The sequence below is a fragment of the Cyprinodon tularosa genome, unplaced genomic scaffold (genome assembly GCF_016077235.1).
Source record: "Cyprinodon tularosa strain WSP-4 unplaced genomic scaffold, ASM1607723v1 ctg1037, whole genome shotgun sequence".
In the NCBI taxonomy this organism is placed as follows: domain Eukaryota; kingdom Metazoa; phylum Chordata; class Actinopteri; order Cyprinodontiformes; family Cyprinodontidae; genus Cyprinodon; species Cyprinodon tularosa.
This window is the reverse complement of record NW_024037824.1, coordinates 5,481-66,428: the sequence shown is the minus strand read 5'-3', so window position 1 is coordinate 66,428 and position 60,948 is coordinate 5,481. Positions and strand designations below refer to the sequence as shown.

Genomic DNA, 60,948 nt, shown 5'->3' with positions numbered 1-60,948 from the left:
ATTGTGCGGCGCCCGGGGAGCAATCAGGGTTATAGGTCTTGCTCAGGAAACCAGAGTGCAGGCTGTGGGGATCCAACTGCAACCTTCTCAGAGCACAAATGAACTGCTCTAACCACTAGGCCAACACTCCTCTATAGGCTGTTAGACCTGGGGTTGGGAAACTGAAACAAAGCTCAACTTATCTGACAGTAAATCAGAACCATGGGTTGTAACTTTGAGAAGATGGAAACAAGTTTGTACTGCTGTGTTGTAATTCTGTTGGAATGTACTGTATGGGGATGGGGCGCTGGTGGTGGGGTGTATCTGCTTTGGGGGGATGGGGAAGTTCAAATTATTTTTATCTGAAATCTTGATCCAATCTACCCCTTCTTAGAATTTCAGACCTAATAATCCGATTGTTGCATAACACACACACACACTCTTTGAGTAGCTGTTAAAACTATTGTCTCCTCCCTTTTTTGCCCCCCCCCTTTCCATAAGAGCCCCAAACTGCCTTCTGCTGGCCCCAGTTCCTCCCACACATCTCACACAGGACCTGTTATTTACTTTCTTCCAGAAATCACGCATTTCATTCTCACTGGAAAACTTGGGTAGGAGATTTCCTTTAAACAGTATTGAACCATCACAATGTTTTTTTGTGATAATTTCAAAATATAGTTTTTTATAAATGGTTGTAAAAAGCAGCTGTATTTGAAGTCATATTCTTTTCAGGTACGCGAGACGATGAGAGTCTTTTTGACTTTGGTGTTTATGACGGCGCTGTCTGCAAGAATCCACTTGGCAGGTAAGGAGAGTTCACTTCTCCCACCAGATATAAGGAAGAGAATCTGATTGTCTTTGATCGGAGCTCACTGTTCACAGATGGAATCAGAATTAAAAATGCTTTATTGCTGATTAGTGTTTTTACACATATAAGGGATTTGTTTTAGTAATGATTTGTAACACAGAGAAGCAAGCATACAGTGAACATAAACAAGTATAGGGATTTACAACTTTTGATTTATTAATAACATCTGAACTGGTGATAATTGATGGATTTGCTTTAGAATATGAAATCATAAACTACATGTTATTTTATCCGGGAGGATTATGGATACATCCAGCTGATCGTTGGTGTAATGGGTTAACCTGTTTACCAGGACTAAACTCCTTTCATTGTATTGTTCAGTTTAAAATAAATATGGCTTAAATAAAACAAGCTCTGCAAAACTTATATTTTAAATCTGAGGAGGGTAACAAATGCTATAGTTATATTTTTGAAGTAACTTTTAAGGATTTAACTAAGATTCCCCCTCTATGGCAGGCCGTGTTGTCATAAAAATCAGCTTCTTCTTAGCATCCGCAATTACCTTTAAGATATGAAAGAAAGATTTTTGACTAGGAAAAACTACATTTTGAGAATCCTGAATGATCCTTTAGGACAGCATAATTTACAGGTGCTGGTCATAAAATTAGAATATCATGAAAAAGTAGATTGATTTCAGTAATTCCATTTAAAAAGTGAAACTTGTATATTATATTCATACATTACATACAAACTCATATATTTCAGATGTTTATTTTGTTTAATTTTGATGATTACAAATGACAACAAATGAAAATCTCAAATTCATTATATCAGAAAATTAGAATATTGTGAAAAGGTTCAAAATTGATGGCCCCTGGTGCCACACTCTAATCAGCTAATTAACTCAAACCACCTGCAAAAGCCTTTAAATGGTCTTTCAGTCTAGTTCTATAGGCTACACAATCATGGGGAAGACTGCTGACTTGACAGTTGTCCAAAAGACGACCATCGACACCTTGCACAAGGAGGGCAAGACACAAAAGGTCATCGCTAAAGAGGCTGGCTGTTCACAGAGCTCAGTGTCCAAGCACATTAATAGAGAGGCGAAGGGAAGGAAAAGATGTGGTCGAAAAAAGTGTACAAGCAAGAGAGATAACCGCACCCTGGAGAGGATTGTGAAACAAAACCCATTCAAAAATGTGGGGGAGATTCACAAAGAGTGGACTGCAGCTGGAGTGAGTGCTTCAAGAACCACCACACACAGACGTATGAAAGACATGGGTTTCTGCTGTCGCATTCCTTGTGTCAAGCCACTCTTGAACCACAGACAGCGTCAGAAGCGTCTTGCCTGGGCTAAAGAGAAACAGGACCAAAGTCATGTTCTCTGATGAAAGTAAATTTTGCATTTCCTTTGGAAATCAAGGTCCCAGAGTCTGGAGGAAAAGAAGAGAGGCACTTCATCCACGTTGCTTGAAGTCCAGTGTAAAGTTTCCACAGTCAGTGATGGTTTGGGGTGCCATGTCATCTGCTGGTGTTGGTCCATTGTGTTTTCTGAGGTCCAGGGTCAACGCAGCCACATACCAGGAAGTTTTAGAGCACTTCATGCTTCCTGCAGGTGACCAACTTTTTGGAGATGCAGATTTCATTTTCCAACAGGACTTGGCACCTGCACACAGTGCCAAAGCTACCAGTACCTGGTTGAAGGACCATGGTATCCCTGTTCTTAATTGGCCAGCAAACTCTCCTGACCTTAACCCCATAGAAAATCTATGGGGTATTGTGAAGAAGAAGATGCAATACACCAGACCCAACAATTCAGAAGAGCTAAAAGCCACTATTAGAGCAACCTGGGCTATCATAACACCTGAGCAGTGCCACAGACTGATCGACTCCATGCCACGCCGCATTGCTGCAGTAATACAGGCCAAAGGAGGCCCAACTAAATACTGAGTGCTGTACATGCTCATACTTTTCATGTTCATACTTTTCAGTTGGCCAACATTTCTATAAATCCTTTGTTTTTATTGGTCTTCAGTAATATTCTAATTTTCTGATATGATGAATTTCAGATTTTCATTTGTTGTCATTTGTAATCATCAAAATTAAACAAAATAAACATCTGAAATATATGAGTTTGTATGTAATGTATGAATATAATATACAAGTTTCACTTTTTAAATGGAATTACTGAAATCAATCTACTTTTTCATGATATTCTAATTTTATGACCAGCACCTGTATATAATGAATAGTGTAAATAATTTTTATATTTTCAACCACATTTTAGGGAATCAAAATCTTTTTTCAGATATCTGAAAGGCCATCAACCGATTCGACATTTAAAGTGTGGCACATGGTTGAGTCAAAACTACATTGTTGCCAATTTTAGCACTTTTGTCGCTAAATTAAGTGCCTTTTAAATCCCTTCTAGTGCCTTTATTTTAAATAGTGCCTAGCACCAAATCTAGTGACTTTTTTCTGGGTTAATGGAGACTTTGGCAACATGAAGCACTGAGCTGTCCTCCCAAACGATTGGATCCTTAAGCCTATCTCTCTCTCTCTCTCGCTGACGTCATGCAGAGCAGGTTTTCCTCTCGCTGCAGCAGAGAGAAACTTCTCTCTTTGAATCCAGATTGCAAATGGCATGTGCAAAGCTGTTGCTAATTCCCCCCTAGATTGGAAAATCTAATTCATTATTAATTGTCACAGTTGTCTCACATACAATAAAATAACTGCATTTTCACTTTACAGCCTCATTCTCTCCCCTTCTCTTTCTCCAGTCTCCTACTGTCTTAGCACTGCTGCTTTCTTCTTCTGCATTTTTTTTTCTGGAATGCAAAAACCTACTGAGCCCGAGGACTGATATAGGGAAAAAATATATAACTGCGTACAAAATACCTTTTCGTTCCCACAAAAAATGTATTTACAAAATGATAAGAGGAGTCAATTTAAAACCTTTTGGAGGTTTCGCCTTACCTCCCTTTTCATAATTCCATCTGTCAGAATATAAAGTAAGACATTTTCTGATCTATATCCATTCTTGATGCAGCGCAGCACTGACTACATTTTATTCCAAAAACACCTGCTGAATTTTGCCTATCACGTTTCACAAAGCCGAAGTTGGCTTCCGATTATAGCTTCCGATTTGGAAAATAAAGTGATTCCAAAAAATATTTTCCTAACTTCAGCATCTTTCATGTACTCTAATAAAAAAAAAACTACACATCACATCTGGACTAGATTATTCTAAGCTACTTGTAGAATAATTTAAACGAGGTGTGGGATTTGTGAAACCTTTCTCTGATTTGTGAAACTTCAATAAATGTCGATATTAACACTTCTTTTTGGAGTCCATGTCACACTAGAAGAGGTATGGCTCTAAAACTACCACACCTAGACACATCAAACCTGTACTAGATTATTCTACACAACTTCTAGAATAACTAGATCCAGGATTCGGATTTGTGAAACCTTTCTCTGGTTGGTAAAAATTAAAGGCCAATTTTAACACTTTTTTTGTGCCCATGTCACACTAGGGAAAATTAAGAATCGCCCTTTATTAATTTCCCGAATCAGAAGCGAACTTCAGTTTGGAGACTACCTCCATCATGTGTAAATATGTCCTTTGAGGCTTCCTGCACAGCAAAGTAACAAAGGAGAATAGCCAGATATTGCTGCTGCTGCTGTAAATGATGAAGACAAAAGTTAAGGACTGTGACAGTAGGAAGACAGAAACGAGAACAGAAACAAGCTGTTAAATGTTTGGATCATGCAAAGTGCCGCAGGGATAACAAGCACAGCTGCAGATGGAAATGAAGTCTGACCTCTTGAAGCTTGATAAAACTTAGCTCCAGTTAATGATCCCAGAATTACATCTGGGGGATTTGAGGCTCCAAGTTATCTGAGGCAATAGGTCATTTTTTCCCTGTCATTTTAAGTTGACTCTAAAAGGGAAGGTCCATTATCTTCTCTTTCTCCTCTGTCTGCATCTTCTCCACATTGTGATCAATCTGGCACACCGTTTTAAATTGCGCCTGCCTGGAAGATGCAGATAATGCTATGAGACAAGTAATGAGTACGCTTATTTGCTAATTAATCGGATCACCCTGCATTTATATGAACATATGCCTTTTTGCATCCTTTCCTCCTTCAACTGGACCATGACCTGAATGGATGAAGGGTTCAAACAAACATAAATTGGACAGCAGCAGGTGTTATTTTATAGCACAGTCCTGAACAAATCCATCCCTCTGCTCGACTGCTACTAATTTAATTAATTTAATTTAATTGTTGATATCTGACATATACCTTTCAGATAGTCAGTTATGTTTTGCAGATATCTTATACTGGACCCTATACACAATAATGGTAAATATGTCATTTAGACTAGTAAGAATTTAATTAGAGATATCTGAAAAGAGTATTATGTCTAGTCTTAGTATAAATTCAGATATCTTAATCAACTATGTCAACTGCCGATTCAAGATAGGAATGGAAGTGTGATAAAGCTGATTATATGTTAAAGCGGCCTGCCATACTTTACTACCGGTACTTTGACAAAGTTCAACTATTACATAAATACATATTTTAACATTATCTGCAGTGAAACATTTGGTAACTCCGCTGCTCATTTCTTTAAAGCTACGGCGTGCAATAATTAGTGATTTACTGACAGAAATGTAATGTTAGATGGGTGAAACCAGCCGAAGAATCCTGTAACTCTCTACTATTTATACCTATTCAGCAATGTCTGTGACATTTCAGAGGTAATGAGGACTTACGTTACTCAGAGATTACTGAGAGCAGTGACTTTACTACATGTAGCGCTCAGCAGAGATCTCTCAGATTCTAGGATGAGCACCTTGGTCAGGAAAGGTACATTTAACTGTTTTCTACACAAATTTTTGAAACTTGATCAGCGACTTTTACCAATCACTGACTCCATCATTCCTTAATGCATCGTATCTGAGACTTTTCCTAAATACCATCTACAGTCTGCAGCTCTGTGTCCTCTTCCTCCCCTAAACTCAATCAGTTGGTTAATTGTTCTTTGATTTTTCTATTTGTTCTTTCTACAAGCCTATGTGAGGCAGGGTGCTAGGGTGTCCCAAACCAATATTTGATGACAGAAATATTCAGAGGTCTGTTCCATTGTTTGAGCTAAAGCCGGGCTTACACTGTATGATTTTTTTGCCCTTTTCGGGCCAATTCTAGAGTCGTGCGAGAATCTTTCGATCGGGCCGACTTTCAGCCTGATGGTGCGTCGTGTAGTGTACAGGGGGTAAAGAGGGGCGATCAGCCTCTAATGACCACCTCCCAATCAGGAGTTGTGAGGTCGGGAGAAAAACAAATATGTTTTGAAATTAAGTCGGCCATCGTAAGATGGTCGTGGGCAAATTTCTCAGTGGGCAAACAAGGATTCTTCTTCTTCCTCTCAGACGAAAACACAGAAGCATGGGTTTGAGTGAAATGGAATTATTTCTGTAAAATTGACAGACTGTAGTAGCCACGATTGCTCAGCCATGTCTTTGCCCGAATACGTCGTCCCCTTTTCTTTTTAAGGCTTTCTGCACAAAATTCTGCACAAATTCTGCACAAATTGCCAAGGCAGCGCCTTTCACTCTAGTGAGCTTCATATTCCTCTTCTTCTCGTTCGGCTTCCGGTTTGACAAGTCCGAGTAGCGCCATCTCACTGCGGAGCTGAGTCCGACGAGGAGGTTTTTAGACGTACAGTGTGAGCAGGTAGATCACATCAGAGAATCGGGCATCAGAGTGTTAGAACAAACATCCTCAGCCGTGAACTCACACTTTCAACTGTGAGTTCACACTGTAGCTGTAGCTGCGTGCAACAATTGAAAAAATCGTACAATGTTTGCCCGACTTAATAGAAAGAGGATCACCATGACATCGATGGCATCAATATCAATCCAAACCATCCAACATATTCAGCGGTTCACTGTATGGTTCTATCTTTACTACCTTACCTTTCAATGTAGCTTTAGCATAGGAATGTGCCTTAAACAAAAAGCATGTATTTACAAAATATTTACAAATATCTGAAGGAAATGTTAAGGCAAGGCAAGTGCTTTACATAAGTTAAACAAATAGAACAAACAGCACGCATATAAAAACAGATAAAAGCAAGTAAAGATAAAACCCTGATAAAGCAGATAGTAATACAAATAAAAAAGTTGGACCACAAACTTAAGCTAATGATTTCTCAGTTAACAGTTTAACTTCAACGGTTATGCTACATTCGGATTACACCCTACTGAAACAGGAGAAGCAGCTGGTTTACATGCAAACAGGTGCTGCAATGCATTTCGAGCAGCAGGAGCAGTGGATCTTCAAGCATCTGAGCAGCCGAAGCAGCACTACATGAACTTCTGAGCATTTGATGAGCGTCACGCGCTTCACAAGCAGCAGATGCTGGAGTCGGAAAAATGTAACTTTTGCTGCTCGACAACCAATGTGAGAAGCTGATGTGGAAGCTGGCAGGGAGACAGACACAGCACTGCTGATGAAGATCGCTATTATCTCCCCTGAAACATTTTATTAACGCCTAAATAAAATAAGTTTGCGTTTATTGTTCCGGTGCCTGCAGTTTGGATTAACTACATGAAAACTGCTAACTCCTTCTTCCAGTCGCCACCAACCGTAGGGCAAAAACCCCCAAGAGGCAACCGGGCCTGAGGCAGCTTCTGCTGGGGATTCCAACTGACAACGCACCACCAGTGTACCGGGGTTTTGTGCTGATCCAACAGCGAAATAATATTTTAATGCAGGATCAGAATATTGATGAACTGACTGCACAGATAAAGTTTTGGGGTGGACTTTCTCACTTAAATATATATTAAAACTACTTTTTACCCACTGACCACAGCAAATATAGCAAAGCCACTCTCTGCCATTGAACACAGGAGCAGCAGAAAGCTTCAGATTTATCTTGACACACTTTACTGGACACGCTTCAGGAGCATCAAGGATGCTCTTGAGGTCCGTTGGACATTAATGTGTACAAGCATCAAAAATGAAGCAGCTATTTTGTCAATGTATGAAACTACTTCTTTAAGTTATTATTTTTGCACTACAGGTCATAGCGTCTCATTCGACCTTCTGCCTGTTTATGTGGGTAGGAACCCAGTGTTTTTTCTGCTCTGTGTTTCCAGCAGTCTTTCCAAGAAATTCTGTGAGAACTCATCCCTCTGTGAATCACTAGACATGGTCAATTAACAGACGGACATTTACGGGCAGATCAAATAACACAGTATGATCAGTGGGGCAACTACTAAGGGAGTCTTCATAATTCTGTCCATCCGTTCATCGAAGACATGTATCAAACCAGACAGACAACTATTACCTCCTACGTTTTTCATGGCCTTTTTTTTTATATTTAAAATAAAGCTGCCACGCTATACAAACTTGAGACAAAGACAAAAGTCAAACTTGAATGCCCGTCTTTCAATTTGTGTTTCCTTCCTTTTCAGTGAGATAATTTGAAGTCTTGTTTCTGCACACTTAATCCCCAAGTCTGTGCCAGCATGCGTTGGCTGACCTATGAGAATGGGTCATGCTCCCAAATCAATCTCAGCATTTTTCCCACTGCCCATACTGAACTGTTGGATTACTATCAAAGCACTGAAGGAGCACCATCCACTGTGACATAAAGACCATTTCTCACCAGTGGAGGGGCTGCTGTCACGCTGCGGTACAGAAAGCACTGTGATGAATCAATTAACCCTAGGTGGAGGGGGTCGGCTATGGGTATGACAGGCAGAGACATCCTCTCTAAAGGAGGCTGACAATGTGTCACTGGGTTCATATGATCCAGCTAGGCCGACTTTTATGAAGGCATGCTGCTCTGAAAGGCTTCCTCCCATGCCACCTCCGCACCCTTAACTGACCGACACTGGCAGCACATGTTAGGTCCTGCTGGACATGCGGTAATGCTATTGGTTAATGATTGCAAAATGAAAACAACTAAGAAGGAAAAGAAGAAGGTGGCTGGGTGAGGGGGGGATGCCTTGATTTTACACAGTATACCAAGCAGACTCAAGAAAGAGGGGCCCACATGAACTCTTCACAACAACTAAGTAAAGGCCCTCATTGTACCTTTCAGCCCCCACTCACCATGGAGCCACTTTCTGAAGTATGCAGAAAAACAACCCACAACAAAAACACAGTGGCCCCATGTGGGCTGTTTGGCTAATTTACCACTGGGGCTTTGAGAGAGAGACATTAACTTTAAACAACAATGTGCTTTTTCAGCCTTGTTGAAACTGTTACCCATCAGCCGGCAAAGGGGAATGGTCTTAATCCTTTTTTTTTTTTTTTTGGCAAATGTTTATTCAGATTGATATCAACATGCTTTGCTAGCACAATTCCAATTATTATTATTATTTTTTTTTTGTTACAGATTCCAAGGTCTTAAGAATCACCACTATAAAGGTATCCTATCTTTGCACCTTTCATTGAGCCTCGATTTCAACTGGAAGTATAAAGTCTTTTTTTCAAGTCATTGCTTGATTCTGTTGAAAATAATATAACTGCATGAAATCATTTTATATATTCTAAGTATTAAAAAAAATATTATACTGATTTCAAATTCAAATCAAAATGATGTTCATACAATAAGATCAGTATGCTTTTGAACAATTTGTGAAAACAGCATTCTAGGTTTCCTAAAGCTTTAGATACCTTATTTGAATTGAATTATAGTATTTGCAGCACACCTTGCCACACCTTAGGACTGTCCATTCATCATAGCAACCTGGAAGGATGAAGGTCTTAGAAAAAGAAAAGGTTTAGACAGTTTTCAATCCAAACATTGCAATAATTGTCTCTACAGTAAATATATTTGTTTTTAACTGTATGAGGCCCAAGAGATCTATAGCAGAGATCGTTTTGAATCATCTACCTGGCTGATAAAGTCAATCGATTCATTTGACGTTAAGTTCATGGAACAACAGGTTCAGGGTAACAGGGAGGACATCTCACACTGCGATAAACCTCTCCAGCTTTTTCTAAAGGATCCTAAAGCATTCCCAACCCGGGAGACATATTGTCAAAGGTACTGTGATCAGTGTGTGTTTAGCTCTTAGTGGGGCGTGCCTGGGGAACATTCAACGGGAGGCACCCTTGAGACATTAGAATCAGATCTGAACTGTCTCAAATAATTACTTTGTGGAAGAAGAGCAGTGTCTTTACTCTGTGCCTTCTTTGGAGGATGAAGTCTCTCACCTTATCTTCAAGATGAAGCCACATCCCTGATGATACAATCTCATCATGGTCTTTTCTGTACGTCATTTTGTTTTTTTTAGTCATGATCCATCTCTTGACAGAAGTTAAGAATTTGAGCTGCTCTCACATTAACCTGCTCCAGTGCAGACTAATGATATTGTTGAATGGCCAGTACTTATAGAGTAGTAGCCATTTAAAATTGCCCTTACAAGTGAAACGACAGCCGAATGGCAGCCTACTCTCCTGCACCTCCCAGCCAAATCCCCTCCAACTTCCAGCCACTGGCCTTCTCCTGGCCGTACATTATTTTTACTCTGACTCCACCTTTCACTGAATTACGGGGTCTGACCAGGAGATGAAGCTTCTCTTTAGATCTTAATATCCACAAATCATGACAGAAAGAATGTTTTAGTACAAAGATTGATGGTTAAAAAGGAATTACAGGGGACCAGCCAAGGACTAGCCAAGGACCCATCAAGGAAAGCTGGGAAATTTTTAATGGCTACTACTGTATAGTACCTTTTCATAGGGGACTTCAAAGGTCATTGCATTGTATTCAGTCATCAGGCCTTTTCATTTCCTTATTCAGTCAAGACAATTCTGTTGTAATTCTGTGCAAAACAAAACAAAGTCTGTCAGTACTTCAGTTTGACACATTAGGTGATAAAAACACAAACATGGCATGTACTTTCGACAAGAATCCAATTAATGAAGGAGCGACATTCATTTGCAGAGAATTAAATATTCTTTGGGACAGAGTTCTTAGACCGCATATAGATATCTTTTCACATTCAGAAAGTTGTCAGAAATTAGCGGCACCATTTCAGCTCACAATCCATCACATTCATTCATGACCTTATCTGTCCTCACATTAGCAGCATTAAACAGACATCTTTAACAGGTAGGTGGGGATACTGAAGACAGACAGTAAAACACACATTTACATCCAAGTTGTGTTCACTCAACATCTGTCTCACTGTTTCAATCTGGGTTGTGGAAGTTGAAGGACCCTCCTGCTGTGGCCCAACCAAGGTCTGTTGTCCAGTATGAGAATATGTTAATACCTCAGTGGAGGCTCCTCTGCCTCAGTTTGAGGTGGAGGTGTTAGACACCACCCATTTTGTTGGACTTTCTGTTGGCTGGGTTGGCTAATATTGATGAGTGAGTGTTATAACAGCATTATAGAAACAGTCAAACAGCTTCTTAAGCCAGGCATACACTACGATTATTTCAATTGTTGCACGCAACTACAGTTCACAATGTACAACGAAACTGCAGGGTTAAGCTACACCATGAACGATCAGGCTGAAAGTCGGCACGATCGAAAAATTCTCGCATGGCCTGAAAAGGGTTAACAATCACACAGTGTATGCCCGGCTTTAGTATTTACTGTGTAATAAATGACAGAATGGAAATGAAGAGGTACCCCATGAGAAGATGCACAGGTCCTACCTCTTTAAACGTTCTTGTTCTTCATCTTCACATGCTGTCAGGTGCACTTCTTACCCCGGGGGTTTGCACTTGAATAGAATACACTGATACTCTACCATAGGAAACCAGCTTTCCCCTGTAATGTTATCATGCTTCCAACAGACCACATATAACATTAAACATCAAATCAAGCAACAATCTTCTTGTACGCCATCTATCTATCATCGGCAGCTGTTCAGGGTTTCCAAACTGTGACTAGTTTAATTTAGTCAGGGATTTCTCTCTGAGCGTGTTGAAACTGCTCCACGAACCAGGCCCCGATCGAACACAGCATAACTGCTTCAAACATAGAGGTGAAGTTTCAGAAAGACACCATGCTTAATATTTTTGCAGACATAAATAAAGTTGTTTTTTGTTAAAGAAAGGAAGTCATTAGTATAGTATCACATTTTACCAAGTGGACATTTAACTATACTGCCACAGTATAGTTCTCACAATGCTGTTTCTAGCTGACATGATAAGGACATTTCTTTTTTGTTTAATTCAAATCACTAGCTGCATTTTACTGAGATTTTATTCAGAACTTTTTGACAACTTATTCTGTTTTCCCCAGGATGAACCTTACACCATGAGCAAGGGCTCTCAGTTCGAGGGTTACTGCATTGACCTAATCTCAGAGCTTTCCAAGAAACTAGGTTTTCACTACGAAATCCATCTGGTGAAGGACAACCGATATGGAGCAATGGATTCCAGTGGGAAATGGAATGGTATGATTGGGGAGATAATCAAAGGGGTAAGTTCTAGTTGATGAAATAACCACTCCCACCTAGTACAGTGTGATGTTTAGTAGACAACAGATCATATAATGGCAATATATATTTTTTTCCTTTTTTTTTTTGCTTTAACGTGTTCAACCTGAACACAAAAGTGACATATGATAACATTTTAATACAACATTTAGCTCAATAATCAGAACCAGATATGCTTTATTCCCAAGAGGCAACTCCAAAAAAGAAAAAAAAAAAAAAAGAAAAACAATTCACAGGACTTTGTTTCCAAGTTGGAAGACGTTTCGCTTCCCATCCAGGGACATTTTGAATAGAAAAAGTTTCCTGGATGGGAAGCGAAAAGTCTTCAACCTTTAAAATAAAGTCCAGTGGATTTTTTTTTTTTTTACTTTTTTGAAATTACTATGACCTGGATGACTGAGAATCTTCACCAGCGTCTACAAAAAAACTGCTTTGGGGAGAAGTTTCTAGACAAAGACAGACAATGCAAATTACATAAATACGGAAATATAAAATTTGGAATAAAAAAATGCAAGTTGTTTGTGAGGAACGCCATGGCAGTTATTAAACAACTGTATGAAATTAGACATTATAAATACACACATTTGCTGAAATGTTCAGGGATTTTTTTTTTTGTGTTGTCTTTTCTCTTTTTTTGTGCTTGTCTTGGGGTTGTTTTTATAAAATAGGAAGGTGTCAGTTGAGGACCAGATTGCTTCTGAGTCTAGCAGCTGATTGGAAAGAAGTTTTTTTGGTGGCTGGAGGTTCTGGTCCTTATGGATCGCAATTCCTGCCAATGGGGAGATTCTGAAACAATTTGTGTTCAGGGTGGGAGAGGTCAGCTGAACTCTTACCTGCTGGACTCTGGGATATCGAGGTGTACATTTCCTCAAGAGAAGGAAGATTGCATCCACCTAGCCCACTCCAAACAACAAATGGTGCACTTCACCCTCCCCTTCTCTCTGCTGGTGGCAGCAACATACCAGATGGTGATAGAGAAGGAGAGGATGGACTCAGTGGTGACAGGGTAGAAGTGCACCATAACCGTCTTTGGCAGGCTGAATTTCTACAGCTGAAAGGAGTTAATCCTTTGCTGTGCCCTTATGGGCATTATTATTGTTTATAGATGCTAGAGATCGGCCTGTTTTCCAGTTTACTCCTGTTTCTCTGACTGACTGGCTGGATGTGCTCTCTTCATCCTCTGGCATGGGAGCTGGCTCTGTGCTCGTCTGCCTGGCTGTGTGTTTCCTGGACGGGGCCGCCTTTTATTGCTGCTTTTGTATCTCTGCTTCTGTCTCCTTGAACCCCAGTCGGCCTCGGCAGATGGTCGCACACACTGAGCCTGGTTCTGCTGGAGGTTTCTTCCTGTTCGAAGGGAGTTTTTCCTCTCTACTGTCGCTACAAGCATGCTTAGTGTGAGGGATTGTATTTGAGTCAATGAGTCGATGCCATCAACTGGTTTTCCTTAGATAGAAAACTTTGAATCAATCTGACTGTATGATCTGGTTGAACTGTAAAGTGCCATTCTGATAAAGGTTAAATACTAACTGATAATACTGATGATCTGCTTTCTGACCCTTTTGTTGTGGTAATATCTACCAGGATGCTGACCTGGCTGTGGCCCCACTGACCGTCACTGCTGTCAGAGAACGCTTTGTGGACATGACCACCCCCTTCATTCAAACTGGTCTCAGCTTCATCATGCATAAAAGCGCTGATTCTGAAGACAGTTCCTTCAGCCTGCTGTCTCCGTTCTCCATGGAGATGTGGGTTGGTGTCCTCATCGCTTTCCTGCTGACAGGACTCTGTGTGTTCTTGGTAGGCAGGTAAGTTCAAATGCAAAACAAAATCCTAAAGAAGTTATCTCCAATTTCACCATCATTTTGTGATTAAAATGTCACAAACAAAATAGTGATATGTGCAGTTACAGGACTAACAAAGTATGTGAATCTGAATCACAAACAGGAATCAAACTGTACAGCAGAGGGGAAAAAATTCCATCACAAAATGTGTAGTTAACTAACTAAAAATGGTGCATCAACACAAGAGGGTTAGCTGACTGAAAAACCAATAGAATTTAAATCTCTAGCCAAGCTTGCAAAAAGCCCGACCGCTCACTCACAGGAAAGAAGAAAAACCATGCAAATATTTATATGATGTTAACACTTACCTTTGAGAGCAGTATTCAAGTCCAAAAGCAGCTATTAATGCACCTTGATTAATTTTGATTCAAAGTCTTCTACTAAGGGGGCTATTTGGTTTTGCAGCAGTTTAATGAGACAGAACACATTGTACAGCAGTGATGCTACAGTCCTTCCGTCTCCTACGACCTTCACTATGTTTAGGGAATAGGACAGAGCCGACTCCCCTACAATGTTCAACCACCTCCTTTTTGCTTTAAATAAGCTGTTGCTCCAACTAACTGCCCTACAGACTGTTCACCACAGAGTAAAACACATCCGCTTTCATTCTCCTTAGCAGGTAGTCTGCCCTCTTCCTTCCTGTGAGGAGCATCAGTGGTAGCCAAGTTCAGTTTTTTCTTCTGCTGTTTATAAGACTCCACTCTCTAAAAAAACACCTTGGTGGATGTGTGCACCTGTGTACCTTTGGTGGGTCTACATCTGCAAAATCTACCAGGAGCTCTATAGTCTACCTGCCATGATATTGCCGGCACTGGTCCAAAGAATCTTGTTGAGCTTCTTCTAAACCCATGTGGGCTGAGGATCAATGTTATCCTTGACACTTAAAGGTATAGAGGAGGATTTTTGCGGACTTTAAAAAAATGCACATGCACATGCGCTCCAAAGAGGTAATGTCTATTACACACATGCAAGAGCATGCACAAGATATTTTCTCCTCATGCACACTCTGTTTAAAAGTTGCTGTTTGCATCGCTCATACAAGCTTACTTTCCAAAAGATTTGCAATTTTTCCATTACGTCAGACTCGCCACCGGTGTTATGTCAAGAAATATGAATTAAAAGGAAACTTTTAAAAATATTCTTCATGTTTTCATATTGATTATGCATGGATGCCATAAAATTGAGTGGTTTGGTGGAGATAAATGCCAAGAAATACCTTCCTGCTGAGAGTTCCCCCCCCCCCCCCCCCCCCCCTCCCCCCGTCACAGGAGCATGCATCGCCCCAAACTCTCGCATATTGATGAAAAAATGGATTAAAACGTGAACAAAAAGGGAACTATGATAGGGGAGGTAATTCTCAGCAGCCAGGATGTACAAAAGAAAAAAATGAATTATTTACTTTTTGGTGGGGTTTTTTTAAGTATTATGCTATCTGACCTTAAATTGTTTTGTTTTTTTTGTAAATGCCTAAAGGGAAATACGCCTGTTGAGGTAGTTTAAAGTCTATTTTTCCTACAAAACTAAAGGGGTAAACGCAAATTGGACGTTTTGCTCATGCGTAATAAATATGGGTATGCTGGTCTGACGAGGTATGCTCATCTGACAGAACAACAGCCTTACGTAAACATATCAGAGTGATTGACAATTAGGAGGACCGCTTATTTGGATGATCCCCCCGGGAAAAGAACATCCTCCACTATACCTTTGAATAAAACCAATAAATCAAGCATTCAAATGAGGATAGTTGTTACAGCAGAGGAGGCTGGGCTGAGGGGACTGAGACTGGTTGGTCAAATTTGAGGAAACATAAAATTAAATACAAATCCTCTTCTGAACATATATTTGTAACTCCTCAGACATGAAAAATAACTGTTGCTTTCTGACAGGTCCTGCTGGACTTGATAACTGCACTGCTCTTCATGTTTTACTCCTCAGAATCAGTCCCACGGAATGGGCCGACCCAGAAACTGATGAGCACAACTTTACTCTGCTGCACAGTTTCTGGTACATCACAGGAGCACTGACACTGCAAGGTAATGCAGAGATTGGCAAACGAATGCATACACAAAGACAGGCACACTGTATACTGGCTCTTTCTTTTTTCTTATCAGGACAAAAAAATAAATTCTTGATTTTCAGATCCTCACACCATGATTTCTTTTTTCAACTAAGCTGAGTTGTTGAATCTTTGCGATAAAATCATACATTATTTTTTCCTTATAAAGAACAACAAATACGGTTAGTAAAAATAGGGTATGATTTAAGGGGAAGGGGAAATTTTAAGACTAATAGATGTAGAACAACAAGAAAAAGATTATGTTTATCAATTTGCGGAGTTAAATTGTGGAACAAACTAAATGAGAACCTAAAGCAAAGCCCAAACATATTCCTTTTCAAAAAAATTTACAAAGAAATTATTTTCAAAAGGTACAGAGAAGCATTGTAGAAAGTTTTGTTAATTTGTATATATGTATGACGGTATATGTGTATACATATTTATGTATACGTAGGTAGGTATGTATTTATATGGATATATATAGCAACATAATTATAAATATTGTAAATTAAAGAAATACAAAAATTAAAGGGGTAGGAGTACATAAGTTTTACTTCTTCCTACTCCTTTTCGCACATGTAATAGAGGTATATTAATTTAGGAAAGAAGGGTACCTTGTTTGTTGTTTTTCTCTCCAATTTTTTTAAACATTGTTTTATTGTTTTTTTGTTTTTCTCTTGCATGTTTGAAATAAAGAATTATATAAAAAAATTATAATAATAATAATTTTGGTTAAATCTGTTACTGATCAGTTTTAAAACACAACATTTATTAGTATTTAGCATTTAATGGGCAAAAATTTAAAATTCTTTATGGCTTCACATTTCTAACAACTCTAGTCAGATTTCAGGGAGTTTAAAGATGGAACAAAAAGCAAGAAATGTAGCTTTTATATTTAGTGTCAGCTTTTTCAAAATTATTTCTACAAAGTTGCTGATTACACGCTTTGAAATAAAAGCTAAATGTAAAAGTGGTTTTCATTTGGAACTAACTTCAGTGGTTTTGAACCAACTCTTTCTGAATTACTCTATTAACTTTCTGCAAGAATTAGAATCAAACTAATTTTACTCCCATAATGTTTAAAATTACCTTTTATAAATACTTTTTGGCAGCTTTGCCAGGTAGCCTTTGGAGCCCATTAAGTCCATATTCAGTTTGATTTTAAAATTTGTTAGATTTCAATAAAGCTTATGGACACAGAGCCATTTAAAAATGATGACGTCATGGCTCTGCTTCTCAGTTTTTCTTTTTGAATGAAGAGGAATGATGCTTAAAAGGAACATTAAAGATCCAATTATTCCCTAGTTACATACATTGGTGAACTATTTAGGCTTAGGCTTCTTAGTTTGGAAATAAAACCTGCTTTTATAGGCTGATAAGCGATGATGCCATCCTTGTCCTCTCCCAGGTGCGGGCCCTCACCCTAAAGCTCTGTCTGGACGTTTGGTCAGCGCCATCTGGTGGATATTTGCTGTGCTGCTGCTGGCCTGCTACTTTGCCAACTTCAATACCTTGCTGCACTCCAAGAGCAAAAGCATCTCCATCACAAGCTTTGAGGACCTGGCCAATCAGGACGTGATCAATTATGGAACAGTTGAAAATGGATCCACTATGCTCTTTTTCAAGGCACAGTAACTCTCAGTATTTATCAATGGCTCAGACATGTTGAAATGTCTAAACTTGGAGTTTATTAAACCTCATTGTGTCTCCTTTCCCTAGAATTCAAACAATCCTGTGTACCGTCGTATTCATCAGCACATGGAGCGTAAAAAAAGCTATGTGGCTTCCACTGCGGAGGGGATTCGCCTCGCTCAGGAGGGTAACTTTGCCTTTATTGGTGAAGCAGTGTCCCTGGACCTGGCTGTGGCCCGTTACTGTGGATTGACCCGTGCCCAGGAGGTCGTCTCTATGAGGTCATACAGCATCGCTGCTCCTCTGGGTAAGAAGAGCGCATCTGTCAGGGTCCTTTTAGACTCCACAGATTTATTTTTGGAATCAGAATAAAACTTCACACATTTTTTATGAAGCTGTCTTAATATTAATTTGAATAAATTCAAATAGTAGCAGATATGTTTCATAAAACCTGATCACTAAATACAGTTCAGGTTGGTAGGTAAACTATATTTAAACTGGAACATTTAGCTATAAAGATCATATGCTTTATAATGAACTAATGTTAATCCAAGAAATTATATAACAGTAAGCTAAGGCTTAGAAATAAAATAATAATTAAAAAAATAATTTACGAATACAAAAAACATACACTTAATAGTAATTTTAAAATTTATTTAATAAAAGGCTCTGTGGTCTGACCATAAAGAGTCATAAATAATTTAGAAATATATGTAACGTAAGATGAAATAGAAAAATGTTTTGCAAAAATGTGTCCGTTAAATAACTGTTTCTAACAGGGATGTGCCAATTGCTATCATGACAGATAAAACCAATCACTAGAGAAATGGATATATTTCTTTATCCTTTTAAACAATGAGTGCATCAAACAGTCCTGTGCATGTTTATTTTAAATCAAAGTATAAATGGAGAATTAAAACAATGTGCTAAATAGTAGCTTCAGTTAAATAAGAGGTTGTGGTTTAGCAGACAATTGGAACTTTTGTTTTTGCAAGAATGAGAAGTAATACAATGAAATATGTCTTTCGATTTGCCCTGTTAGACAGGAAGGAAAGGTCCAGTCAGCAAGGAATAACCAATGGGTCATTATTTATATCTAAAACTAATAGGTTCACTGTAATTTAATGAATTTAGCGTTAATTAGTAAAAAACATAAAAATAATCATTTTCGTTGCATCACTGAGTCTGGGAGCGGCCATTTCTGCCCAAATATAGTAACACCTCCCTCCTGACATCTTCCGGCAGTGACGTCACGGTGCGGTAAGCCTAGCGCCATTCTCCTAACCTGACTCAGCCAGATGGATTTGCTCCGCATATCCATCTGGAAACCTTCCGTTGAAGTAATTTTGTGAAGGGGCGAAAATACTGGTTAGCTGATTGGCCTATGTTGGTGATAGACGGGCCAAATAAATCAATCGGATCAACGAAGCATATGACGTACTAACAGAGCAACGACGAAAACACAACCACAAGCCAGGCTACTCTTGCCGAAACCAGTCGGGAGAAGAGCAAAAACATCTTTTCCTCTGAGAAAAGCCTCCAGAGCAGTGTTTTGCTCTTCTTTCAGTGAAGAAATAATCTGTAATTCCAATAAAACTTGCTTGATAGCCATGCTAACGCTAGTTTCATCGGCTGAAGCCGCCATGTTCTTTAGACTGAACTGTCGCGCTTCTCGTGGCGTCACACCTCAACCCGCCTCAAAGCCAACGCTGATTGGACGTTCGTTTGGTGAACGGCTCCAAATTTTCTTTAACCGTGAGTCTCCAGACTGATTAGCGAGTGAAATCTTGAAAGCTCGCGAGATCAGGATGGTCTCAAGAAGCTACCATTCTCCCCGCTTTACAAGCAAAATCAATGGGAACTACTAGACACATCTGCAATCAACAACAATTACTGAAGATTTCCAGAGGACTTCACCACTGAAATTCACCAGAGCTATAGTGAAACTGACAATGCCCACGTGCATGGCAGCTGGATGTTGGAATAGATCGGGTAAAAGTGGAAAAAAATTAGTAATTTCACCTTTCCGATTCCTGATCCTCCACAAACGGGTTTGTCGTTGGATCGCCAACTTGAAGAGGGAGGATTTGCCATCGAACTTCTGGCCAGAGAAAAAACCCGTAATATGTAGCCAACATTTGGAAGAAGAATGTTTTCAAGATGACCTGGATAATAGCGCGTTGTGACAAACACCAGATACAGCACTGGGACTTGATCAACAGCCGATACCGCACCGTGACGTCACAAACCAGTAGGTGGCAGTAGTGTTCTTTGACAAACATGGATGCCTCCAGTAAAGCAAATTCAAATGAAAATTACTCTTAATTAAAAACACTGATAATTTATTGAAAAGTATGTAATTATTTAATACCGGTACTTGAAGTACTTTCAGAAGTTTGTATTCTGAGTATGACTGGACTTTTTCTTTAAAATTTTAAAATTATACTATACTGTATCTAGTTTTTATCTTCTCAGTGCACAGAAAACCAAACTTTAATAAATGTTCTAAAAACTTCAGATATTTAACATTAAAATCTCCCTCTTAAAAAAATTAACAATAAAAAAGCTGTAATTTTTTAAAGCTATTATCTTGGCATGAAATATAAGTTCTGTTTCATTAGAAGCCTTCAGATTTCACACCTTATCTCCTGCCCCATCAGGTTCTCCACTGGTAAAGAACCTGACCATTGCCATTCTCCAGCTTAGTGAGTCAGGTGAGTTAACACACCTGAGGGAGAAGTGGTGGGCCAGCAGCTGTGTTGGTTTTGGTGAAGCTCAAATGTCTGAGGCACTAAATCCCCACAACCTGCGAGGCCTTTTCCTGCTCCTGGGACTAGGACTGGGCATCGGGCTGCTGCTGGCCCTTCTTGAGCTTTTATCCAGGGCCCGCAACCAAGCTAAAGATGGCAAGGTAAGCACAGAGGTACATATGACAAAGTCAGGTTTGTGATGTATGTTTCTTCATTGCTTTCCTGCTTTTTCACAGAAATCCTGTTGCTCAGTGCTGACATCAGAGCTGAACCGCCGCTTTGGCAGTGGAGCGGCGGAGGCGGAGCAAGAGAGCTCAGACAAAAACAAAGCGTGAAGCAAATACTCACATTAGCATCTGAAATGAAGGTGTTACAGACAGAGAGAAGCTAACTCCCCTTTGGCTTTCTGTCCCTTTGTACTCACACACATGTATTTCTTATTCAATGCTTTTGTATTTTTATAGAAAACCCTGCAATGAGACAAAGTGAACAAGATTATTACTTTGAATACTAACCACTCTTGCTAGTTTTAGGATATAATTAACACAAGTCCCCGACATAACAAAGTTTAATGTACCATATTTAAGCTGTTGCTTTATGTTTCGATGGACTGTTTAAATAAACTTCCACGCTTCCACACATTCTAGTTTCTCTCCTCTTTTAAACTTTGGGGGGGTCTTTTAAACTATCTTTTTTTTCTCCCAGCTTTGATTTTCATTATACTGTTACAGAGCAAAAAATTTATCTCTCTGCATTTAACCCATCCCCCTTTGGGAGCAGGGGTTATGGGTCTTGCTCAGGGAGCCAGACTGGCAGTGTGTGGGACTTGAACCTCCGATACCCAAGTGCAATGCTGTAAACACTAGGGCACCACTCCTGCTTCTAAACAGGTAAGTAGGGTTTGTATCAAAAATATAAAAACACATTTATTTAGGTAGGCTATAACAAATACATGTGTTCATATCATATGGTTGGTAAAAATTGGATTTTTATTGACGTTTTCCTCCTCTTTGTTTTGACTTAATGATACATAAACCTTAAAAGACTCTTTAAGACACTAAATAAATGATCTGATGGGAATCAGAATGATAAAGACCAAATAATAAAAGAGCAAATACTAGACTTGCATATTATCTGGACTTAAATTATAATTCACCAACCACCAAGCAGTCAATGGACAAGATGTAGGGTTAGGTACATTAAAGGACAAAACAGAGATAATTGGTAAAAACTGCTATGCAAGCACACACTCCTAAAGGGAATCTTTATAATCCAAAATATGAAATATTTTCAGCCAGCTGGGCTACATTCATTTTGGAGGGGCATAAGGATGGGTTCCTTTGCCCATAAATAATTGTTATGCAATCGCACTTAGACTCATGGAGAAATCTGTGCACAGTAGAAGCATGCTTCGTGTGAGGGACTGCTGTCGGCTCACTGAATCGATGCAATCTGAGGTTTTTCCTTAGATAGAAAACTTTGAACCAATCTGACTGCATGATCTAGTTGAATTGTAAAGTGCCTTGAAATGACGTGTTGGGACAGCATTATAAGAATAAACTGAATTGAACTTTTGATTATTGTCAATAGTATTATTTTGATGGCCTTGAAAATATTGGGAGGTTTAGCTTTGAACCCTTCTTTCTCATTCTTCGTCTTTGAAAGTTGCCCTTTATAGTCTGTATTTATACACTTTCTTTAATATGTTATTAGTGTGGGGATTTATTTGGCACAAAAAGCAGGTAAAAAAATTGTTTTTGGGCCCCAACCTGGTCTGGTAAGTATGGTAAGGCCTGTAGTCATTTAATCCAGAGAAGGATTATTTTGAGTAATTTAGAAAACTGGTGAAGTCCATAAACCAGACTTAGTGGGCAACACTGGCTTATTTTGGTGTATATGGGTTTCATAAAGCAGGCTTTCTCTGAGTCTGACTTGGTTACTATGACAATTGAACCTGTGAAGGTGGCCTTGTAGGGACCAGTTTAGAGCAGACTAAAGCCCCATTTACACTACGCTTTTGAAACCATGCCGAGAAAGGTCCAAAAGGTCACATGGTCACTAATCTGCTGTACAATATTTGGTGCTTTAAGTTTAACTTGCATTACAGTATTAATGTATTATGATTTATTGAATTGATGTAATTACAGAAACACAATTAAAAAAAAATCAGATTTTTTTTTATTATTTTTATTTTGAGGATTTGAAGAAAAAAAAAAAGAATCTGCAAAATAGGACTCCTGTAATTTCAAACCTTGACATGGAAATAAAATGCACTCCTTTTCAAACCACAGTAACAATACAATCCTCTTCCCAACCTTACAGTGGTAACAGTGCAATAAAACGCAGCCTGCAACAGCAGCCTTTTGACAAGGTAAGAAGACTATTTAAACAAAATAAGCCAATATAATATTATTACAGTCCACCCACTGTTTTTTTCCCCAACAGCCTCCTCCTGGCACCGTGCCGCACTGAAACGTGCGTCGCAGGCTGATGCAAATCTTTGTTGAAAGAAATGTTTAAATTTATTGTTTAAATGTATTTACTATAAAAATTTTCACAGCAATAGAAAACATAAAGTGTGTTTGTTTCTTCTCCTACTCGCTATTAAAAAGAAATAAACAAACAAAAATCCATCATTTTCCATTTTACTTGCTTTGAAAAAAGCCCAGTGAGACGCAGGGGGCGCTAAAGAGCAACGGGTTGCCAACCCCCAAGCTACGAACAGTGAGCTGTATGGTTCCTAGCAACTTTAGCATAAGAAACTCCTGACATTTGTAGCCGTTGCAAGGAGCTATAGGGTTGCCCAAAATCTTTTTTTCTTACTGAATCGATTGACACAGCCCACCTAACAAAGTTTAACAAAAATATTTATGTGGACATAATTGTTGGTACCCCTTTCATTTACTGAATCATTTTAAGACACAAATTCTTGAAACAATCCTGGACAAAAATTAAGGTACCCCTAGAAAAGACTGAAAATATAGTGACAAAAGGTACATTAATTAGCATCAGAGGTGTCTACAATCTTGCAATCAGTCAGCTGGCCTAGACATGGTGCTACAGGTAGTGGCTATGCGTGTTTGATGTCATGGTATGTACCACACTCAACATGGAACAGCAAAAGTGAAGGAAAGAGTTTTCGCAAAAGATTTTAGAATTAGGATGTTAAAGGTAAAAGCTTTAAGACCATCTCCAAGCAGTTCCTGGGACCACAGATGCACATATTATTCAGAAATTTAAGATCCATGGGACTATAGCAAAAATCAATATACGGAGGAGGAAAACTGATGACAAATCAAAGATAGATATTGGGAGTGGCAACAAAAGAGCCTTGAAAAAACTTCAAGCTTAAGGATCAGATGGCTCCATTTGTCATTGTTTAAGTCAATAACTTAATAGGAGACTAACAAGGGAGACATCGTTGTTGAAAACAAATAATAAAAAGCCATGGTAGAATCAGGTAAACTGCATGTTGACAGGCCAAAACATCTCTGGAATAATGTCCTATTGACGCATGTGAGAAAAATTTAACTTTTGCCAAGACATATCAGCTCTACATTCACAGATGGAAAACAAATTAAGCATATTGTTGTGATTCTATAGTTAAATTCTATTCCCAGCCTGCTGGGAATTTATGTTTCTGATACTTTAAGATGTTTATTGCCCTCCCCTGTAGGGGTGGTAAAATATCTTATTTAATCAGATATTATTTCAGCTGTTATATACTGTTTATGACACACAGTCCTACTAACTGTGTGTTAGAACAATAGATGAAAGAGTGATTCGAGCTCTAATCATGGTCAAACAGTTATTTCTGCACATACATGGAATAAATTCACCACAACTTCTGTTCAAAATATAAGATTTTATTAACAAAAATGATTCAGCTCCACATCAAACGTATTTCAGTTTAACACTCTTAACTAAGACTAGTAAAACTCAACTAAACTAAACTAACTACTATGTACAAAGAGGAAGGGGAAAACGGTTGAAAAACATATTACAGTTTAAGATGGATTCTGTGTTTGAAACCAAAGTTTATCTGGAAGAATTTGGGATGTGATCAAATTAGCTTTTCACTAATTTTAAAGAAATTGGAATGTTTTCAGACCAATTCACAATGCAAATCCATGAGGTGAATAAAACATTATTTGGCCAAATAATGTTCTATTGAATGATTTGCTTAATCAAGAACCAATAACCTTTAGCTAAATGATTCTTTACCCTCTTTGAAATAGCTAGCAGCGAATAGACATCAGGATTCCACTAAATGACTCTTGGTCATACTTGGTAATGGAAATGTAATGAGCATCTGAGGAACACATGAACACTAATGTTACATCAGTGTTTAAATCCCTAGTGAATAAAGCTTGTCTAAGCTTTAGCAACAGCTCAACACATATTCCTGTAGCATAGCGTAGCATGCAGTCCATTCTTTAGCATCAATTAGCGTTGTCTTTACTCAGCAGTAAACACACAATATGATTAGCATCATCAAAAGACACATTGCTTGTTCTGTCCCTAATCATGCCAGACCTGCAAACCTTTTTCCATGTCCATTTGGAAAGCTTGAGTTTCATCCAGTTTTGCAGCTCTGCAGTCAGGGACTCATTGTCTCAGTCTCACAGCAGTTGTCCTCTCAGTCTCACACCAGGGCATGCTCCTCATCCAGTTTGGCTCTGTAAGTTCTGAAACTCAACAGAAATGTGTTGCAAAAGTTCTGTTTGCAGCAATTAGGTTCTGAAGAGTTCTGACTCATCCTTGATGGTTCTGGGGATCTGGTTCCCCTGGGGCCCGCATCTCCACTGTGGGCCACAGTGGGCCCCAGCTTTGAGCGCAGGAGCAGAAGGGACCAGGAGAGAGGTGCTGCAGCAGAAGAGCAAAAGAGAGAGCCAAAAGAGGCAGAATCCTGCGTGCTCTGTGGTTTTCTCTGACTTCACAGGGAGGGGGTAGGTTTTCACACCTCTGGTGGCTCCCATGTGACTTGCTGGTGGCTGCTTTTGCTGAAAAAGGGGGGGCTGCAGAATTCCCCCAGCTGTTATCCACCAAAGCTGCGTTCTCTCCTCTGGTCATCCTATCAGGATGAAATATGGACACTGCTTCCCAATGTCCAAAAAGTATGATCATGGCATATGGCACAACAATATTAAGAACATTTTCCCCAGTTTGAAACATGAAGGATATTGATATGTTCTGGGGCTACTTTGCTTAATAGCTGCGGGGGAAAATTAAATCTCAAGACTATCAAGAGATTCTAAACAGAAATGAACCAGTGTAGAGCGTTGGCGCAGGAAAGAACTTTGCACTGCTCCAGTGATCTGCAGTAGATCTGTGTAAAGTTGGGGGCGAGTTGGTCAATACAGACTTTCACACAAGACGGTGACACACCATCAGGGCCAGGAGACCTTCCAGAGGGGATGTGAGCGTAGCAATCAGGGGAGGTTACGTTTTGAGGATGTTGTGGAAGTGGAGGAGTGGCGTGGCCGTGAGCTTCTCAAACCTACTATAGGAAAACTAAATAGCATGTAAGGCATTTACAATAGACCAAATTCATTCCATATTGACACGTGATACAACAATGAGCATCACTCTTTAATGATATCAGATTCGCAGCCCCGGTAGCTGATCTAATTATGTAACAATCTTGGTTCTGTTTGTTTTCTCTAAGTTTTCAGTTTCAAGTTTATCCAGGTTTTTCTTTGTTTTCTAGCTTTATTTGTGTATTCTGGATTTATTAAAGTTTCTTAGGTTTTTCTTTGCTTGTCTTCTGTTGCCCCCTTGTTTTCTTTTCCCTTGGCTTCCTCGTCAGCTCTACTCACACCTGCTCCTTATCAGCTCGTTAGTCCTGCCTTTGTTCAGTCAGCCATGAATACACCCCCTCTGCAGTCCCTCAGTGCTGGTTCCTTTTCTTTCTTCGTCTTACCCTGGCTCCTCATGATTGTTTTCCCCTGATGTCCCCATGTTTCTGGTTTGTGTTTAATTTTTATGTTGGATTTTTGGATTCCTGTTTTGTTACCTGTTATAATTAATTGAATCTTCAAAGAACTCACCCCTGCCTCTCAGCCCCCACATTTGGGTCCTCACAAAAACCTAATTAATAAACCAAATCATAAACCAAATCTTGACAAATTACTCACTTCATTCACCTGTCGTACCCTCCCCGCTCTCTAATTATCATTGAACTTATCCACCTGCTCATGCTACTTTATATACGGTTCAGCCCAGCTATGGGGCCTGATCATTATCCGTGTTAGCTATTCGTGTTTGTTTTTGAGTTTTAGTTAAGTCCCTGGTTTATGTCCTGACTCTTGGGGGGCCTGTGTGTCGAGATGATGTTAGTGTCGTCTCCTGATCGTGTCCCGGCTCTTCTCCGCTGAGCACGTTCGGTTTTGGCTTGTCGTGTAGGGAGAGTCAGTTTTAATTCCTGTGATCCTGGCTCCTGGGTGGAGCCAGTTTAAAGTTCTGCAGTTCTCCTGTTACCATGTCTTGTCTCTGTACCTCTCAATCACTGTGCCCACCTGTCTCCATCTGAGCATAACTGTCTGAGGTTGCTGCTTGACTCATAACCTTTAACTCCAAACCTGTCTGAGCTCTCTGTGGTCAGTTACTGTGTGGATTGGAATCCCTGATCCGATCCACACGGACTCCTGGAACTGAGAACGGTCCGGTTCTGAACTGTTTCCCTGAGCTGGATTGGTCTCCTGCTGATTACTGGTTCTGTTTCGTCGGGTTTGCTCTGGACGGCTCAGCGCCGCATCTCATTTGCGGTCCATCTGTTGGATTATGCCTCACCCGAAAGGATGAACTGAACTGTTAAACCAGGTAATTGACTCACATGGATATTCAACTTCTGTCAGAATATCATGGTCATTTACATGTGTTTCTCCCACAACCAGAGTGCCAGTGATGGGCAATGCTCCGCCTTCCCCCTGCAACTGCCTCAGGTCCGCTGATCCACAGCAGACCTGTCATACACACGCCGCTTCCTTTTTAAAAGATATAAATATAAAAAATATAACCGCGGATGTCTGAGGGACAGTGATTCGCCTACATGTTATGAATGCTGGCGTACCATAAAGAATAAATTATGAACAATTAAGTTTGTGCCTTCAAGTCGTTGCCCATAGGAAGACGTTACTTAGATATAACCTAACAGAATATCTTCACAACGGCTCCAAATGACACAAAGCTTATATGGGTGAGTAGAACATAATGTAATAACGTAAAATCAAGGGCCAAATGTAAAAAAAAAACGGCGTTCCCCTTTAAGAAATTTATTGGGGTCCTTGTTAGTAGGAGAGGAAAATGGGACACGTTAATATTTCTTTGTTCACACTCGTAAGGATTTCTATAGAAAATATATTTTATTGTGGGGAAACGAGTAATGTATTCAATCTCATACTATTGGGTGAACAAACCTCACCATAAGGCTGCTTTTGTTTTAAAGATAATAATACACAAATAAGAGGCCAGCCACCAAGTTAAATTAGCTACTATCTCCTGTTTGCCTGTTTTTCAACAAACAGCTCTATGGGATCCTCTTGATAGTCCCGTATTTTACTTTGCATGAGTAAAACAGAATGCCTGTAGCTGTCTTTAGATCCTAATTAAAATATGTTTGTTGCCAAGTTTTTTATATGTAACCACAATACAGGTTTGCACCTTCAGTTTCAGACCTGCTTCATTTCAGGGTGATTGATATATTAAAATATGTTGGCTTCAGTCATAAACTAAAGAACATTCTTCGGAGAATAGTCCAACAGTCAAACTAAAGCAACTATTGATTAAGACACATTTTGATAGGTCAAAATATGTCAGATATGATCCTTATTGCTTATGAGATAGGCTGTAACTATTGATATATGTTTAGATGTTTCTCATATATTAGTGATTTACAACCAATGAATGGTGAGTTTGGGATAAGGATTCAAACAAGACCAAAAAATATCTAATTATTGCGCCTTGCTTGTGATGAACACCTCAACTGCAAGACATTAGTAAGCCCACATGGGGGAGCTGTAGGATTGATTTCTGTATCTCTCTTTTTTTTGTATTCAGAGAGTGTCTGTGACAGAAAAAATGGGAAGGGAATTCTTATCGGTACTAGCACCTCTATCAAACGTTGAAAGTATTATAACAAGCATTATATTTACCCTAATAATCAATGATAGACATTAGGGTAAATATAATGCTTGTTAATGGTAAACATTGTTTAGTGCATTTCTATTTATGTTCAAATCATTTAAATCGAATCTGAACAAGAAATTTAAATTAATGTTTACTATTCACTTTTTATGTGATACACATTTGTTAGTATTTCTGAAATTGATTTAATTATTGTTATTATTTGATCATTTCTGAAATTGGAATTGATTTATTTATTATTATTTGTTCCTTTGATTTATTCATTTTATTTGTTAATTCTATTTATTTATTTTATTTGTTAATATTATTATTGTCTGAAATAAAAAAATAAAAAAATACTCAAATATTTTAATGAAGAGTTTAGACCCAGATTAAAAGATAATATATATTTTTAAAATTATAACAGTTGAAGGTTTAATTATAGTATTGATAAGCACGAAGATAACTGCTGTATACACAGGAAAAATATGCAAAATCCAATGCTTCCTAGGTGGAACATACCTGTTGAACTATGCTGTAGGTTAACAGCTCTACATTCTTATTTTTATTAGCAGATTCTCACGAAGATTTATCCAGCAGATGTGATTTCAAACAAAGTTCAAAAAAGAAACGTTAAAGAAAATAAAACGTGGTTTAAAACATTATGTCTTTCAAATGAAAGGCATTCCTCAGTTAAAAATAATTATGGGAGAAGTTTTAAACTTTTCTGGAGAGGATTTGCAGCATGGTACACAGGAGAATAGATATTGCTCAGATCAAGCGCCGCTGTCCTGTAAGTGATGATTAGTCTGTCAAATAAATTTTCTGGAAAATGTGCTTCATGGTTTCAATGTTAGGTTGTTTGCTCAACAGCAGCGTCCAAGGCCTCCTACTACAAAAGCTAGCAAAACCCTGCCAGATTGTCTTATCCGGCATATGAAGCCTCCCAATGTCATGATTCTTTTTGATTTTTCAGTTATACTTTGATTTATGTCTTTCTGTGTTTTCTAGTTTATTAGTTTCATTTCCATTTTTTGTTATTCTAGTTATTTTTTATTGTAATTGAGTTCTTAGATATTGTTTGTCCTCTGCTCCCCTCTGGTGTCAGTCTCTTTTTCCTCAGCTCCCTTCTAGACTCCTCTGTCCACACCTGCTCCAAATCTGCTAATTAGCCTGGTCTTTGTTCAGTCTCTCATTTATACACCTCACATCCAGTCACCCTTCGCTGGTTACTTATTTATGTTGTTAGTTGTTTCTTTGGCTCCCCACCAGAATTTTCTGTGATGTTTTCTGTTTTTTGGTTCTTTGTATTTTGTATTTTCTTAATGTCTGCTTCAGTTTTTATAATTAAACCAACAAGAGCTAATCTCTGTTTCACTCATCTCTGTTTTTGGGTCCTTAAGCAACCTCACCCACCTAGTTGACACCCAATCCCATTTTCTATAGAAGGGTCTATGGCTGGTTTCTCTATGGCTACCTCATTACCCTTTCCTGTTTCTGATTCACTTAGTTTAGATCTGTTATTTGCATCAACGATTTCTTGCTAGTAGCTGTTTTTGTCTTTATGTCTGAGCCTCATTATACAAGAATATGTCCATCCCTTTGCTTCTAAAGTACGGATAAACTGCCACAGCCTCCTGGCCTCCCAAGACAGCTGGTTTTGCTTTCAGTGACGTAGTATAGAGTTGCTTGTATGCTTGTCTACCTGCTACTTGGCTGGAACTCGTACTTGCCGCTGTTTAGCTTTGGGAAAAGAATATGCCACATGAACACAGCCCTGCAGATTGTCAAGGCTTAGATCCTAGACGTACAAATCAAATGGACTGATTGGAAATCTAGGAAGTGTTGCCTGAATTGACATTTTATTGTTTTATTTCCATATTGTCACGGATTATTGTGATGCTTGTATATTAATTTTGTAATAAGGCTGTTTTCTGACAGGTGAGAGAAAAGTTCCTGTAGGAGCCATAAATTATTATATGTACATGTCGTGCTCCTCTGTTTTGTTTTTTTTTCTCTCTGTCTAGGTGTAAGTGTATGACCATGTGATGTCGGTGAACACAGTCACCGGCATCTATGGGTGGCACCTTGGGTGTGGTGTCATTGATTTGGTTTGTGTGCCCACCTGGGTTCAACGTTTTGACCCGGAGTACGGCGGCTGGGTGAGTTTGGGGAGAAACTCTCTGTTGAGAGTCTTATACACCATCATGTACGCGCTGTTTGCTGTAGCCATGCACAGCACATCAATGTAAGTATAGCTTTGGATAAGAATGTGAGAGGGGAAAATAAAAGGACATCATAGCATATAATGGTTCAGCGTGCTGCGTCATCAGTTTCTCATACCCATTGTCTTAGCCGGCCGCGGCGTTTGAATTAAAATTTGAGTTTACCCGCCGCAATAGTTCCTGCTTCAGAAGTATGAGTACAAGGATGTCACTCTCCGAGGGCGGCACTGCGTTAGAAGGAGGTGAGGCAATGCAACAAGACTTGGTGGAATATGTTTTATTGGTGCTGCAGTTCACCAATACACCGACACCCATTTTCCTCACTGCCAAGCACAGCAGCTTGCTTTAGCTTTTGGCCACTCCCACTCCACACCAGGTGAAGGGGTGACAAAACAACAATAAATTATTTACAAACCCAACACAAAATAAAGAGTACAAATAAATATTTACATGCATGCAACTTAGAAACAACTAATCCTAAAGTCAATCAAGAAATTAAATCAAACTTAATATAACTTTAGAGTATTATCCCTCTTAGCTCACATGGTATGCTCCACCCTTCTAAGGAGACACACCAGGAAGGTAAACCCCAATTAACACAACACAAACTGAAATAAAGAAATTAAACAAACTATCTGTTCTATAAATAAATCCCAATTAACACAACACAAACTGAAATAAAGAAATTAAACAAAACTATCTATTCTATAAATAAACCCCAATTAACATAACACAAACTGAAATAAAGAAATAAAACAAACTATCTGTTCTATAAATAAATATCAATTAATAGGGATGGAGCCTCTGCTCTCCATCACATTTCCTCCCCCCTTCACCCAGGACAACAGTTGTTCAATCCTCATACATTCTAGACAGACAGTCAGCGACAAGGTTAGACTTCCCTGACCGATATTGCACTGTAAAATCAAAAGGCTGCAATGACAGATACCATCTTGCAATACGCATATTAGAGTCTTTCATTTGGTGCAACCATTTCAGCGCCCTATGATCTGTTTCAAGGGTAAAAGAGCGCCCCAACAGATAATACCGCAATGATTCCACAGCCCACTTAACTGCGAGGCATTCTTTTTCAACTGTGGAATACCTGGTCTCTCTGTCCTGAAGTTTCCTGCTGAGAAAAACAGTGGGATGTCTCTCACCATCAATGTCCTGCAGCAACACTGCACCAAGGCCTACTCCAGAGGCATCAGTTTGCAGTATAAACGGGACATCAAAGTCTGGACTGTAGAGAACAGAGTCACTGGAGATTGCAGACTTCAGGTCCTTAAAAGCTTTATCACACTCCTCAGTCCACTTGACTTTATTTGGTGCAGAGACTTTTGTTAAATCCGTCAGAACAGCAGCCCTCTCTGCAAAATGGGGAATAAACTTACTGTACCACCCCACTAAGCCAACAAAAGCACGGACCTTCCTTTTAGTTGTGGGAACTGGGTACGCGTGAATAGCTTCTACTTTCCCTACTTGAGGTCTAACTTGTCCCTGTCCCACCACATAGCCTAGGTACTCTACCTGCCTCTGAGCCAACTTACATTTGTGAGGGTTAATTGTGAGCCCTGCAGATCTGATGAGCTGTAAAACATGCTGCAGATGATTAACATGCTCCTCCCACGTCTGGCTGAAAATCACCACATCATCCAGGTATGCTGCAGCAAAGTCAGATGCCTCCATCAGCACCTGGTTCATGAGGCGCTGAAACGTTGCCGGTGCCCCCTGTAGGCCAAAGGGCATCACCTTGAACTGGAAAACCCCAAAAGGTGTTTTAAAAGCAGTCAACTCTTTCGCCTCTGATGCCAGGGCCAGTTGCCAGTAGCCCTTGCTGAGGTAAAGTGTGGTGATAAAATTGCACCTCCCAACTCTCTCCAAAAGTTCATCAATGCGAGGCATTGGGTAGGGGTCAAACTTAGAGACACTATTGAGGTATCTAAAATCAATACAAAATCTTAAAGTGCCATCCTTTTTTGGTACTAGCACGACTGGACTGCACCATTCACTCACAGAGGGCTCAATGATCCCCAGCTCCAACATGAACTGCACCTCATTCTTGAGTTGTGGGACAAGACGTTCTGGAACCCTGTAGAACTTCCTGCGCGGTGCAGCGTCATCTCTGAGGTGAACCTTGTGCTGTATCAGGCTTGTGAACCCAGGTTTTTCCTGAAACAGCTCTGGATCCAAAAGGGGCTTTATGTCCTGCTGCTGAGAATGCTGGAGATGAGAGACAGAAATAGAAACTGGTACAGAGCTACAGGCTGGAAAAAATAGCTCATCTTCCTCTTCATCATCCACCACCTGCACAAAGAGGTGGGGCAAAACAGTCTCTGCATGCTCCTCACTCTGCAATGGATCCTGTTGAGATGACTGTGAAGCAGATGACATATTAAACTGTTGTGGAGACCTGTGGTATTGTTTCAGAAGATTAACATGGAAGGTTTGATGTTTCTTCTTCCTTTCAGGCATATACAGTTCATAATTAAGCTTCCCGAAACGTCGCATGACCTCATACGGGCCCTGCCATTTAGCAAGAAGCTTATTATCACTAGTGGGGAGCAACAACAACACTTGCTGTCCAGGATGCAAGCTCCTCTCCCTGGCATTTTTATCATACCAGGTTTTCTGTTTAGTCTGAGCTGCTTTCATGTGCTGATGTGCCAATACAGCCATTTGCTCCAGTTTCTCTCTCATTTTTATCACATAGGACACCACATGCTCACCCGATGGACTTGGGCTCTCCCATTGTTCTTTAAGAAGATCCAACGGTCCCCTCACCTGTCGTCCGTACAGCAACTCGAATGGAGAGAATCCAGTTGATGCTTGTGGAACTTCTCTATATGCAAAAAGCATATAGGGCAGCCACTTGTCCCAGTCTGTGCCAGTCTCTGAAAAACTTCCGCAGCATGTTCTTCAGTGTTTGGTTAAAACGTTCAACCAGTCCATCTGACTGGGGGTGGTATGGGGTGGTGTTTATACCCTTTATACCTAACAACTGATAAACCTGCTTTAAGAGTTTTGACAGAAAATTAGTCCCACAGTCTGTAAGGATTTCTTTAGGGATGCCTACGCGTGAAAACAGATGCAGCAAACAGTTAGCCACTTGTTTAGCTTTCACTGATCTTAAAGGAAAAGCCTCGGGGTATCTAGTAGCATAATCACAGATAACCAGAATGTAGCGGTTACCGGAGGAGCTTTTCTCCAGGGGACCTACAACATCCATTCCTATCCTTTCAAATGGAGTGTGTATGATAGGTAATGGCTGTAGATGAGCTCTAGATACACCTCTGTTGGTCGTCAACTGACATGTGTGACAGGAAGAGCAGAATTTTTGCACTTGTGTGTAAATGCCTGGCCACACAAACCGACTGGCTATTCTATGAAGGGATTTCTGGAACCCAAGGTGCCCGGCCCAAGGAACTGAATGACCGAGTTCCATCACTTTTTCCCTCAGCTGCTGTGGCAAAGCAATGGCTTCCGATTCACCTTTGACCTGATAAAGGACACCCCTCCGCACAACATAAGTTGCATCTTCCAAGACACTTGTTTTTCCCTGCTTCTTTCCCTCAACTTCAATAACCTTATCAAACCATGGTTTTAATGTTGGGTCTGACCTCTGATAGGCAGAAATATCTGAAGGAATATCAAAGTCAAATAAAGGGCAGGGTTTCATCTTTTCATCCACCTCCATTCTGACTGTACCTGAAAACTTATCCTTTCTCCTTTCAGCTCTGGATTTAGATGGTTTTACTGGGCCCACCTCCAGTTCGACATCATAGAATGGTAATTCTTGAAGTGGGTTCTGTGCTTCCTGAGCTCTAGTTGTGACCAAACTCCAGATTGGAGAAGAAATTTCTGCTTCTGCTATTTTGGGGACATTTATCTGCAAGGGTACAGTGTTCTGGATCCTGAACTGTGTGTCCTCATGGCTTCTAACAAGAGTCAAATGTTCAGCTTCTGTGCTTGACACTAAATCAGTTAATGTGGGAACATCCAAGCCCAAAATGACAGCATAGGGGAGCCTTGGTGCTAATGCTACAGGTAATAAAAATGTTTGACCTCCTATAGTTAAATAAATCTCAGCTACAGGATACTCCATTTCGTCACCATGGATGCAACTTATTTTTGTCTTAGTATCACTCCACTGCTCTCTTGGCACCAAGCTAGAAAGAACTACAGATTTAAAACTTCCTGTGTCTAATAAAGCTGTTTCACGTTGACCATTTACTAGCACAGGGACTGTGTGAGCAAGTTCCTGGGCGGGGGATGGGGAAGGTGGTCTGGGAACCGAACATAGAAGGGAGGGCTTACTCCGTGTAGTGGCCGGACATGTGTACTGTGTATGACCTATCCTGTTACACTGAAAACACCTTACATCTTGCTTTGAGGAGGAGTAATTCTTAGCAGGATTGGGTTTAGCCACTGAAAAACTCCTAGTCTGACCCATAGCACCACCCCTTTCACCCCCATCAGACTTACTTCTTCCTGCAGGAAAGTTGTCACGCCCAAAGTTGGTTCTTCTGGCTCCCGTCCTTGCTGACAAGAAGACCTCTGCCAGACTTGCAGCCTCGTCTGCAGACTTTGGGGCTCGTTCTCTGATCCACACCTCCAAGTCTGGATTCACCATCCTGAGGAACTGCTCCATGATCATCAGTTCTGCAATGTCCTTCACTGTTGACTTCTCTGGTTTGACCCACTTATAGAACATGTCCTTGAGTCGAACATAAAGTTCTTTTGGTGTCTCACCCTGATGAACATCCAGGGATCGAAACCTCCTTCTATAGGTGTCGGCCGTTATGTCATATTTGGTCAATATGGCATCTTTCACCTTGTCATAAATGTGAGAATGTGCAATGTCCATCAGCACATAAGCACTACGTGCTTTCCCAGTAAGTAGTGGAACCAGTCGGACCGCCCACTCTTCTTTAGGCCACTGACATACCTTATACATCCTTTCAAAAGTTGTTAAGAAATGCTCCACATCATCATCAGAAGTCAGTGGAAGCAGCTTCGGCTCCCTCTGTCCAGCTGGTAATCGGTAGAACATCTGACTTTGTTCATCATCATCTCCTTGATCAACATACGTTTGAGGATCTTCCTCCATGTTGTCACCATCATGCTGTCGTTCCTCTTTCAGTTCCTCCACATGAGCCTGGAGTTGTCGAAACTGATGTTGTAAATTCTTCCATCTCACTTCTTGGCGTGCTGATTCCTTCTCCATCTGCTGGTCTCTGGCAGTTTGAGACTGCATCATTGATTGGACAAGGCTTGCCAGCTGATCCAGTTTGTCATCAGTGCTAGCACCAGGAGCAGCCTCAGCTCCACTCATAGTTGTAGTACTGTCTTGAGTCTCGGCCTCATTATTTCTTTTTCCACCTCTGGGCATCATTGCCTCATTGTTCCTCCAAAGCCACACTTCTGACACCACTTGTCACTCTCCGAGGGCGGCACTGCGTTAGAAGGAGGTGAGGCAATGCAACAAGACTTGGTGGAATATGTTTTATTGGTGCTGCAGTTCACCAATACACCGACACCCATTTCTTTCACTGCCAAGCACAGCAGCTTGCTTTAGCTTTTGGCCACTCCCACTCCACACCAGGTGAAGGGGTGACAAAACAACCATAAATTATTTACAAACCCAACACAAAATAAAGAGTACAAATAAATATTTACATGCATGCAACTTAGAAACAACTAATCCTAAAGTCAATCAAGAAAATAAATCAAACTTAATATAACTTAACTTTAGAGTATTATCCTTCTTAGCTCACATGGTATGCTCCACCCTTCTAAGGAGACACACCAGGAAGGTAAACCCCAATTAACACAACACAAACTGAAATAAAGAAATGAAACAAAAACTATCTGTTATATAAATAAACCCCAATTAACACAACACAAACTGAAATAAAGAAATGAAACAAAAACTATCTGTTCTATAAATAAACCCCAATTAACACAACACAAACTGAAATAAAGAAATGAAACAAACTATCTGTTCTATAAATAAATATCAATTAATAGGGATGGAGCCTCTGCTCTCCATCACAAAGGATATTGGGGTCCTGTTCACAAGATGGGGTGAATGGAGCGAAAGACAGAATGTTTGATCCAGCTGCTGCTGTAATCAGGACACTGTACTGGTCTATAACGAAGAGAGAGCTGCACTGAAATGCAAAGCTCTAAATTTCATGATCTGTCCAGATTCTTACCCTTGACTATGGTCATGAAGTCTGACTTCTGACTGAAAGAACAAGATTAGGGATAAAAGCAGCTTAAATTAGCTTTCTCTGCAGGATGGCTTAGCAATAATCTAGAGGTTCAGAGTATAGCATCCACATCAAGAGGAGTCAGCTGAGGTGTTTTGAACATGTTTTTCAGATGCCCTGGAGGAGTTTTGGGCAGATAATGAGTTTTAATAAAGTCTAGGTGGAAGTAAAACTGAATAAACTAATTACTCGCCTTCATCCACCTACTACACAGCCAATCAGCTTCGAACCATGCCTCCTCGAAAGCCAATCAGCATCCAAAGTTAATCTTAAAAGGCCTCTGAACGGTAACTCGTCTGCTACCTTGTGTTCAGGCGATGGTTGCGCTGTGTGACTTCATTCAGATGATCCTTTTTCAAACCACCTCCAGCCCCTCTTCTAACATCATAGCTAAAACATCATCAGAGTGTCATTCCTCCTAGACTTACTGCATTCCGTGTCTCATTTCAACCGGTCCGACAGAAGACCGCCATGTTGAGCCTGGTTCTGCCAGAGGTTTCTTCCCAATGGGGAGTTTTTCCTCTCCACTGTCCCTTCATGCTTGCTCATCATGGACAGTTTATTTCAGCCTGTGTTAGCCAAACTGGACTTCCATCTTCCAGGTCCCTGAGTGAAGCTCTAGCATCAGCTCCAGCAGCTAACAGATCTCCCAATAAAGCTCAGCAGACCGTCTTGCCAACCAACAGTCTACAGACTGACCAACTTCATCTATCTCCACTCCACACCAGTTTCAGGCCTGGGGGAAACAACCCTGTTCTTTATTCCTGTTCATGCATATCCATCCAAATTCAGCGCTATGTTTTCTGCAAAGGTCTGAGTGCCAAGACTAAGTACTTGTATCAATACATTTCTTCTAATCGGCTTTTTTCTCCGTGTGAGTTTTTCAGATTGAAGTTTTTTTTTATCTAATGCAGAGGATAAAAATTGTGGTATCATGACTGCTCCTGGCAATGGCTCACCTTGTACCTTTTTTTAGAGCAATCATTTTTTGTGTGTGTTTGTGTTGTATAGTATCTAGTGCAGCGGTCTTCAATTGCAGTCCTCGAGATCCAGTGTCCTGAAACTTCTGGAAGTGTCCATGGGCCAACATGTGTGAATCAGATAGCTGAATTACTCAGGTGTGCTGAAGCAATGACGCATATAAATGTTTCAAGACAATGTACTGCTGGTAGGATGTCCCTCTTTCTACTCTGGATGTAATTTCCTGGTCATCCCTAACTTCCTCTCTGGTACGTCTCAGCCCCCTGATCTCAAATTAAGTTTTAATTGCCCAATTTCCCCCCCAAAAAATGTTCAAACATGATAAACCAAGCCCAAAAACAGAACTCTACCAAAATAACTTCATTCTAGGTGCTAACATAAAGAACTCGAGCACAAACTGACCTACCAAATAAGACATGAGGGAAACTTAAATAGTGGTTCAGACCATTAATAGACACGGGGGGAAAAAACGTATTAACAAACTAACATACAACCAAACTTCATTAAACAGACAAATGCTTGCCAGATAAGTTATTTTTAAAATTGAATAAATATCACACAACTATCCAAAAGAATATCTAAACAAATAATGAACAAATTTCCAGCGGTGTGACCCACTAAGGAGGCTGCAACGACCGTATACGGAGAAGAAAGCTGGAGCTCATTGTAGCAAGTAAAAAAAAAAAAGGAAACTAATCCACTGTATCAAAATATGCATCTTAATAATTCCTCAATATTATTAATAACTGACAAATAAAGTTTATATATAAATAAATGTGTGCACTGCAAATAGCAAACTAAAAAAGTGTGTGACGGCAGGCTATCACACACTTCAAATACTGCTATCTTCCATACACTATTTTATAGTTTTTCACCTATTTGAACATTTCTAAATGAATCTATTTTTCTAACACTAGCCTTTTTCACTGTATATCAAATCTGTGTCATTTTAAGGTTCAGGCTTCACAGAGTATTATTCCTACATGATATTTCTAGTTTTCTTTAGAACATGATACACCATAAAAATCCTTGAAATATAACCATTATATAGTACCATTAACTGGTCACTTGCATATGGATGGGATTTGAGGTGCAAATGCACATTGATTCACTAGAGGTGAACTGCAGTGCATATCTACATTTGCACTCTGGAGAGGGGTTTGGTTAGTATGGGTGTTCTGTAAAGTTAAAAAAGAGAGAAATTGAACTTTATTAATCTGACAATGGAGAAATTAACTCTCTGCATTTAACCCATCCTCTCTAGAAAGCAGAGGGCTGCCACTGTGTGGTGCCCAGGGTGCTTGCTCAGGGACCCAGAATGCAAGGTGTGGGGATCAAACTGGGTATTTGCAACTACCTCAGAGCACAAGTGCAATGCTCTAAATCACTAGGCCAACACTCCCCCCAAGTTGTAGGATTTTCCATCGTAATTGCCTCTTTTTGACTTTTCAGCTTTGGGTAATTTTTTTTTTTTTTTTTTTGAGGAATTATTATTGTCTCTCTTTATAACAGTGGGTTTTTTTATAACAATAACACAAATTTGTCTGAGTGTAGGGTTTTCACAATTCATGCTAGGGTCAAAAGATAATTGAATGCAGCAATCTTATCATATCTTATCAGTAATCTTATCATATCTAATCTTAATCATCTTATTTATTGAGTGATTATCTAGTATATAAATGCATAAATGGAGTGACTCATACCCAACAAGAAATGTTTCCCTGTGATAACATCTGGATAATTTCTGATTAGCCAGTAAATGATCTTAAATTTTCAAAATACCTTTAACATTTATTGCTTTGTTATTGATGTTCTGATGTAAATCATATATATATTAGGAACACAGTAAAATTATTCTATCGAGAGAACAAATAATGGATTAACATTTGTCCCAAAGAAACCTAGGAAAAATGAATTCACCGACAAAATAAGAAAGTACCCTTTACTTAAGTTTGTGTTTGCCATGAGAAGAGAGCATTTATTCAGAAAGTTTATTGAAAGCTTAAGACCAAAAGTCGTTGTCCCTAGTGTGTCGTTGCTGTAAATCAATTATGGTAATTGGCAAAAAAAGAGAAGTTCAGTCTGACTGTGTGAAATGACCTGCACTTGAACCTGCTAATCAGCTTCAGGACTCATTGATTTAATGTCGGCAAGAAGCTGCCAGTTGAGACACAAAGAGGTAGAGGCGAAAAGGAGTCGTATTGATTTTATAGCAGGCAGCTCCTCTGAGCCTCAGCAAGAGAGCACATCCACAGGCATCAGTCACACGATGGAAGACAGGGAAGTGCCTAAGCAGATTTAGTTCTAAATCCCACTGAGTTCCTGCCCATCACCCCTGTTCCTTCTCCCACCTCCATGGCACCATAGCGTCTTCTAAAAATAAAAGCATGGACACAAAAGTGAGAATGTAGATGGAACAGATGAAATGATTAAGAAGTTAACTATAAAGGATCAGTTGCCAGCAATCTTTTTAAGTCTAAAGTGCGTTCAGACCAGAAACGTTCTGGGCGTCCAAAATTCTTAAATTCTAAAAACTTGGAAGCTTCATAAAATGCTGGTTGAGACGCTTTGACAGTCGAATTTTTGAGTTGCTCTTTTCTGTCATGCAGGTTAGAGAGCAGCTTGGCTTTATTTGCTTTGATGAGCATACCGGCAGGTTGCAGTGCTGGGACTCCCTAGTAAAGGCTGTCTGTGATTTTTTCCTTCGTATCAGCTCGATCTAAATATAAAACATTGTTTAGATTCGTGGTAAAAAAAAAAACATAGGTACCAGAATATAAAACGGAATTTTTTTTTTCAGGCAGCTTTGAACATTTTTTGTTAATATAGGTAGTTATAAACTGTTCTGCCACAGTTCAGTATAAAATGATTGGTTGACACTCTACATGAAGCTGAGTTCTTAACTCCAAAGTTTAGCGCCCCAATGCTCGAGCCCGCCGCTCCCAATGCTGGGACTCACCACAGGACCATTTGATGCCGCTTGATGCTGTCTACTATAGACTTTGTGTTGTGGGATTTTTATTCAGCAAGGAGGGAGGGACCACAACTCAGTAAAACAGGGAAAGATCAAATTATTCAAAGGCAAATATATTCAAAAGCATAAAGTTCTTGAAGGCTCCTGCTTGCAGATTAGACACTGCATATTGAAAATAAATCTAACAACAAAAGAAGACAATGTAATTTTGCAGCTTCTGCAATTGCCATTTAAGCATGGGGCTTCTGTGTTTTACAATAAAACAGTTTGTTTAACCAGTAGCTCATGTGAAAACTTAAGATTGATCTGGCAAAGAGACCTTGAATGCAATATAGACAAGGACACATGGGAACAAATATTGGCCGATAATGGTAAATATATCAAAGAAGTACGGTGTAAATTTATTCAATATAAAATTCTACATAGGTTCTATTGGACCCCATGCAGACTTTTTACAATAGGATTAATAAGAAGTAATATATGCTGGAAGTGTAAAAAAGAAACAGGAACTTTTCTACACCTTATATGGGAATGTACCTTCAGAGGCGTGCACAGACATTTTGGGGGGCAGGTGCTCAGGAGGGGGGGAGGGCACTTTTTAGCGCACGTGTAACACTTAATTATAAAAAAAAATACACGGATGTTGAATGAAATTTGACTTTAATTTGTAACATTCTCTAAACGTGAGTTTAGAGAATGTCACACCACCAACAGAACAGACTAAAGTGTACTTCTTTCATCTGGCTCATCTCCCTGTTTTCCCTCATCCATCTGCTCTCCCTCATCCTGGTCTTTTTCTGTCTCTGTGTCTTCCCTGAACTCTCCCTCATCTCCTGTCCTGGTAGATGTTGATGGTATAGAGCTTCCCTGCTGTGACTGGCTACAATATAATAATAATAACTATCATGACAATAATAATAATAATAATAATAATAATAATAATAATAATAATAGCTTTAACAAATATGCCACATTAGTTTAAATAATGGGCTATTAGGGCAACATGACTGGAAGTCTTGTCACGTGGATATGACTTATGGTAGCCTACAAAATAATAGCTATTTTAATACCTGCTGATTTTGTACAAACCACTTAAAAATAAAATGTGAACAGCTTTTAAGATTTTTCAATACGATTAACCCTCCTTTCTTGGCATTGTGCTGCAATTACTAAATCAATATACAATTAAGACAATAAAGAGACCAAAATGTGTTAATTTATGTTGCCTAACAAAACCTATACAACAGAAAATGTTTGTCTTAACACATAGATTTGTATGGAAGGATTAGGGCCACTGGAAAAAAAAAAAAGTTGACTGACTTTTAAATTTTATTTAAAGGGTTAGGGTCAAAAAGTCAGAATTCTGACTTTTTTCTCAGAATTCAGTCAGAATTCTATGATTAAAGTCAGAATTCTGAGAAAAAAAGTCAGAATTCTGAGAAAAAAAAAGTCAGAATTCTGAGATTAAAGTCAGAATTCTGACTTTTTTCCCATACTAAACTGAAATAAAATTTAAAAATCAGTTAACTTGTTTTTTTTTTTCAGTAGCCCTAATCCTCTTCTGTAGATTTGCATTTTGCAAACTCTACCGAAATTATTTGTAGCCTATGTGGTCGTCCTCACGTTATCTGTCATTGACTTGGGCCACAGTGTAAAACTTTCAGAATCAGGTTTATTGCCATTGTTAGTGAAGGAGTTCACAAACTAGGAATGTTTTGTGGTACAATCGTGCAACATGAAACATATAATATGGAATAGGTAAATAAAATTATAAAAATATCTAAAAACTGTGGGTATACAGCATGCAATAAAATAGACTAATATATACACTTAAGATAAAAATATGGTTATAAAATATAAAAAGTAAAATAGCATCTTACAAGGAGACAACTAGTTTATCAGGTGACCAGTCGGCCAAAATGCTTGTTTGGTGCTGCTGAATGAGACATTTTAATGCCCAACAAAATGATTCTGCTTGATCTGTATATTACCTGGCTAATGGGGCACGGGAGAAGCAGCCTGTCAGCGACCGTTCCTGCTATCTGAAAACTGCTATGATGCTGCGCATCTGGCATGCCCTGCGGCGACCGAGCGAGGTCACGTGACAAAGGAAGAGAGATACTGTAGGCTGGTCGGCTGGTGGCTCATTTCGGGGCATTGTTTCAGTCGTTTTTAATGGCTCAGGTTTTCAAAAGATCATTTCAAAACCGACCTCAGTAAAATCTTAATATATTAATAATAATAATAATAATAAAAAAAACGAGTTTCAAAAGGGCATTTTCTTTGATAAAGGGCAAACTTCCTAGTGCTTTAGCACCACCTAGTGTCTATGTATGCACGCCCCTGTGTACCTTGGTTAAACCATTCTGGGACAAGATAATTAAATTCCTAGGGACATGGATGGATATGACCCTCCCACTGTGTCCGCGTCTATGTCTTCTTGGAGACAAATCAGCAATACCACAGCTCACAAAAGGGGTACACTCAGTGTTGATGGCTGGGCTAGCTTCAGCTGCAAGAGTTATACTGAGACACTGGAAGGCATCTGAACACCCCACATTCCAGGAATGGAAAGTGTTAATGACTGAAACGGTATCATATGAGGTTATGCTAACTAGACTGAGAAGCAAAGGACAGGTGGGGTTAAATAATTGGTATTTCTTTCAAGTCTACCTGACTTCTCAGTAGCGATCCTTTTTTATTTTATCTTTTTCACCTATTTATTCCTTAGTTATTATTATTTGTTTGTTTTCTTTCCCCTTCATCATCCAGGAACACCGTCTATTTTTGCTTTTATCCTTATAGTTAAGTTAATTGTCTGACCATGTGTTATAAGCTGTTACTTTTTGTATACTATGCCATGCAAGCTTTGTATCGTACTTGTTTGATTGTTTAAAGGAAAATAAAAAACTTTAATAACAAAACAAAAAAAAGGCTCCTGCTCTCAGAAAGTCAAAGAGCCCCGAAGGAGGATGAGCATACAATTTTATACATCACAGAGGAGGGTTGCCTGCTACCTGGAGACAGTAAGTGGTTTATACCCTAAACCTGTCTGTTATCAACTTTCCTCCTTAGCTGGTCTTGGCAGAAATAGATTGGCTTTGCATCTAATCTATGTCCAACTCCTTCAAAACAATCAGAAGGACAGTTTTAAAAAGACGTTAAGATGCAGCATGGACCTCCTCCTAAAGTAGTTATGATGAAAATCTTCTAAAGCAAAACAGAATAAACAGTCAAAGTTCAAAAGCTGAAAACTTTCCACCACACTTGAGAACGAGTAGGTATCTACATTGTAGAGGACCAATTGTGACATAATAAAAAGTAAAAAATACCGAGAAATGTATTTATATCTAAAACTAATAGGTTCACAGTGATTTAATGAATTTAGCGTTAAGCAGTAAAAATCAGAGTCTGGAAGCGGCCATTTTTGCCCAAATATAGTAACCCCTCCCTCCTGCCATCTTCCAGCAGTGATGTCACGGTGCGGTAAGCCTAGCGCCATTCTCCCCGCTTTACAAGCTAAATCAATGGGAACTACTAGACACATCTGCAATCAACAACAATTATTGAAGATTTCCAGAGGACTTCACCATTGAAATTCACCAGAGATATAGTGAAACTGACATGAAACTGACATGCCCACGTGCATGGCAGCTGGATGCTGGAATACATCGGGTAATAGTGGAAAAAAAAAGATAGTTATTTCGCTTTTCCGATTCCTGATCCTCCACGGACGGGTTGGTCGTTGGATTGCCAACTTGAAGAGGGAGGATTTGCCATCGAACTTCTGGCCAGAGAAAAAACCCGTAATATGTAGCCAACATTTGGAAGAAGAATGTTTTCACGGTGACTTTGATAGTAACGCGTTGTGACAAACACCAGATACAGCACTGGGACTTGATCAACAGCTGATACCGCACTGTGACGTCACAAACCAGTAGGTGGCAGTAGTGTTCTTTGAGAAACATGGATGCCTCCAATAAAGCACATTCAAATGAAAATTACTCTTATTTAAAACATTTATTGAAGTCATTTATTGAAAGGTATGTAATAATTTCATACTTGAAGTACTTTCAGAAGTTTGTATTCTGAATATGACTTTTTCTTTCAAATTATACTATACTGTATCTAGTTTTTATCTTCTCAGTGCACAGAAAACCAAAATTTAACAAATGTTCTAAAAACTTCAGATATTTAAAATGAAAATCTCCCTCTTAAAAATAAACAATGAAAATAGCTGTCATTTTTTTTAAAGCTATTATCTTGGCATGAAATATAAGTTCTGTTTCATTAGAAGCCTTCAGATTTCACACCTTATCTCCTGCCCCATCAGGTTCTCCACTGGTAAAGAACCTGACCATTGCCATTCTCCAGCTTAGTGAGTCAGGTGAGTTAACACACCTGAGGGAGAAGTGGTGGGCCAGCAGCTGTGTTGGGTTGTTGAAGCTCAAATATCTGATGAAGCCAACATTTGGAAGAAGAATGTTTTCAAGATGACTTGGATAATTGCGCGTTGTGACAAACACCAGATACAGCACTGGGACTTGATCAACAGCCGATACCGCACCGTCACAAACCAGTAGGTGGCAGTAGTGTTCTTTGACAAACATGGATGCCTCCAGTAAAGCACATTCACATTAAAATTACTCTTAATTAAAAACACTGATCATTTATCTCTTTTAAAAGTCAGGTTGTGTGGGAGTTAAATTTATTTCATGTGGGATCCATTACCTAGACGAAACCCAAACATACGGAGGGATCATAAACAATCTCCACATTAAAATACCACAGACAATTTTCGTTTCCAGGACCTCTTTGTTGGAAAATTTCTTACACCTCAACCTTAATGAGTGGGTGTTTGGTCCAAGTGGAATTTTTGAACATGATTAGCAACCAGATTGTGTTGACTAGTTTGCAGGTAAAAGCTCATATTATTTTGAATTGGTAGTCTATAAAGAATGAAAAGACTCAACAAGTTGGGATATAGGCTACATGTGAATAAATAAATTAAGTCTATACATGGTACATATTGTATGTCTGTTTTATTCAGCTGTTATTCAGTATTTGAACATTTGCTATTGTTTTATATTTAAAAACATTTGCTGTGTGACTTTCCTTGAAATTTAAACTGTGTGATCAAACATTTGAAGCTTAATGTGACTATGATGTTATAAAGACAGAAAATGAGACCAAAGTGTTGTTTTTATTCTTTGACTCTAAATTTTAACCTGAGCAGAAAAAAAGATGTAGGCATCAATTCAGAGAAGGGGAGCACACTCCATTAAATCAATTTGCTCTGCATGCTGCAGGAGCCTGGCCAGTGGGATAATTATTTGGGAAGGGTGATCACAGAACATTTTAATGATCATTCCATTTGTTACCCCCCAAATACATGTGATGAAATGACACTGCAGTGGAGCATAATTTTGATAGTGAAAATGAGGTAAAGCACATAAAGTGATGCAGAGGCTTAAACTTTCTGTGCAGGTTTTTCTTTAGAAATGTCTGGATGCTGTCAAGGCTTAGAACAGTAGAGTTGAGAATTCAGGACTGAGAAACAGATTCCTAAAAATATTTACTGGAAACTGAACCGCTGGGACCAGCGTCATCATCCAAGGCAGAAACCTCTGCAGGAGGAGACAACAGGTTAGTCGCCATGTCTTTCTGGAAGTGGATGATAACAAACATGTGAGTCATTAACCTGGTCTTGTAGTTCAGTCTGAGTCCAGAGGGTGAGGTTGATTACTTGCTGGTCGCTGCCAACTCGACGCAGCGGTTGCCACACACAGAGTCAAAGACGCTAATGAATCTGAGGTTGGAGGACAGGCAGGAGATCAGAACTGAGCAGACGAAGGCAGGATAATCTAGAGGGTGAAGCCAAAGCCGATTACGGTGACGTTCTCGGTTTTTAGAGCCAGGACGTCAGAGATCCAGTGAGTATCCAGAACAGAGTCAGATCACAGTACCAGGTATGGTTCCCAGACAGGCAGAGTTCCAGCAAACATATCAGACAGGGACAGGCAGGCTCAGAGGTCCAGAGACAGAACAGGTCAGGATCCGTAATCAGAATACAGGTACGCTAGAATACTTCTCACCAACGGCTCGAAAATAATCTGGCAATGATGACTGGTCTGAAGGCTGGTTAAATAGAGAATAATACAGGTGGATAAGATAAGCTGGCGATGAAAACTGGGTGGGGGTAAGCAGGTGTGTGAAATGAGTAATCAGACCAGACATCCATGCCAAGATCCATGGTTGGCTGAGGGTTGTAAATGAGGATGGAAGATTCTATATTCATTCTGAATATAAAGATGACCAAATTTTACCTTTAGAATTGGCTAGGGGATTGAAATAATCAAGTTGATTAGAGGTGGATGAAAGGAGTTTTTCTTCCAGTCTTACTCTAAATGTATTTATGCTTTATGTTTCTCTTCTTGAGGTCTTTATTTTTCCTAAGGATGCACCAAAAAGTTTGAGTTATAATTGCTCTCTGTTTAGTATATGTGCATTCTATGCCACGAGTCTCCATAAAATTGCATCACGGTTTTAAAGGAAAAGACTGAGGTAAGGAAGAGCAGACTGATGTCAACTTCAAGTGACATAAAAAGATTTCAGGAGGTTGTTGGGAATAATCAAAATGGCTAAATCCAATTATTGCAATATTATTTACTTACTATTTTATTGTTTCCTTTTTATTTGTAAACTGCAAAACAATCCCATAAACAGGACCCTATTTTAAAGCTACATTATTTTGAATGCAAGCATAGTGAAAAAAATGTATTGAAGTTCTACCATCTGCTTTTCATGGGTTGCATAGTGATACACATTTATCAGACCAAGTAGTTTGGTTAATTACACAATTTGTTATTCATTTATCTAATACTTGCAAAGTTGCAAACCATATTTCACATTATAACACTAAAAAGAATAAAAAAGCAAACCAATAACTTCAAGTCATTATGTGTTTACAATCAAGTTTTGCATTAAAATGAACAAGTATATTGGATCTGATCACAAATGAAAGCTTTTGTGTGATGAATCTACCAAATTGTTCCATGCTATTTCAAGGGACTTCTCTTTTGTGTGACACCTGATGTCTTTTTCTCTTCCTGTCTGCATGTGGATTTACTGGACTTCCTCTAAACTGTCACCTCCCCCTACCATATTCGAAGAACCACCTGTCATATACAAGCTGATTTAAATAGCTAATCAGGGCCATTCAGTCTCCTGCAATAACTCCTGCAGAAAAATCATAGTGTCAGAACCCTCTTTTCAATACCAACCATGAATTTTCATGACGCTCCACATGCTCATTACCAGAGCTTGAGTGCAAGCTGGGAAATCAGAGGCATAGGTCATAGCACTGCGGGTGGAGAAGGAAGCTTTTTTGTTGCTCTCTCCCTCTCTGGACTGCGGTGTAGGCGCCCTCAAGGTTGGAAGATTAGCATACATCATCAGATTTGGGTATTCAGAGGCGTTTTAGGCACCGAGGCCTCAGCTTATGCATACATGTACGTGTCATTAGCCTATGTGCCTTTGATAATAGATCATCTTGTATACTGCTGTATAATGTTCTATAGAGTAAATAGATAACCCGGTTTCCTTCTGAGTTTTCAGAGAAAATCACTACCGCTCTGCAAAAATAAGATTGCCCTTCTCATTCTTAGGTCTACACCAATCAATAATTTTGTCTGAGAAGAGCGATGAATTGTTTTGTTTTTAATTATTCTTTTGGTAATATATTTTCAGATAAAATACAGAAATAAGTTTTAAAAACTATGTTACGACCTGGGATTATGGGGGACCAATGCTCCCATGATCAAGAGTACATAAAGAAAAACATAAAAAACTGATCCTGATTTTGACCAATTACAATGGAAAAATAACCACTGTTGGGACTGTGGTTTTAAAGTGGTTGGCAGTCATTTAAACATACCAGATAGTTGACTATATTCTTTACATTTACTGATGTACACATTCAGACAGCCCATCAAGGCCCCGTGGGATTCCACATTGCTACACATTTCATGGACAAGAAAAGTTATGAATGTCAAAAAATCATTGACGATATCTTCACTCTATTTTATGGCTGCCAGTCCGATGTTTGGCTTAAAAAAAGAAGGAACATTGAAGTTGTAAAAATAAGTTTACATTCACCCAAGGATCCCAGAAAACAAAAGAGTCCTATGCTTGCTAGGTTAATTGGGTTGAACTATGGAATTTGACTGCAAAGGTGACATTTCTCAAGTATGTTCTATGTCAAAATGCGAGTCTACCCTGTTTAATATGGAACATAACGATCTAATCCCCATATCATGGTCATTTGGTGCTAGGAAACCTTGTAAGCACTAAGTGATCAAGGGGTTCTATGGTGTAATGGTTAGCACTCTGGACTCTGAATCCAGTGATCTGAGTTCAAATCTCAGTAGGACCTTCTATCTTTGCATCTGGTTGTTGCTTATAATGACTTCCTCTTTGAAACCTTCATCAACTTTATTACTTAAATTAAATGACATGATTAGCTGATCACCCTTATTCAGATGAAAATATAAAGGAAAACTACCACCGTGAAGACCATAATTGTTACTTGTGAGGTTTTACAAAATCAGGTAGGCCAAGAAAGCCTTCTTGGTATCATCCATAATTATGATCATGAGCCTTTTTCAAACATTCAACACTTCCATCACTTCTGATGCTGATTTTGACCATTGTTAATGGAAAAATAAACACCATTGGGAAGGTGGTACTTTAAAGTAGTTGGCAGTCATTTCTAGGGAATCACACAAAACATAAAGGGGTCCAATCTACAGTGTTTAATGGTCAAATTTTTTGTTTGACATATCTACAGTCCAAAGCATAGAATCAACTTTAGTTTCGAAATATAGTTCCTTGTGGAGTGTCTGTGTATTAGGTGCCTTTTAATATCATTTTGTTCAATGTGAAAGATAAAACAACCTTGCATTTCCTTTAATTGCAAGATTTCTTGGCATTTCCCTCCCCCCACACTTTAACTATGGCTTTACCAAAAATATCCTTAGAGCAGTTTCTCACTTCCAATGTATGCCTCAAGGAATTTCATTGGAAAACCAACAATAGGAGGGATTGGAGCCTGGTTATCAACAGTTTATTGTAGACTGTGTGAAGAACAGGACCTATAAAATATCCTGTCATATCGCATTAAAACATTTCTTTATGTGAACAATCATCAAAAGTGCGCCTTAACAGATTTATGGGATTTTCAAACAACATGGAATAGGACAATGTTTTCTTTAGCATAGTGAAATTACATTTTCTTACCAAAGCAATGCAGTTTAATTTTGCAAACAAACACGATCAGCTTTTGCAAATTAGAGTCATCATAGAATATTTTTCCTGTCTACATGTCAACTTTACTAGTGTAATGGGAGAGATACAATGCTAAACGTAAACGTAGCATATTCAAACCCGAGGACCAATGAAATGAAAGGCTACCAAAAGGATCAATGTGACAATTGCTGGTATTTTGCACTTTAAATTCAATAATCTGAAGGAGAGAATGGACAGAATAGTATACTTAAACATATCTTAGTGTATCTTGTGCATTCACTAGCCTAGCATACTCAAAATTCATAGCCTGTTAAAGCTGAAACCATCTAAGTTTTCTATGGTGTAGTGGTTAGCACTCTTGTTTGAACTCCAGTAAACTTACTGTACCTCTCCATAAAACCTCTATTGAGTCTTTGATTGCATGTAGCCTATTAATTCTCTAAAGATAATGTTTGCTGAACAAGGGTACTCCCATCACGATTCTCTTCCATGTAAGAAATGAATGAAATGAAATGTTAGATTGGGTGACATTCCTCCACCAAGCACTCTGAAACACCAATAAATACATTTTAAACATACCAGATAGTTGACTATATTCTTTACATTTACTGATGCACACATTCAGACAGCCCATCAAGACCCTGTGGTATTCCACATTGCTACACATTTCATGGACAAGAAAAGTTATGAATGTCAAAAAGTCATTGACGATATCTTCACTCTACTTTATGGCTGCCAGTCCGATGTTTGGCTAAAAGAAAAGAAGGAACATTGAAGTTGTAAAAATAAGTTTACATTCACCCAAGGATCCCAGAAAACAAAAGAGTCCTATGCTTGCTAGGTTAATTGGGTTGAACTATGGAATTTGACTGCAAAGGTGACATTTTTCAACCCAGTCTCATGGGAAAATGTACCCCCACTACGTTGGTCCACACTGCAAAACGTAGTGGAGGTACATTAATGGCCATTTTTTTGTGGTACTGTTACGTTTCTTCTGCCTATACGCTTTCTATTGTTTTACGTCCTAGTCACGTGACTTTCAAGATTCCAGCTGGGAGAAGAAAAAAATATATATATATGGCCGACATTCGCTCATTTTTTTGTGGAAAGATTAATGACTTGAGTTTGTTTTTGCATTAAAATGAGTTTTGATTACATTTCTAGTGAGAAATGTATAGTTTGTTGCCAGAATATTTACTCAGGGAATGTACATATTCACTTGCTTGTTCGTTTCTTGCAAAGATTTTTCAAGATAATGTGAAACTGTAACGTTTTGGTATAAACATGGCTGAGATTTCTCTAACTTTTAGTGGGAAAATCAATAATTTCAATCAGTTTCTGCATTTAAATGGGTTTTGATTACATTTATAGCGAGAAGTGTAGGGTTTATTTACATAATATTTACTTAGTGAACATACATAATCACCCGCTTGCTAGTTTTTGCTACGTTTTTCGGATCTCGTCAGGATTATGTGAAATTGCAACGTTTTGGCTGCTACCCATCGCCTAGCATTTAGCTGCCGCCCCGATTCAACATTGAATTCTTTGTGATTTAACTCCATCTGACGGATCAAACCCTCGCCACTGCGTTCGTTGCGTCTGAGGTTGATTTTCAGATCAATGCATTACGTCGTGGCAAACGGGGGAAACTAATTAAACTAGTTAAAAAAAGGATCATGGGTTAAGATCGGATGTGTTTTATTTGGAAATCTACCGGATCCTTTGTGCATTTAACTTCCTGTTTGGTGCGATCTCATTGATGGGTTTTGACCAGATTTTGACCAAATAAGTATGACCTACTCTTAATCTGATCATTAGGAATTGAAATTGTTATTGCCTCCTCTAATTGCTAATTTGTCTACTACTACTACATTTTCCCACTTTGACCTTTTAAGGTTAGCATATTGACCAAAAGCTGACACCAAAAATAAAGCAATCGATTATTTACAGCAATACGCTACATTTAATGAAGACTAATACAGATTTTAATCTCTTATAAGAATTAGTTTTAGGTTTTATAGGGGAGAGTTTGTATCGGCAGTCATCTGGGAATCTTTTATGTATTTACTGGTAAAGAATAACCTCTCAACCCATTTAATGTAAATGTTGCGTCGAACCAGAAAGTTATTTGAAGAGCATAGATGCATAAATATATGCATAGCTTTAACAAGGGCCTCATTAAGGTCTGTTCTGTTATTCTCTTTTGGAGAATATAGACATTGTGGGCATTCATTTCCCTGATAAGCTGGTGAAGATTCTTAGACATCCAGGTCATAATCATTCCAAAAAAAAAAAAAAAAAAAAAAAAAAAAACAAACTTTGGACTTTGTTTTTCAAGTTTGAAGACTTCCCATTCAGGACGTTTTTCAATTCAAAATTACAATAGCCCAACAAATCCTTGTTTTGGCTAAGAAAATATGCAAATTGAACCTGATGCCTGATCCCAATAGCTTGACTCTGAACCGAATTTGATCCCTATTACTTTTTGGCCACATGCACATTATTGTACTGCCTGGTCAACCCTAAGAAAAAGTTCTGGAACTGTCACTGAACTGACACCCAATGCATGGAGGGTAACCCAAAAAGGGCCATTGTTAGAGAAACTGGGTGCCTACAAAGTGCTGTTTTCAAGCTAATTAATGGAAAGTTAGGTGGAATGAAAAGTAGACAAATAACAATTACAATTCCTTTAGGGAAAGGGGAAGGAAAATCATTTATTAAGAGGAAAGAAATTGAAAAATGGCAAAAAAAAGGTGGAATGAAGATAAAAATGAAGAAGGTTATATAAAGTACAAAAGTCAGTATTAAATAGAAATATTAATGAGAGAAACCGAAGGGAAGAAATAAAAATGATCAGACTAAGAGTAGGTCATACTTATTTAAATGACAATTTATACTTAATAGGGAGGAAAAATAATGATAAATGTGAAGGATGTGGTGTGATAGAAAATATAGAACACGTATTGATGAACTGTAAAACATCTGGACCTGAAAGGAAGAAATTGAAAAGAAGACAGGACAAGAATGGAGTCTTAAAGGATTATTGGGAAATAAAGGAAATATAAAAGACATTTATAGATTAAGGAAAGCATTATTTATTTATCTTCAGAATACAAAATAAAAAAATAGAATTTAATAGATGTAAAACATTGTTGCTACACACTCATGAACAGTAGGTGGCGGTATGCCCGCCCCTTCCCTAGAGCCCGGTGGGATTGAAAACATTTTGAATGGAAATCAGTGGGGAGAAATTAATAAACTTCTGGTCCCAGTCGCTCTCTGTCACTGATTCCAGATATGCTGGTTGTGTATTCAAATTGTTTTTTGTTTTTTTTAGTTCTCTTTGGTCAAAATCTGGTCAAAATCCATCAATGAGATCGCACCAAACAGGAAGTTAAATGCACAAAAGATCCGGTAGATTTCCAAATAAAACACATCCGATCTTAACCCATGATCCTTTTTTTAAACTAGTTTAATTAGTTTCTCCCGTATGCCACACCGTAATGCATTGATCTGAAAATCAACCTCAGACGCAACGCACGCAGTGGCGAGGGTTTGATCCGTCAGATGGAGTTAAATCACAAAGAATTCAATGTTGAATCGGGGCGGCAGCTAAATGCTAGGCGATGAGTAGCAGCCTAAACGTTGCAATTTCACATAATCCTGACGAGATCCGAAAAACCGTAGCAAAAACTAGCAAGCGGGTGATTATGTATGCTCTCTGTCATTGATTCCAGATATGCTGGTTGTGTATTTAAATTGTTTTTTTTTGTTTTTTTTTAGTTCCTCTTTGGTCAAAACCCATCAATGAGATCGCACCAAACAGGAAGTTAAATGCACAAAGGATCCGGTAGATTTCCAAATAAAACACATCCGATCTTAACCCATGATCCTTTTTTTAAACTAGTTTAATTAGTTTCTCCCGTATGCCACACCGTAATGCATTGATCTGAAAATCAACCTCAGACGCAACGCACGCAGTGGCGAGGGTTTGATCCGTCAGATGGAGTTAAAGGAGAATTCTGGTTTTTTACACTTTAAGCCCATTTTCTGTAGTGTCCAGGATGAAATCGAATGATCGACACCAAAAGTTTGACAATTGGTCCTGTCTCTGCTTTTTGGCTCATTTAGAATCCACCCCTGGCTGCTTCATAATGGCTGCCATAGTGCATGTCCGATAATGTCCTTAAAACAACCTTAAACGTTCTTTTTTTATAATATGCTACTCACCGTGTCATCAGCGCTGTTCAATGACGTTCCAAAAAAAGTTTCGTGAAGAAAAAACGTTCCTGTAGTGTTTTATTTAGCATTTTGTAAATCCCATTGAGTTCTGTTGGAATAGTCAATATTCCCCTGCCACCGGAAACGGAAATTGGGCCTGTTTACACAGTTGTAGTCTTTTCGCTTCACTCCGACGTCGAGGTGCTAACGTCTCTGTTAAACACTTTAAAAAACTCTGAAAATGGAATACGAAAGGTGGATTCTTGATTCTCGACGTCGGAGTACACAGAGTGAAGCGAAAAGACTACAACTGTGTAAACAGGCCCCATTTCCGTTTCCGGTGGCAGGGGAATATTGACTATTCCAACAGAACTCAATGGGATTTACAAAATGCTAAATAAAACACTACAGGAACGTTTTTTCTTCATTAAACTTTTTTTGGAACGTCATTGAACAGCGCTGACGACCTGGTGAGTAGCATATAAAAAAAAAAAAGAACGTTTAAGGTTGTTGTAAGGACATTATCGGACATGCACTATGGCAGCCATTATGAAGCAGCCAGGGGTGGATTCTAAATGAGCCAAAAAGCAGAGACAGGACCAATTGTCAAACTTTTGGTGTCGATCATTCGATTTCATCCTGGACACTACAGAAAATGGGCTTAAAGTGTAAAAAACCGGAATTCTCCTTTAAATCACAAAGAATTCAATGTTGAATCGGGGCGGCAGCTAAATGCTAGGCGATGGGTAGCAGCCAAAACATTGAAATTTCACATAATCCTGACGAGATCCAAAAAACATAGCAAAAACTAGCAAGCGGGTGATTATGTATGTTCACTAAGTAAATATTATGTAAATAAACCCTACACTTCTCGCTATAAATGTAATCAAAACCCATTTAAATGCAGAAACTGATTGAAATTATTGATTTTCCCACTAAAAGTTAGAGAAATCTCAGCCATGTTTATACCAAAATGTTACAGTTTCACATTATCTTGAAAAATCTTTGCAAGAAACGAACAAGCAAGTGAATATATACATTCCCTGAGTAAATATTCTGGCAACAAACTATACATTTCTCACTAGAAATGTAATCAAAACTCATTTTAATGCAAAAACAAACTCAAGTTATTAATCTTTCCACAAAAAAATGAGCGAATGTCGGCCATCTATATATATTTTTTTCTTCTCCCAGCTGGAATCTTGAAAGTCACGTGACTAGGACGTAAAACAATAGAAAGCGTATAGGCAGAAGAAACGTAACAGTACCACAAAAAAATGGCCATTAATGTACCTCCACTACGTTTTGCAGTGTGGACCAACGTAGTGGGGGTACATTTTCCCATGAGACTGGGTTGCATTTTTACCAGTTTGTTCTATGTCAAAATGCGAGTCTACCCTGTTTAATATGGAACATGGCGATCTAATCCCCATATCATGGTCATTTGGTGGTACGAAACCTTGTGAGCACTGATTTCTGGAGTGGTTCTATGGTGTAATGGTTAGCACTCTGGACTCTGAATCCAGGGATCTGAGTTCAAATCTCAGTAGGACCTTCAATCTTTGTGTCTGGTTGTTGCTTATAATGACTTCCTCTTTGAAACCTTCGTCAACTTTATTACTTAAATTAAATGATATGATTAGTTGATCACCCTTAATCAGATGAAAATATACAGGAAAACTACCACATTGACCACCCTAATTGTTACTTGTGAGGTTTTACAAAATCAGGTAGGCCAACAAAGCCTACTTGGTATCATCCATAATTATGATCATGGGCCTTTTTCAAACATTCAACACTTCCATCACTTCTGATGCTAATTTTGACCATTGTCAATGGAAGAAAAACCCACTGTTGGGAAGATGGTACTTTAAAGTAGTTGGCAGTCATTTCTAGGGAATCACACAACACATAAAGGGGCACAATCTACAGTGTTCAATGGTCAAATTTGTTGTTTGACATATCTACAGTCCAAAGCACAGAAGCAACTTTAGTTTAGAAATATAGTTCCTTGTGGAGTGTCTGTGTATTAGGTGCCTTTTAATATCCTTTTATTCAATGTGAAAGATAAAATAACCATGAATTTCCTTTAATTGCAAGATTTCTTGGCATTTTTTCCCCCACACTTTAACTATAGTTTTACCAAAATTATCCTTAGAGCAGTTTCTCACGTCCAATGTATGCCTCAAGGAATCTGATTGGAAAACAAACAATAGGAGGGATTGGAGCCTGGTTATCAACACTTTATTGTAGACTGTGTGAAGAACAGGACCTATAAAATATCCTTTCATATCGCCTTAAACAATTCCTTTGTGTGAAAAATCATTAAAAGCGTACCTTAAAGCTACAGTGTGTAATAATTACAGGCATATAAATTCAGAAATTTAATATATTATACATAACTATGTTATTTATCATCACCTATGAGCTCAGCCTTTTAACCATAATATTTGCGTTGCCTTAGAATTCGTTATTTATAATTACATAGGAGCGGGTCTCGCAGCCATGGAGGCTGACATCTTTGCGCTACGGCAGCGCAGAGGCAACAAACTAGCGATTGCGAGATCTCCCATGACGCTCGAAAATAACTACGGCAAGTTGAGAGAGATGAACTGAGACGGTACTGAACAGTAGATGGCAGTATTATGCCTGAGAAGCGTTTAGTCTGCCTGAAACCAAAGAAGAAGAAGAAGCAGGTATACTGCGCCTCGGTAACAAGAAAGGTAAACAAGGCGGCAGGCGTGAGTGACTTTGCAAACTGTTTGGCACTGTGTGGCCAAACATCAGACGAATGGAGGATCATGCCTACTCTGTATCACAACGAAAAGCGGCGGACACCGAACCCCCGTCATCTAAGAAGCGGAAACACGACGAGAATAAACGCAAGCGTGACAAGAAACGACAAAAAACACGGATCAACATTGGCACGGCATTTACACGATGGAAGTCACTGATGGAGGAAAAAGGTTTTCAAAGTGACGCTCAAGTTGCCAGTTTTCTCTTGGACAGGTAATTAATCCTACACACACAATTGTCTAATATCACTGCAGTTTTTGGAGTACAGGATGCTCAGACCTGTCTAAAACAATAACATGCTGTGTGATGATGCTGTTACTCTCCAGTATACTTATTCAGCAACGTCCCTGACGTTTCACAGGTAATGATTCAGTAATTTTCTGTAAAATAATTTTCTGGATATATACCTCGGTTACTTCTCTCCGGCTCCTTTGGAGATCTTCAAGCCTTTCCTCCTCTGCTCTCACCCCGCTGGCTCCCCTCTCTCGCCTGGCCCCAGCTGCACGCTCACCCCGGCCTCTCTGCCCTCTTCCTTTCCCTCTTCCTTGCCTTGTAACCCCCGTGCCACAAACAAGACTTGGACTCTGTAAACGGGGAATATATATTCTTCCAGCGAACACAATCTCGCTGTTAAACTAATGACTACAATTACTTCGTCTGTTTATATCACCATGCAAAGCAGCTCACCAAAACGTCACAACGACGTAGAAAAAATAACGGGTATATTTATTATCTTAAGTCTACATGAAATCTATACCCTACACAGACTAATGAAATACTATCTGTAAAATTATCTATGTAAACAAACCTCATCACTTGAGAAGGTAGGTGATGCGGACGTCGTGGAAGACATTTTGTCCCGTAACGCTCGCCGTACTGTTGGGGGGGAGATGTTCATGTTGCTGCAGTCTGCAGTCTGACCGCTAGATGTCGCTGAAAATTACACACTGTAGCTTTAACAGATTTATGGGATTTCCAAACAACAGGGAATGGGACAACATTTTCTTTAGTGTAGTCTTATCACATTTTCTTAACAAAGGATTGCAGTTTGGTTTTGCAGGGAAACACGATTAGCTTTTCCAAATTAGAGTCATCACAGAATATTTTTCCTGTCTACATCTTAACTTTACTCATGTAATGGGAGAGATACAATGCTAAACGTAAACGTAGCATATTCAAACTCGAGGGCCAATGAAATTAAAGGCTACCAAAAAGGGTCAATGGGACAATTGCTGGCATTTTACACTTTAAACACTTCAATAATCTGAAGGTGAGAATGGTCAGTTGAGCATACATAAACATATCTTAATGTATCTTGTGCATTCACTAGCCTAGCATACTCAAAATTCAGAGGCTGTTAAAGCTGAAACCATCTAAGTTTTGTATGGTGCAGTGGTTAGCACTCTTGTTTGAACTCCAGTAATCCTACTGTACCTCTCAGTAAAACGTCTATTGAGTCTTTAATTGCATGTAGCCTATTATTTCTCTACAGAAAATGTTTGCTGAACAAGGGTACGGCCATCACGATTCTCTTCAATGATGAATGAATTGAAATGTTAGATTGGGTGACATTCCCCCACCAAGCACTCTGAAACACCAATAAATACATTTTAAACATACCAGATAGTTGACTATATTCTTTACATTTACTGATGTACACATTCAGATAGTCTATCAAGGCTCCGTGGGATTCCACATTGCTACACATTTCATGGACAAGAAAAGTTATGAATGTCAAAAATCATTGACGATATCTTCACTCTATTTTATGGCTGCCAGTCTAATGTTTGGCTAAAAAAAAGAAGGAACGCTGTAGTTATTAAAAGAAGTTTACATTCACCCAATAATCCCAGAAAACAAGAGTCCTATGCTTGCTAGGTTCATTGGGATGAACTATGGAATTTGACTGCAAAGGTGACATTTTTACCAGTTTGTTCCATGTCAAAATGCGAGTCTACCCTGTTTAATATGGAACATAGCGATCTAATCCCCATTTCATGGTCATTTGGTAGTATCGAACCTTGTAAGTTCTGACTGCTGGAGTGGTTCTATGGTGTAATGATTAGCACTCTGGACTCTGAATCCGGCAATCTGAGTTCAAATCTCAGTAGGACCTTCTATCTTTGCGTCTGGTTGTTGCTTATAATGACTTCCTCTTTGAAACCTTCATAAACTTTATTACTCAAATTCAATTCAATTCAATTCAGTTTATTTATATAGCGCCAAATTCACAACACATGTCATCTCAAGGCACTTTACAGTTCAACCAGATCATACAGTCAAATTAATACAAAGTTTTCTATCTAAGGAAAACCAGTTGATTGCATTGACTCATTGACTCAAATACAATCCCCCACACTAAGCATGCTTGTAGCGACAGTGGAGAGGAAAAACTCCCTTTTAACAGGAAGAAACCTCCAGCAGAACCAGGCTCAGTGTGAGCGGCCATCTGCCGAGGCCGACTGGGGTTCAAGGAGACAGAAGCAGAGATACAAAAAGCAGCTGTAAAAGGCGGCCCCGTCCAGGAAACACACAGCCAGGCAGACGAGCTCCAAGGCAGCTCCCATGCCAGAGGACGAAGAGAGCACATCCACTCAGTCACGGTCAGAGAAACAGGACCACACTGGAAAACAGGCCGATCTCCAACATCTATAAACAAGGGTGTTGATAGAAGCAGCACAGCTGATGTTTCTTTCCAGGATGACGTCACAGCCAAACAGGAACAGACGAGGCAAAGCTACTCTGAGGAAAAGCAGAGAGAGCAGAAGGTTAGAGATTGAACTAACAGATTCTGCAGAATAGGAGAACAGAGAGAGAATGAAGCAGAATGATGAAATGGGGGTCCCTATGTCCTCCAAAAGTCTAAGCCTATAGCAGCATAACTATAGAGATAGCTCAGGATAACCTGAGCCACCCTAACTATAAGCTTTATCAAAAAGGAAAGTTTTAAGCCTAGCCTTAAAAGTAGACAGGGTGTCTGCCTCACGGACTAAAACTGGTAGTTGGTTCCACAGGAGAGGAGCCTGATAACTAAAAGATCTGCCTCCCATTCTACTTTTAGAAATTCTAGGAACCACTAGTAAACCTGCAGATTGAGAGCGAAGTGCTCTGTTAGGAACATAAGGAACAATCAGATCTCTGATATAAGATGGAGCTTGGCCATTTAAGGCTTTATATGTGAGAAGGAGGATTTTAAATTCTATTCTTGATTTAACAGGAAGCCAATGAAGAGAAGCCAGGATAGGCGAGATATGATCTCTCTTTTTAATTTTCATTAGAACTCTGGCTGCAGCATTTTGGATCAGCTGAAGGCTTTTAACTACAGTTTGTGGACTTCCTGATAGTAAAGAATTACAATAGTCCAGCCTTGAAGTAACAAATGCATGGACTAGTTTCTCAGCATCACCCCTGGACAGGATATTTCTAATTTTTGCAATGTTCCTCAGATGAAAGAAGGAAATTCTGGAAACCTCTTTGATATGGGATTTAAATGACAGGTC

The 60,948-nt window shown here is 39.1% G+C and overlaps 1 protein-coding gene and 2 non-coding genes across 3 annotated transcripts; all 3 read left to right on the top strand.

Annotated features, from left to right (window-relative positions):
• The first annotated feature begins 461 nt into the window (after positions 1 to 461).
• LOC119781394 (glutamate receptor U1-like) lies at positions 462 to 21,187 on the top strand. Its single transcript, XM_038281825.1, has 10 exons — positions 462 to 590; positions 712 to 784; positions 9,204 to 9,235; positions 12,072 to 12,251; positions 13,849 to 14,072; positions 16,044 to 16,141; positions 17,573 to 17,790; positions 17,884 to 18,103; positions 20,457 to 20,707; positions 20,783 to 21,187. Exons 2-10 carry the CDS (start codon positions 724 to 726, stop codon positions 20,879 to 20,881), a joined length of 1,383 nt encoding a protein of 460 aa, XP_038137753.1. The 5' UTR covers positions 462 to 590; positions 712 to 723; the 3' UTR covers positions 20,882 to 21,187.
• A 28,300-nt stretch (positions 21,188 to 49,487) lies between these two features.
• On the top strand, positions 49,488 to 49,559 carry trnaq-cug. The gene has a single exon. It is a non-coding gene; the product is annotated as a tRNA-Gln (tRNA).
• Positions 49,560 to 56,135: 6,576 nt separating this feature from the next.
• On the top strand, positions 56,136 to 56,207 carry trnaq-cug. The gene has a single exon. It is a non-coding gene; the product is annotated as a tRNA-Gln (tRNA).
• The last annotated feature ends 4,741 nt before the right edge of the window (positions 56,208 to 60,948 follow it).

Coding starts and splice junctions, on each gene's coding strand:
- LOC119781394 (XM_038281825.1), top strand. CDS start 724: ATGAGAGTCTTTTTGACTTTGGTGTTTATGACGGCGCTGTCTGCAAGA. Junction 14,073..16,043: donor TGTGTGTTCTTGGTAGGCAG/GTAAGTTCAAAT, acceptor TTTACTCCTCAG/AATCAGTCCCACGGAATGGG. Junction 20,708..20,782: donor ACCAAGCTAAAGATGGCAAG/GTAAGCACAGAG, acceptor GCTTTTTCACAG/AAATCCTGTTGCTCAGTGCT.